This window comes from Talpa europaea (assembly GCF_964194135.1).
Source record: "Talpa europaea genome assembly, chromosome: 9".
NCBI classification, from domain to species: domain Eukaryota; kingdom Metazoa; phylum Chordata; class Mammalia; order Eulipotyphla; family Talpidae; genus Talpa; species Talpa europaea.
Genome location: NC_140076.1, coordinates 56948832 through 57020920, shown reverse-complemented (window position 1 = coordinate 57020920; position 72089 = coordinate 56948832). Strand labels below are relative to the sequence as shown.

Genomic DNA, 72089 nt, shown 5'->3' with positions numbered 1-72089 from the left:
GAATCATAGTATTTTGTTGGGAGAGGTACAAAAAACAAATATAATAAGTAATATCACAAATCATTATAACACATCATTATCAGGCAAATACCCCTCTTTTCATGATGCAGAAAGAGGACATGCCAACACCTAGAACCTTTTGCTTGTTCCTTCCTGACCACAAGCTAAGTTTTATATTTAAAATTTTTTTTAAAGATTTATTTATTTTATTTTATACAAGCACTGGGTACAGTCAGAAGCGCGGGAGGGTGAGAGAATTCACCAGAGCCAGAGCGGGGAGCAGAGCAGGCAGAAGGACCGAAGTACACTGCTGAGGGGAGCAGCGGGCGGCAGGAGAGGTCTGTGCGCCATGTGGGACCCTCCTCCGGTGGCCGGGGAGCAGCCGGGGATCGAACCGGCGCCGCAGAGGCCGCGGGCAGCTTCGCAACCCAGCGCTCAACCCCTGCACCACCGGGGAGGCCCCCTCTTCCACTTTTAAAGCAAAAAATTTCTAAAGGAAAATCCAGAGTACGTGGTGCTCTTTTCTCTTTTGCTGTTATCTCCTCTCCTCTCAGGGGTTTTAGCCTTAGAGACTCATAAGGTTTAGTCTTTCAGAACTTTGTTCTTTACACTACTTGATGATTTCATGTAATCTTTATATTTGTATACTGATTATTCCAAAATTATGGCTCAAGCTTTGACCTTTTCCCCTGAATTTCTGACTGCCTACTCAGCATTTCCGATTGAATGTCTAATAGCCATTTTTAACTTGCTGCAAATGGAATCTTCCTCTGGCCCAAACCTACTCTATCTGAAATCTTTTCATCCTTCAAGTTGCTCGAACCAAACCTGAGTCCTTGATTTCTCCATACCCTCCTATTTGTTGGGCTATCTTCTTTTTTCTACCTTCAAAATAAATCCAAAATATCATTACTTCTCTTTATTTCTGTGGTCTGCTATCATTTTCTATATGGATTATTGCAAAACCTTCCTAACTGGTCTCCTTGATTTTATCCTTTGCTTCCACTGTTCTCAAAAGTGCAATCAGAACTCCCCTTTTTACTACGTAAGGCAGATCATGTCAGGTTTCTGCTCCACAATCTCTAGTGCCATTCCAGCTCATACAGAGTAAAATTTGAAGTCCTTGGAATCATCTACAAGTCTCCACCTGGTCTTTTTCCCCCTCCCCTTTACTTATCTGATCTCCTTTTCCACATCTCACACCCCAGTTCTAGTCACTCTGGTCTCCTTGCAATTTTTTGAGTATATCAGAGACTTCCTTGTACATTAGCTTCTTCTGCATCAAATACTTTCCCCCACATACCTACGTGCCTTACTCCGTTAACTGTTGCTTCTTTAAGTCTTTGTCCAAATGTTTTCTCTCAATAAGGTCCACCCTTTTACATTTAAAGTTGCACATCTTCTTACCTTACAGTACATTCTTTCTCCTTTCCTTTTACTTTGCTTTTCCCCATATTATGGATCACCTTTGAAAATGCTGCATGACTTATCTTTTCTTTCCCTGTCTTATTTTATATCTATTAGAATGTAAACTCCACAAGAGCAGGCTTTATATCTGTTTTGCTCACTATTATATTCCTAGTATCTGAAATAGGGCTAACATGGAAGAGATGCTCAGTCATTTTTCGGTCAATTTAATAACAGTGGCTACTGTTCATTTTCACTGCAGGATATATTTCATTGTATGAATTTAAAACCTTTATTGTTTACTCATTCTGATTATATTCTGGTAATTTCTCTCCCTCCTTCTTGCATTCCCTCCTGCTCTCCCTCCTTCTTCCTTCCCCCTTTTTTTTTTCTTTTTCTACCATAGTAAACCATTCATGATTCTTCATTTACAAATGTCTTGGTGCACAGATGCAGGAGTTTCTCTAGAATGTGAAACTACTAGTCAAATTACTAGGTCACAGGACTTGCTGATATCAGCTTTATTTGATCACACCTCCCTTTATCAATGTGGTTCTACCAATTTGCATTCCTGCTTTCATTACTCTATATTTTTGCCAAAATTTAGTATTATCAGAACACTTAATTGTCCCACCCCCCACCATCTGGTGGGCATGCGTTGTTATTTCATTATTGCTCGCATTGATTATTAGGCATATTGTGTCTGGTATCTGTAAAGATAGATTAGGTTAGGCTATGGTAACAATAATCCCCAAATCACATTGACTTCATGCAATAAAGATTTATTTCTCATTCATACTAAGTTTCCTATGGAAACTGAAGGCAACTCTCAGGGAAACTGGTCTTAGTAACTTTGAGATCTAAATGCAGAGAATCTCATGACTGTGGGTAGCTTCATAGGCTGTCTTTTTTTTTAATTTTATATATTTTTACATCATTTTTCATTTTTGCACAATGTATACATTTTTATCTTGGTTATAGCCCCCATAGAATTCCCACCCACCTTGATTTGATCCTAACTCCCTCTTTCCCCTCTCCCCCCTGTAGTATGTCTGTGGTTTATAGTTATTTGTTGATTTTGATTTTAACTTTATTTTAATTAGTCTTTTTTCCTAGCCACTTATTTAGGTTTTCTAAATTCCTGCTATGAGTAAGACCATCTGGTGTGTTTCTTTTTCTTTCTGGCTTATTTTGCTGAGTATGATCCCTTCCAGCTCTGTCCATTTTGCTGGAAAGCTGTGTGGAGGTTCCTCAACCTGCTAAAGATGGAGCTTCCATATGATCCAGCAATTCCATTCCTAGGTATTTACCCAAAGGGCACAGAAACATTAATTCAAAAGAGCTCCTACACGCCTATGTTTATAGCAGCACTATTTATAATAGCTAAGCTATGGAAACAACCCAAATGCCCAAAAATAGATGACTGGATCAAGAAGATGTGGTACATATACACAATGGAATAATATTCAGCAATCAGAAAAGATAGGTTGTGTCTTAACCCCTTGCGCATGTTCGATCCCCGGCCAGGGAGCTATCCATATGGTGCAACAGATCTCTCCTGACTTACCCGCTGCTCCCCTCAGCAGTGTATTTCAGTCAATCCTCCTGTTCTGTTGCCCACTCTGTCTCTGTTGAATTCTCTCACCCCCTGCACCTCTGCCCTGTACCCCAGTTCTTGTATGCGTAAATAAATCTTAAAAAAAATGTAGAGAATCTCCATCATTCCATAGCTGTGAAATCTGGAACATAGGGCATTCTCATAAAGTTCATCCTTTTGCAGTATGTAATTCACTGTTTTTTAGTATTTTAACATATTTGTGCAACTATCACTACTTACTTTAGGACAGTTTTTATCACTTGTAAGAGAAACCCCATCATCATTAGCAATCACTCCCTTCCCGGGAAACCACTTATCTACTCTGTATGTTTATAGATTTGCCTATTCTGGACATTTCATATACATGAAATCATGGGTCATTTACTAATGAGATTCTTTGACTTACCATAGTGTTTTCAAGGTTCATTCATGCTTTACCGTGGATCAACACTTAATTCCCTTCCGTGACCAAGTAAGAGTCTATTATATGGATACACTGCTTTTTGTTTGTATTTTCTTCAGTTGTTGGACCTTTGGGTATTTTCTGCTTTTTGGCTACTATGAATAATGCTGCTACTAATATTTGTGTACAGTTTTTTGTGTGAATGTGTGTTTTCATCTCTAGTGGAGCTATACCTAGAACTGGGAATTGCCGAATCTTATGGTGGCACTATGATTAATACTTTTTAGTCTTTCTTTTTGAAACATTATCTATTAATTTTCGTCCATTCTTTTTTGAAGTATTATCTATTCATGAATTTGAATTTCTTCTAAGTACTTCTTTATGTGTGTGAAATATCTTGATATGCTTTTTCCATTTCATCAGTTTAAAATATATTTTGATTTTCATTATATCATTTTGCTTCATAGTTTACTCAAAAATATATATTTTTAATATTCTAACATAAGGTATTTGTGTAGTTATAGTTTAATATATGCTATCTATTTCTGCCTTTAAAACATAATGATCAGAGAATGTAGTCTATATGATTTTAGTACTTTGGATTTGTTTTTAACTTCTATGTGTTTGCTGTGGCCGGTATTTGTAAATACCCCATTGGAACTTGAAAATAATGTATAATTTATAGTTCTGGGGAGCTGTAGTCAATGTATCCCATAGGTTTTTCCAATGTCATTTGTTAGTGTTGTTCCATCTTACATATTCTTATGTGTTTTGTGTGTGTTTGTTTTATTCATTCTTTAGATAGAGTATGTTAAAATCTTCTACCATCTTTGTGACTTTTAGTCATTTTCCATGTAATGCTCTGAATGTTCACTTTTTATATTTCAAAGGTAATGTGTATGCTATTTTGAGGTTTAATATATATATATGCCTACATCTTAAATTATTATGTATTCCTGCTGAATTGAAGCTTTTATAAACTCAGAGTGACTTAAATTATATTTTGCCTCTGTAGGGTTTTATTGGGAGGTATTATTTTAAAATACATATTTGTACGTTTGACAACCTTTTTCAATAGTTCTGATTTATGGTTATCTGTCTACTGCTCCTTGATTTTAATATGAAAACTGAAATTTTCCACTCTTGTAGCCCTTGAGTCAACATTGCTTTCATGCCAAGCTTAAACATCATTGTACTATTTTCAAGAAACGCCAATATAGAAATGCTGGCTGTGTAGTAATAATCACTGTCAAGTTTAATTTCTGTGAATTTGGAAATTCAAAATATGTTTTGGAATTGTAAATACTCTATATGTTTTAAAGTAGACTGTGAAATTTGTGTGGATATTCTCACTGAATGAAAACTAATAAGTCACTTATTCTTCCATAAAAGATTCTTCCCCTTGTGCACAGTTTTATAATACCAAATAAAGCTGCCCCATCCCCCTCCTCCCAAATGAACACAGTTCACTTTCAGTTAGTTGGAAGAATATTTGCCTGGCCTCTGAAATCTTTAGGTGATCCACTCAGCCAGGTTAAAAGCTATGCCTATGTGGGCATACATGAGACTGGTTGAGGGGGAGTATAAAGGAGCTGGTGAACTGTAGATGGGCTTGAAGGAAAGACATGCAGTTGAGAACTATTAAAAAATAGTTTTGTGGTATCCTATGGATCTCATTGAATCACACCAGAGTACTAAGACATGCAAACAAAAATGTCCTATCTGAGACACTCTTAAGGAGCAGTGTGGTATTAATTTTGAAGTCTTTGCAAGTTGGTGCAGGGAGAATCCAGAAACAATAGAAACATATAAATGTTTATACATATGTGTATATTAGTGAATGAGAAAAACAGGGAGAGAGAGGAAGGGCAAGGGAGGAAGAGGAACTGTACTCCTGGCCAGTGATTTCTCCCAAAGTTTATTGGAATGTATAAGAATTTTATCTGTTTGTGCTAGATAATAATTAAAGAGTTGAGCCAAATAGATTCTCAGGAGCTTCTATAATGGCATTATAATAGGCTTTAAAAATGTGAACTCATGTTTAAGAACAGCTGTTAGCAAATATCTGTTTTGCAAAGGCATAGAACAACTTTGTTTTTCTCAGAATTATATTTTCTCATTTTACTTTAACTAGCAGCTGTTATTTGGATGTGTAAACCTTTGAAAATTAAGAAACCATAAACATGAGATAAGCTAACAATTAGATTTCTGTATGCACAACCAAAAGTTCTGAATCAGACGGGTTAGTGTTTTGGAGTGAAAAATTAAATTATACTCACACATGCAATAAACACACATACACACATAGCTGGTGTGTGTGTGTTTGTGTGTAAACATACTTGCATATGCATAATAACTATTGCTATTGTATTACTGAAATGTTATCTCTTAGAATTATGATATGCTTATCATATTAGACCTATCCAGAGATAGGTGGTAGTTCCCTAGTAATGTGGGTGTCTTACTACAACACTGCTACTTACAGATTGGATTTGGGAAAGAAAAGCTTTTGCACAGAACAAACAGGATATGAAAACGTTCTTTCTATAAAAATCATTCATCTGGCAAGGCTAAGACCTTGGTCTTTTGACTCTGAACTTACAAATCAGTTCTCACGCAGGCATTTCTGTTCTCTTTGGCTGATCTTTGTTTTTACTTACCATAGGTCCTGTGGGGATCTGCTCTATAATATTTGTAATATGCTTCATATTTCTCCCCATTCTTCAAGAGGCAGTTAAATCTTCATTCCTCTGTGGAATCTCTTATGATTTCCCTAAACTTGAAGAAAGTGCTTAAATATTTTCTAATTACCACTCTTTCTAGGTAGTTGCAGTTCTTTATGTAAAGATATCATGGTTATTAAACTCACCACCATTTCTGTACTGCTAAGAAAGCAAAACTCTGCCTTTTTAACTACTTTACCATGCTTTCTTATTTAGAATGTTTGATTTAAACCTTCTGATAGAGCTATTTTTTATTATTTCATTAAAGAATCTGTTGAAATCATGCTCAAGGAGAATGTAAGTAAAAGAAGTTGGTTTCAGTATTTCATGTTCATTGTCTGATTTTTAATATATATTTAAATTTCTTAATTGTTCATTTTATTAAATAATTTATAAAATCAATCCAGTGCATTGGTCTGACCGTACCTTTACACTGTTCCATTGTGTTTCCAGTAAGTGAGGGGCGCTAGGATTATGCCAGCTGTCAAAATATTCCCTTTTCCATATTTTCCTAACATGAAGTGGCAGGACAGATCCTCACATGTCACGGGAGTTGTGTTAATGTTTCAATACAGGATAAGGGGTTCCTCACCACCAGTTCCTGTGTCAAACACAAATTCCTTTTCAAGTAAGTCCAAAGAGGTAGATGTGGAGATACCAAGCCCCTTTCCCAACTGTCACCTTTGGGGTTATTTATAGTTTTGATAAGGGCAGATGAACTGGGCTTTCCTGGCAAGTACACCATAGGTTTTCTGGCCCCATCAACAGCAAGAGCCCTTCAGCTTCATCACTGAGTACTCTCCAGTGTGTCATAGTTGTCCTTAAAGCTCTTCAATTCAGGAATGTTTATTGTTCTGAATGGAGGGGAGTATGTCACCTGAATGGTTGTTGGGGAGACTTTAGGAGACAGGGTTGGATTTTTGGCTGCTGACTGATGTTGACTCTGAGAGCACCCACTTTTGCTTTGACTGCTGTGGCCACCTCAGTCAGGGCCTCCTGATAGCACAGGTGCTGCCTCTGGCCAAAGAGACCTGTACCATAGTGGCTGTCTCCTAGCCTTCCAGCAGGGCCTTAATCAGGACCTTTTGGCAAACCATTGAAAGGAGTGTTTGGAAGACCTAGCATGTAGGAGTGGAAAGTCTTGCCCATAAGGGAATGGGGATGCCAGTCTTCAATATGAAATGGGATTTCAGAAACAGGATGGTATCCAGAGCTTTAATCCTATATTGATGTATATAGCAATTCTGATTTCCCTGGGTCTCCAGCTGTGGCAGTCTTACTTCATCCTTTGCAAGAAACTGAAGTTCATATTTGATATCTTAAACCCTGCAGAGTCAGGTATCAGTCTGCTCTTTCAAGCCTTGGGGGGCATTGTGTCCTACAGAGACATGAGGATCCTTTGGAGACTCCATCGCAAAGTCCATGATTTGCCTCTTCACAAAAATAAATAGCAGTACAGATGCCTCCTGTAAGCCATCATCAGTACAACATTCACTGTAACAGTCAGTTACCGTCAGACATCAGAGCCTCCCCACTCCATGCAGACTCCTCCAGTTTGCCTCCTGCCCTGTCCTATCAGCCCAGATTTCCTGGAGGCAAGGGTGCCTGGATTCTCTGAATTTTCCCAGCCACTTCATTATGGGGAAAGACCAATGTTGACCAGGCCTGAAAGGCATACATCGGGGGAAGGCTGCCGAGTGCTTGACTCAGGACCATTACGGCACCCTGAAACCTCCAGTGCCCAGTATCTGAGTTTGTAGTGTTACTTCAGTTCATTGCTGCTTCATGTCAGTACTTTCCCAAACAATAGCGTATTCTGGATTGTCAAGAATATTGATCACATAGCACCTCATAAAACAGTAGTTAGTCCATTTTACATTTTATTGACTTTTTATTGATCTTACCATAAGAAGTCACCATAAGTCTTTCAGGTAACTCAGGGCTCCTATTTTCCATCGAATGGTCTTTAAATAGTTTGTTGGATGAACTACTGAATGATTAAAATTGCCCAGTCTGTCACTAGGAAAGGACCACAGTTTATATGCATGCAATCAATGACAACTAGATCACAGCTGCTACTAGACCACTGGTAATTGTAAGATGACATTGATTTTAACAAAGGTCCTGATGTCAGAGGGATTAAAATATTGTGGATGTTCAAGTAGAAGAAATACAACACGATTCTCTTCCTTTGTATTTCTTGAAGTTCAACTAAAATTTCACTTCTGTGAATATTTCGTTGCCTCTTAGGACTTTGTTAGTAACCATTTTCTCTGAAAACCCATAGTTTTTTTTAATAAAAAAAGACTAAATAATAATTTTGCTTGAAAATAATCTATACCCATGATTACAAATACCTACTGTAGTAAAAAACAATGCTTTTCTCCCGCATGACCTTCACTATGCTAATTCTGACCTTGGGAACAACAACCTAAAGTATTTCTGCTTTCATGTCTTTCCTTGGCCACCCCTGTAAGGCTAAAAATATGCTGCTACTAACTTTTATTTTCCTTTCATTTATCAACTTTAAGTGGATACCATGATAGAAGAGAATTTAGCCTACTCATTTTGTCTTCTTTCTTGTTCCATTCACTATGGACAGTTTTCGACTAACTATTGCTTCGTGAGGTTGCGATATCTCACTCTTTGTCTTCACACTGAGGCCCCAACGCTTGCCACAAGTCTATGGCACTTTCTGGTGAGGAACCATAGGAAAGGGGCAGAAGGAGCAAGGCAAGTCTGGAAGGAAAAGAACAAAATCAAAATACAAGTCAAGATAGAGGCTGCCATTGCCAGCTTCCCCATGGGTCTCTCACCCACATTTCTGTCTATTTCGAGCATCTCCTTCCATGTGCCCAAGTCCCTAGTATAAGTAGAAGGCAGAGAAGCAAGCACGGCTTCTACTTCTCTTGTTTATCTGCTCCATGTGCCCCCTCCAGGTCTTCTTCCCCATCTCTCTCTGCTGCTTCCTCCATTTCTAGTTTTACCTCCCCGCCCAGCTCTACCCTTCATAAGGTGGAACAGGGAAACTGGAACCTCCCTTTTCTTTGGCTATCACACTGTATAGTACATTTAACAAAATATTCAATTAATAATTAAATGTGTTGACTTTTGTATAGATTTTAGGTTACTTTGTAGGTAAGATGCCTATTGACTAGATTGACTTAGTGGTACCCAGCTCTGTGAATCATAGCTTATCCCTCTGCATTTTCAAAAATTTTTAACAAAGTCACATAACTACAATCATATCAGGAGTTAAATATGTGAAATTATGTTTTCAGAGTGACACATGCTTATGCCAGTATGATAGGCGATATCTTTTAATTTTAAAGGTAATTTAGGTTTTGACAGTTACTTAATGGGAATAAAATGACCAATTTCTAGCCTAAGAGAAGAAATAAAGGTAGACATAAAAATGACAAGGTTAGGGCCTCCCTGGTGGCGCAAGGGGTTAAGCACCTCACTATGAAGCAATCTGCAGCCTCTGCAGCATGAGTTCAATCCCCAGCTAGCCAGGGAGCAACCAACAAGGCGAGTCAGACCTCTCCTGTCTCCCCCGCTGCTCCCCTCAGCAGTGTCTTTCGGTCGGCTTGCCTTTTCTGTTACCCGCTCTGTCTCTGGTGAATCCTCTCACCCCTGCATCTCTGGCCTGTACCCTAGCTCATGTATGCATAAATGAATAAATCTTTAAAAAAATGACAAGGTTACTAGAGATAGACTTGAAAAAATAATGTTTTTCATTTGCAATTAGATAAAATGTTTAAAAAGTGAAATATAGATGGATGCTTCTCCATCAAAAAGTAAAAGCAAAAACTAGTGGCAGATGGAGCTCATTGAGTTTGTTCATCAAAGCAACAGAATTGTCAGAATTGCTTCTCTTACTCATCGGCTTTCCTATAAATCTGGAGACTTTTTAAGATCATTGGAGCTAGTTGTAAATAATTTCTTGTCTGCTCAGTCACTCACTCAAACACTAATTGAGACCATTCTGTGTATATTTAAGTAGAATTTGATACATAAAAATTACACAAAGAATTCTCTGTGATAGAAGTAGCCTGATTGGATAATTCACCAGAATACAGATTCTGTTTAAAGTTTACAGTAATAATTGAAGAGTTAGTATATGTTTAATATACTAATTATGTTTGTTATATTATGCAAATTGAATTATTGTCCGCACATCTATATGTCATAACTGTATCATTTAGATAAGAGGATCCTCAACTATTTATACAAAGATACATTCTTCCTGTTAGCTATAAAAATAGAATGGTTACTTTCCAGGGGATTGTTAGGTAATCTTGTCTCAAACTCCTGATGTTTAGTGTCTATCAATGATTATTTCATGGGGTACAATTATAAGAGATCATCTATGAAATGTACTCTCCATTTATTTATCTGTATAGATTTGAATAACATTTAGAGCTTGTTAACCCTTTGAAATTATAGCCCTACTGTTAGGTGTATGTGCCTTCTTCTGGTAGAATATTGCTCTTAACAAGTTCCATGATCCAAAAATGCTTAAGGGTCACAATTCTAAAACTCTGGTATTAACATTGTCAGAATCATATCTGGATGATATTAGAATGCTTCTTTTAAATATTGCCCCCCCCCCATTTTATCTTGGTGTGATGCCATCAGTCTATTTTGAAGGGTATTTTAAAAGAGTCCTATCTCACCATTCATTGATTGAGTCAATTTATTTTAATAATATATGTGGAGCACTTAGTAGTGAGTGGCAGGCTTCTATATGTGAATGATACAGTCATGAAAGGGAAACATATAAAAAAAAATCCCTTTCTACTGGAGGTTATATACTAGTGATAATAAATAAGAAAAAAAAAGCAAATCATATTCATATTAAATAATGTTAAATGATAAGGAAAAAAATAAGCCAAACAGAGATACGATATGTTGGTGTGGAGAACAGTGTTTTAATTTTCAATAGACTGGTCAGGGAAGGCACCTTTGAAAAGGTGACTTGATCAAAAGGGAGAGCAGTGGCTGATGAGACCAGAGAGAAAGTGAAATCCAGGACCTTGTCGTTTTGCACAGAACTTTCACACTGAATAACAAGAAAGTACTGCAGCAGTGTTTGGGGAAAGAGACGTGATCTGTCCTGTGTGTTAACAAGACCACACTGGTTAATGCATTAAGAAGAGGTTGAATTAGGACATAAGGGTGCTCTCGCTGCCACATCTATCACCCTATTGATCACCAGGATTGATTGGGCTGATCTGGCTTTCTAGACAGGCATCCCCTCCCTCCTTCACTGCTCCACATGCGTCCCCCCCAAAACTCCGCTCAGTCAAAGAGGATGGCCTAGCTCAAGTAGAGACAGCTGTTCTTCAGTCAAGGGTATGCTGGGAGCTGTGCTCCTCCACTAGAACCTCCAGACAAGCTCTGTGGTACAAGGGCAGAGCAGGGGTTCTGGCAATTTAGGGAGACAATGGTGACTTTTCCTGAGAGAAGGTCTGAGCTGTTATTGAATGTTGAAATTCCTGTGAGACTCTGGTATGGTCAGGATGTTCATAAGGATATTACCTGTAATGTTATGAAGTTAGGCAAATTTTCTTCCTGTTCTTTCAATTCCCTAGGTTGTTGGTTTCATTTTATTTTAAGTATTCCATGAATTTGTAATTGAACAATATGACTATAGAAGAGCTTAAAGCATAACTGCTTATCCTTAGGAAATGAATTCAAATCAATGGTGTTTTGTATATTACATGTTTTTAGTCACCTTATCATTGGTTTTCCCTTTGCTTAGTTTTTTTCACATTTTAAAATTTTCTCTCATTTTTGGGCATTATTTGTGTTTTTGTAAACTTCTTCATGTTCCTTTCTGGTATAATTTAGGGTGTATATAAATATTTCTATCCTTGAATTTCTGTAAGGTACTTACTGCCTTTCACAGTCTTTTCAATGTTGCATCTATGTCCTTTTCGCATATGTGATTGTTTCTCTCTTGTATAAGTACAAACCCTGACTGCAAGAATTAAGTCAGAATAGTTTGTAAAACAACTGATCTAGTCACTTAATTCAGCACATCAATTGCATTAAAAGTCAGTCAAATCTGTTGTTGGACGGAGTTACCAGTCATTAGTCAGTTCAATCAAAACAGTCTAGGGATTTGTCGAGTCTCTGGCACATCCTAATTATGAAAGTTGCCCTGAGTTTATTTCATAAGAAAAAAAAATTTATTAGAAGCAGGCAGCATAAAAATGGGAGGAATTTGCACACCTTTAATATAAATTTTTAATGAGTATTCTAAACTCTGAATCACTTTCTATAAATCTAAAGAAACATTGTGATGTTAGTGTATAAAAAACCAAAATTCTGAATAAAACCTGATAGCCTGAAAAGCAAATTTACCAGACTACAAAATGTTTACATTTATCTGTTTTCTTTCTAAGAGTAGGGCAAGTTGAGAATAAACACATTTTTCTATTTTCTCATCATGTGGTACCAGTTGTTAGATATGACTTTTCTCACTTAATATTTTTTAATGTTCTTTGTGGAAAAGCTGTGATTTCTATTTTAAAATAAAGTTTCTCAGAATCATAAGGAGCTCTCAAGGGGATTGTAGAAATGATCTCTCAATTGGATTTGTAGATGAGGAAACTGAGGTCTAGGGTTTCGAAGTCCCTATCAGTCCTACAGCTGGTTACTGAAACAACCTAGACTGACATCAAAGAACCCTGACCTATTTCTTATTTCTTTAAGGTTTATTTATTTATGCATACAAGAGCTGGGGTACAGGCCAGAGATGTGGGGGTGGGGTGAGAGGATTCACCAGAGACAGAGCAGGGAACAGAACAGGCAGACTGACGGAAATACACTGCTGAGGGTAGCAGCGGGCGAGACAGGAGAGGTCTGCTGCGCCATGTGGGTAGCTCCCTGGCTGGCTGGGGATTGAACTCGTGCTGCAGAGGCTGCGGATTGCTTCATAGTGCTGTGCTTAACCCCTTGTGCCACCAGGAAGGCCCCCCTGATACCTATTTGAAGAATTTTTTACCTTGGTTACCTTGGGGAACTTTCATGTAGTAAACGGAATTCCCAATTTAAGATAATAAAAAATTACTGGAACATCAAAAACCTTTACTGTTTCATTACAAATCTAAGTCCAATATATTTAAAATTATACTACCATTCTACTTCATGGCATAATAATATAAATTATCTTATAAATGATATATTTCAAGTTCAGTGTAATTCATGGTAAATCTTGTCTCTAAAGTCATCCCCGCCATATCATTTGTATATATTAAGCCATTAACTTTCTCTTGAATCATTCTATATCTCTCCAATATGGACGTTGCCTCACTTGCAATGAACAGTGGGTTTCCAAAAGCATATTGGAAAATGTCCACCTTATTATTGGAAGTAAATGTACAGTTATTACCTGTACTTTGACTATTTGGCTTTGTAGTATCATAGTAAAGACAGGTACTTAAGAAAATAAGAGAAATTTAAAAGATGAGCATGAAAAGCAACAAAGATATTGATATTAATACTATTAGATTGACTGCATTTGTAAAGATTAAATTTAGTTTGTGATGTCTCTTCTGTTTTGTCATGACATAAAGGAACATTGAACATTTTTTGATTGTCATATTTTAACTGCATAAGATAGCATGTGTACAGGAATTACTCTAAAGCTTGCAGTTATATTTTAAAGTGAGGCACATCTCGATATTGACCAAGACTATTATAGAGGATTAAATTTTATGGACATGCTTATAATCCTTTTTCTTTTATACTTTCCTTGCATATCTGTGAGTTTTGTATGTGTATTGTGTATATATTTGTTTGTGATTTACTGTTTTTCAGGTATATTTCTCTGAAGCAAGATGATTTGTCAAAAATTCTATGTGGCTCTGTTATTCTGGGGTAAGTGAGTTATTTGTTTTGTAGATGTCTTTATGTAAGGTAGAGATTTTACCCTCAGAGATGCTGTTTCTTTAATTGGCTAACAGAATTTACCACTTTCCAGTTAAGAATTTTTATGCTCATGATTGAAAATGCAAACTGAACAGTAGTTAGTGTACATGTGAAAACAAAAACCCTTTTAATCACTTGCAAATGATCCGATGCGTACCCTTTCAGGACCATAACACACATCCCACACACAATTCAATCTATAGTTGCAAAAAATATGGTCTATATATGTTGTTCTGCATCTTCTTTTTCTACTCAATAACTTTTCAATTTATCATGACAAACTTTCTTGTGTGAATCCTGATTCCTTTGCATTTTTGCCAGAGATGCATATTAGCATTCTTTTACTGTTTTTGCCCTGTTAAATAAGCAAAAATATGGTATATTATTTCAATTTCATTTATTTGCCAGATTGAGCACTCTTTATTTGCCACTTGTATTTCTTATGTGATTTTCTTTCTTTTTTTTTTTTTAAAGATTCATTTATTTATGCATATCAGAGCTGGGTGCAGGCAAGAGGTGCAGGGTGGGAGAGGACTCACCAGAGACAGAGTGGGGGAACAGAACAGGCAGATCCATTGAAACACTGCTGAGGGGAGCAGCAGGCGAGAGAGGAGAGGTCCACAGCACCATGTGGGTTTCCTCCCTGCCTGAGGATCAAACTCATGCCGTGGCTGCAGATAGCTTCGTAGTGATGTCACTTAACCCCTTGTGCCACCAGCGAGGCCCTTTATGTGATTTTTTTTTTTTTTTTGTGGGTCCCTCGCCTGCAGCCAGAGAACGAACCGGCACTGCAGAGGCTGCAGGCGGCCTTGCAGCCCAGCGCTCAACCGCTGCGCCACCAGGGGAGACCCCTCTTTATGTGATTTTCTAATTCATATACTTTGACCATTTTGTTATTTGATTTTATTGATCCTACATGATTTTCAGAAATTTATAAAATGTAATATTTAGCCCTACTAGAGTTCTCCTGAGAAACAGTACAAAAGGAATTTATATGCACATATATGTAGAAAGATTTAGTACAAGGAATTGACATACATGATTGTGGAGGCTGAGTGGTCCTGAGATCTGTATTTGGCAACTTGAAGACTCAAGAGAGTTGATGGTCTACATTCTAGGCTGAAAGCTGGCAGACTTGAGACCCAAGAAGACCCATGTTTCAATTTGAGTTTGAAGGAGGAAAAGGCTGCTAACGATCTTCCTTACTCAGGCTTTTTCTACTATTCAAGGTTTCCAAGGTTTGGATGAGACTCACCCACATTAGAGAGGACGATCTGCCTTATTAGGTCCTCTGATTCAAATGTTAAATCCTTCCAGAAACGTCCTCATAGACACATCCAGAATGATGTTTGAACAAAAATCTCAGCACACCATGCACAGTCAAGTTGGCAATTAAAATTGATAATCACAAGCCCTAACAATTTATTCTGCTTTGTGATTTTTTTCCTCCCTGATCATTTGCTTTTTAACTTTGTTTTCTTTTATAGTACAGAAAATTTAAATATACACTCTTATAGGTACTTTTATTTAATAATGCAGCAATATTAAATTATAAATGTGCATAATATGATATATCAAAACTTTAATTCTCTGTGTCAAGGAGCAGTGTGCTTGGTGACAGTATTTAAAATACGTGACATTGGCACAGACTATGGGTTTATTCTCAAACGAAAGATGCATTTTTATTTGCCATTCTCAATTCTAATTCTGGCAAAAATGACATGTAATGTTATAAGGGGATGTTGTCAAGGAATGGGGTATACCTTGCAAGTTTTCACTTAGAATACCACCAGCAGAAGAATAGTTTCAGAAATTAAATTATACTAGTTCTTCCTTTCACATATTACAGGATATTATCACATCATTTGGATAGTTTTACATGTATTACTTTTGTAATTTAAAACGATGCATTCGTGAATTGCTTTCTAAAATTTTTATTTTTTATGTTTTTATGTTTATCCTAATCCTTGAAAAAATTGCCATTCTGTACAAAACCTTGCAAAATTCTCAGAATTGTCCTGCTGCATTACTTTGTAAATGAAGCAACATAGCTATTGGATCAATTGATTTGGGTAACTTGTAAAAGAAAGAATTATGGATAATTATTTTATTTCCAAACAAAATTTTTAAAAAACAAGTACCACTTTGGAAGATTTTTTTTGTTCAGGATTAAATACTTGTTTAATTGTTATGTGTCTAAAAAGTGGTAATTGTTTTTAATCAGTGGTGAAAGTTTCCTATAGGAAGTCTGTCACTGGGCATCAATTTTTGGAGAGTGCATTAGGGGCCTGTTAATTGATATCATAAAGCTAGGATCACAGGTACAGGAAGAGCATCCAGCTATGTTGATGTTAAAGACACACCCTTTCTCAAAGCACTCAGGGAAGATAGTGTTAACATTTCAGTATCATTTCCGTTAAGATGTATTAAAACAGCAGTTTTTTTTTTAAAGATTTATTTATTTATACAAGAGCAGGGGTATAGACCAGAGGAACGGGAGGGTGAGAGAGTTCACCAGAGCAGGCAGATTGACGAAATACACTGCTGAGGGGAGCAGCGGATGCGACTAGAGAGGTCCGCCACACCATGTGGGAATCTCCCTGGCTGGCTTTGAATCGAACCTGCGCTGAAGAGGCTGTAGACAGAGTCACAGCACTGTGCTCAATCTGCTGGCCCCAGTTTAATTTTTTTAAATGAAGGACACTTTGTTATTTTACTATATAGTAGTTAATACACCAGATTGTGTTTTCTAAATGGAAAATGAGACACATTTTTCTTTGACTCTTGAGAACTTTGTTATCTCTTTTGGAGGGTCTAGTTCCTTCTATGATACTGTCCACAAGGATACTGATGGTGCTTAGGTGTAAAGAACATTTGCTAAGCTGTTCACCTTTTCTTCTAGGTCCTAATTTTTTTTAATGTATTATACATTCACATTATATCCCATGTATGATGGAAATTCAATATAATTTTTTTTTAGGAAAGGAAATTGAAATTGGTATTATTTTCTTTCCTTAAAATATAAATAAAATATATTAGATTAATAGGGAAAAGAAATAAATTTCCATAAAGGTGTGCTAGAAGATGAAATTATCTCTCTAAATGAATGCACCTCCAAATATAACATGTTGTACAGTGGAAGTACACACACTGCATTAGGCAGTGATTAAGCACTTAGAAAATAAAGTGATTACTATTGAGTTCCACAAAGTTTAGTTTTAGAAACCTACTATTTTTATTTTCATCAAAATGATTGTTCTGTGTCTTTTTAATGTCCTAACAGAATTTGTTTATGTGATAACTGCATTTAATGTGGCCTATCCAATTACTCCTTGGACATTTAAGTTGTCTTGCATGCCACCAAATACAACCTATGACTTCTTGCCTGCTGGAATCTCAAAGAACATTTCGAATCTGAATGGACATTATGAGGCGGTTATTGAAGCTAAATTTAATTCAACTACCACCTACTTTTCTAATGTAATGTCCCAAGCAACTTTTCCTTGTTGTTTTTGGAGTGAAGAAGATCAAAGCTGCTCTGTGCATGCAGACATTGATGGGAAGGCATTTGTTTCAACAGCAAATTCTTTAGCTTTTCAACCAACAAGTAAGTATTACTTAGTATTGAACAAAATGTTTTCTTTTTAAATATTGAAATATTTATCTTATGAATATGATTTTGAATATATGTCATCATTTCATATTAGTCACACAATTAGATTTATCATGTGACCAAACTTTTAAGCTCCAATTATTTTATATCCCATGTAAATACATTAAAATAAAAATGTAATGAGGAAACTCTTTTTTTCTTTAAATGTGTGTCTTTTAGACTTCTAAATAGGCTTTAAAATAGAAAATCTCCTTATTTTTCTTAAACAAAATATCAAATATCTAATAATGGTGTTGAAATAGATAAATTTTAGTTTTTAATTTTTTTTAAAGATTTATTTATTTATGCATACAAGAACTGGAGTTCACACCAGAGGTGCAGGGGGGCGGTGAGAGGATTCACCAGAGACAGAGAGAGGGGAATAGAACAGGCAGACTGACTGAAATACACTGCTGAGGGGAGCAGTGGTGAGACAGGAGAGGTCTGCTGTGCAATGTGTGTAGCTCTCTGGCTGGCCGGCCGGGATTGAACTCCCGCTACAGAGGCTGGGAATAGCTTCACAGTGCTGTGCTTAACCCCTTGCGCCACCAGGGAGGCCCCATCAAATGTCTAATAATCATGTTGAAGTAGATAAATTTTAAATCATTTATGGATAATATGTTTTGCTCAAGCATGGAATCTCTTGTAACCAGCATTGTATTTTAAGTCAAGGATTTTTTTTTTTAAATTGTTGTTCAATACATACTGAAAGTAGCTGGTGTAGTGAATAAGCTGCATATGGAAATCTAAGAAAAAAATTATTGCCAAGCCTTTTTGAAAAAGTAAATGGAGTCAGTTGACTTGGCCATATAAAGAGAACAGCATTGTGAAAATAAATCATATGTAAGTATAACATTCCCATAGGTTAATTAGAATTTCTCAACCTCAGCATTTTTGACATTTTGGGCCAAATCATTCCTGGCTGGGGTTGTGGGGGTGACTGTTCTGTGCACTGTGGGATATTTAGCACCATTCCAGACTTTTACTTACTTGATGCCAGTAGTGGCACAGATTGTCACTTCTGACAAAGAGTATCTCCAAACTTTGCCAGATGTCTCCTGGAGGGCAATCAGCATCACTGATGGATAGAAGTAGCACTCCAGTATATTGAAATCATTTTAAAAATAGGAATAAACTTAAATATGCAATAAAATGTTGTAAAACAAGTTAGTAAGTATTGTCTACTGTCTATAACCATTTAATTTAGTTTTAAATGAAGCACTTCTTTTAAATTTTGAGGGAACTTAACTTAGCCATTCTAGCGAGTATTATACATACCAAGAATGAACTCAAGAAGTCAGGTTCCTTGTGATTAGCCTTGAAATTGTAAAAAAAAAAGTTACTGCTTTAGTTATTAAGAGGAATGATTATGATGACATATGGGTTTTAGTCTTGCATATAAATTAACGCTATTAAGTAGTTACATATAAATGAGTTTAAATTTTTGTAATTAAAATTAATTTATCAATTTGTGGCCACTGAATATTTCAATTTATTACTCTGTGAGTTAGGCTGTTTACTTCATAGGTCTCATATGAACAGAAACCCATCAGGTTTGGGGAAATATGTCAGTATTGCCTTAAGCTAGTTTACTGTTAAAAGTTAGTCATGATTTTCTATGATCATTCTTGCTTTTTAAGTTATAGGTCACCAATACTTTGTTATTCTCAGGCGGGTTTTTCAATGTGCTGTGAAATATACTTGCATTAATTGTACTTGGGACCTTTAGTATGACAATAACAAGGATTTAAGACATGTGTCATAGTTCAAAATGTGAAACACTGTGCCTTTATTGCTAAAGCAGACACATAAATAGCGCTTCAGATTTGCTTATACCTTGATAGCTAATGTTCTCTTTTCTCTTGGTAAGTGGGAATAAACTGAAATAGGTGAGTTTTGAGGTCTTTGTCTTACTTAAGTGGCTTAGGATTAAAAAAAAGTTTTGAGAAATAATAATTGAAATTAATTCCTTAACTTACAAAAAAAGATACTGAAGGCCAGAGGAACTAAGAGACTTGGGCATACACATACCACTAGTTAGAGCCTGTGCTTTTTAGCTCAGAATGGGCAATGGAAGTTGTATTAGAACGCTGGTAAATTTAATTTAGCTCCTCTCTCTCACTGAGTTGTTTAGAATGTTTTTCAGATTTAATCTAGTCTATTTTTAATTCAGGTGCAAACTGGAACATACAGTGCTGGATGAAAGAGGACTTGAAATTATTCATCTGTTATATGGAGTCATCATTTAAGAATCCTTTCAAGAATTATGACCCTGAGGTCCATCTTTTATATGTTCTGTAAGTATTAAACTAAATAAATGCATTTGGGTATTTCTGTGACACGATTTTTTTTTTTTTAAAGCAAGAGCTTCTGTATACAGAAGTGGGTTAGGAAATCTCTCCTATTCCTACATTTCTGTTTATATTTATGCATCTCCTGAAGGCACTGTGTGTGTGTGTGTGGTGTGTTTGATAGTGTTCTCTATTAGATCTCTTTTTTTATGTGGATGGGCATATATTCTGAAAGAACAGTGGACTCTGTGGAGGCATACGATATGGTTAATTCTGAGAATGTAGGGGGGATGAAACCCTGCTTACTGGAACCCTGGAACCAACTGCAGCTACCCAGCAGAATTTCTACAGGGCTGATACTTCTGAAAATGGGGAGTAAATCAAGAAGGGATTAGTTCCTTCTTCCTTCATCAGCCTTCTATTCTCCCTCCTTTTTGCCACTTAGCATTAACACCTGTGTAACTCTCTACACTTGCTTGAACTGTAACTCTATGCCTTCCCCTATTAAGATGCAACACTTTAAGGGCCTCCCCGTGGCACAGTGGTTGAGCGCTGGGTTGAGAAGCTGCCTCGGCTTCTGCGGCGAAGCTGCCCGCGGCTTCTGCGGCGAAGCTGCCCGCGGCTTCTGCGGCGAAGCTGCCCGCGGCTTCTGCGGCGAAGCTGCCCGCGGCTTCTGCGGCGAAGCTGCCCGCGGCTTCTGCGGCGAAGCTGCCCGCGGCTTCTGCGGCGAAGCTGCCCGCGGCTTCTGCGGCGAAGCTGCCCGCGGCTTCTGCGGCGAAGCTGCCCGCGGCTTCTGCGGCGCCGGTTCGATGCCCGGCTGCTCCCCGGCCACCAGAGGAGGGTCCCACATGGCGCGCAGACCTCTCCTGCCGCCCGCTGCTCCCCTCAGCAGTGTACTGGTCCTTCTGCCTGCTCTGCTCCCTGCTCTGGCTCTGGTGAATTCTCTCACCCTCCCGCGCTTCTGACTGTGCCCAGTGCATGTATAAACAAAACAAACAAACAAACAAATAAATAAATAAAAACATGCCTCTATTAAAAAAAAAAAAAGATGCAACACTTTAAGCCAAAGGAGATAATCTTCAGCCCTTTAAATGAGGAGGTGCTGTGCCCCAATTCTTACTCTTCACATTTCTGGGCAATATTTACAAGATCAATCTCTGGGCAATATTAATTTCTCCTCCCATTTGGTCTCAGTCCCACCTGAACAAATATTCTGTATGCTAAATTCTAAACTGTGTAGTTATTTTATCACCAAGTATCCTTACATAAAGTAGTAAGTGGAAGGAGGAGATTGAGAAGAAATTAGCTAACATATGCAAACACACACAAGCGCACTGTAATGGAAATGCCTGTTTCTATGCAGGTGTTTCTTTTCGCCAACCTCTTCCCTTTGCAAAGCAGCAGAGGCAGCTCTCCTCCCAAGGCAGCCCTCCTGTGACTATGCAGGCGTCTCTCTTCATAAACCTGTCCCTTTCAGGGGCAGCTCACTGTGTCTGTGCAAGTATCTTTTACTTCCCTTTTCTTTTTAAAATAAACATGCCAATTGTCACTCACACTGAGTGAGAGAAAAGGTGAGTGCCACAAGGGCAGAGGGTGGGATTATAAAGGGGCAGGAAGAAATTTTGTAAGTATATATATATATATATCAGAAATTATGAAATTTATACTTTGAATATTTAGTTTATTGTAAATTAATTAAACTCAATAAAGCTATCCCCCCTAAAAAAAGGCAAAAAATTTAAGCAATACCTTACCTATCTCTGTAAGCCTACAAATGAATGGGTAAATCTTAAAAAATAATTATAATTAGCTGTATAGGTTTAGAGTAGGGTTACAGACTCAGTGCACAAGTAACAGCATGCAACCAAGACACAGAGAGCTGTTACTTCTGATTTATTAGTGTTGCTTTTTTTATACAAGAGCTGGGGTACAGGCCAGAGGCATGGGAGGGTGAGAGGATTCACCAGAGGCAGAGCAGGGAGCAGAACAGGCAGCCGACAGAAATACACTGCTGAGAGGAGCAGTGGGCGCAACAGGAGAGGTCTGCCACACCATGTGGGATTCTCGCCAGCCGGCGGAAATTGAATCAGCACTGCAGAGGCTGCGGACAGCTTCACAGCGCAGTGCTCAACCCGCTGTGCCACCCGGGAGGCCCTGTGTCTTCTTTATTTTTAATGATATTTTCATTGTAGGTTTTTAGGATGACACTTTTTCTCTCCTCTCAGTTTTTCACTGTTGCTTCACATTCTTCTTGTTAAATTGTTTATAACAGCTAATTTGATTTAACTTTTGGTTTTTCTCACGTGATGAATCTGTTTTTCCAGATACCCTTTAAGCTGAATTTCCAGAAGAGTGTACCTCAAATTGAATTTAGCGGACTATATTTTAATTATATCTAGTGTGCATTTCATTATAATTATCACATCTATGTTAATATTTAGCTCTTCTTTTTTCATATAGTCTAGAAGTGGTAGAAGAACCATCTCGGGTTCCCCAGAAAGGCAGTTTTCAGATCCTTCAGTGCGACTGCAGTGCCCACAAGTGCTGTCAATGCCACGTGCCTGTGCCAACAGCCAAACTCAACTATACTCTCCTTATGTACTTGAAAATCACATCTGGTGAAGTAACTTTTCAGTCACCTTTAATGTCAGTTCAGCCCATAAATGTTGGTAAGTTGTGCACAAAAAAAAAAAGTATTATATTTAAACCTCAGTCATACAGACAGGTGAAAAATTGCTTATAAAGTTGTTTACTAGCTTACCTGCTTTGACCAAAGTTGCTTTGGTGATATTTGGAAGTATTAAAAGTATTAAAAGCAGTTTCTGTGATGATTTGACAGTAGAAGAAATAGTTCTATAATTGTAACTTCAATTCTCTCTTGAAAACAGTTTGATATAAATCCTAAATCTGTAATGGATATGTATTGTTTGGTTATCACTTTTTCCCATCTCAGATAACTAAGCAAATAATTGGAAGCTTTTTAAACTTGAATTTTATTTCTTTAATAAATATTTCTTGCTCATGTTTTAAGAACTGCAGTAACAATGGCAAGTGAAACAAAGTTCCTGAATCATAAAGTGGATAGAGATAAAATAGTGGATAGAGATAAACAATTAACAAGTAAACAAGAAAGCAGTTTGCTATACAAATATGATTTTAAGAAGAACTCAAATGATAGGTAATGCCTCATGTTTTCAGTGCCACAGCTCCCCAAATTTCTTTTGATCAACTTGAATATATAATTACAAATGTGAATAATGTAAGTAGATGTTGACTTAAAGTAATTTATTAATTCTTTGGTGTATGTATGTTAAATTATATATTATATATAACATATAACTTAACAATTTTACTATTTTCCACTCATATTTCCTGAAACAGTTATAAGCATTCTTAACATGTATCTTTGCATCATTATTTTTTACATCACTGGAGCCGCTTTTGCAGGTATCTGACAGAATTTTCCACATACAAACTTCATCTTTAATTCTTTCTAAATTACTGGGGAGATAAAATTTTTTGAATCTGCATATGCCATATTTTAACATTAGGATTTTAAAATAACTTGTCCTATAGTGATAGATTTGTGATCCCCACAACATAATTACAGTGAATCCAAGCAATTCAGTCATGAAGTTATAGTAAAGGGCAAAAAAAATACAAAACCTAATATTAATATCATCATTTTTAAAAAACAGTTCTATCAAGTGATATTTTAGAAACATTTAGAGCCAGCATTGGTTTGAATTGTTTTTAAAAATAAAATAGTTAAGAGAAAATGCCATGATGGGTTTTATAAAAGTTTTAGAAGGAATTTTTTCCTTTTTTCATTGATAATTTTTTGGGGAAAATTTTCCTTTATATTTGGTCCTATATAATAACTTCCAATAATTGTTGAGTAAGACAGATGGTGCAACGGAGAGAGTCAGTGTGAGGGCTGTTCTTTCAGGTATGGAGGTCAAAGAAGACCTCTTTTAGGAGTTAGTATTTGAGCTGAATGGAGACTAGAGTGTCATGGAGAAGTTCATGCAGTTTTCCATATGACTGTACCAATTTATATTCCAAGCAACAATGTATAATGTTCCTTTCTCTGCACATCCTCTCCAACGCTTTCTTGTTGCTTGTATATAGACATTCTCATAGATATAAGGTGAAATCTCGTTGTTTTGTTTTGCATTTCCCTGATAGTAAGATATATGTGGGGCATCTTCTCATGTCCCTGTTAGCCACCTGTATGTTTTCTTTAGAGAAGTGTCTCTGGAGATCATCTGCATATTTTTTAATGGTGTTTTTTTTCATTGTTAAGTTTTATGTGTTTAATAAATTTTCAAATCTATCAACGTTAAATATTCAGTTCTGTTTTGCAAGATGTTTACAGTGTTTCTACAAATTATGTAAAAGTATTATATTTTTAAAACTACGTACACGTATGCACATACATCTCCACATACTTATATATGCACATGCATATACATACATAAATACAACATATACATATGAACTCAGAAATTATTTACCAAGTTAAACACTATCAGACTAAGAAACTCCATTCTCATTTTTGGTGACAAGACACAGGGTCTGCTAATGCTGTGTTTGTTACATGTAAAAATGCATGATGTGGGTTGTTTGAGTAGTTTTATCTACATTGTTGTATTTCAAATTATTTGCTGAAAATTGCATGCATATTTATGCATGAATTTTTGCAGACCCTATATGTATGCATTTTTCAAGTATGCTCTGCAAAATGCTTTTTTTCCCATGGTACTCACTCAAATAGTGTGTGTGCATTGGGCGTAGCTTTCAAATAAGTTTGGGAAATGCCAAGTTAAATAAAGTTAATTAGGTATTTTTATAGTATGAATTCACATTTGTCATCATAACTTCAATTGTAGTTTTCTCCACTTGAAAAGGAAATGAAGATATGTGATTGCATTGGTAAGGTACAAAGAGTAGACCCAGTATCTTGGTTCTGTACTTAGATTTTAATAGCGTCACCTCTGAGTAATTGAAAGACTAGGATATGCTCAAAATTCATTTTGACTTCACCTTATAATTATCATGAAAACTGCTTGACTTAAAAGTGGTCTCTTTTTTCTTAAGTGAAACCTGATCCACCATTTGGTTTGCATATGGAAATTACAGACACTGGCAGTTTAAAGATTTCTTGGTCCAGCTTAACATTCACACCATTTCAACTTCAATATCAAGTCAAATATTCAGAGAATTCTACAAGTATGAGAAAAGTGAGTATATTTTAGTGAATAAAATGAAAAGTTCAGAAGCAACAAAAGATGAGATCCCCTTCCTAGTCCCATAGAAAATACCCTTTGCATGCCAAATGTGCCTGCTCCTTCCAGAGCTGAAGAGTTATGATGGATATTATACTACTGACTTTCATTTAAGATCAACCTAGAAAATAAATATATGAACAGCCTTTCTACATTTCTTGTAAAATGCATTAAAATTTTTTGTTCGATGTACTCAATTATCTCCTATATATGGATACATGTTATCTGTGAGGACCATGATTAATTCCTCTGAGAAGGAAGTGCCAGAAATAGTTCCCCTTACAAAAAAGTTTATGTTTATTAAATCAGTCTTACCCTCTCCCTCTTATTGTCCCCCCTGCCTTCCTCTCATTTATAAACACACACACACACCCCACCCCTAAATGGCTATAGGAAGTCCAGTCACAGAAATTCGTGATCTTTTTTACAATGTCTCTCTTTTAAATTAATTTGTTTTCTTACATCATCATTCTCCCTTCATGTGTAGTCCCTGTAATCCATCACCATAGTCCTCTGTGCTTTTCCCTCCCCTCTTTTGACCATCATTTTAGTTTTTTTTTTTTTTTTCAGATTTTCTCTGGTTTATGATTTTATATTTAAATCTTATTTTTTTATTGCTTGATAGGTTTACATGCATTTGTACTGTAAAGCATGTTAAATCCTTTTTCCACCTTTCTGTAAGTATTTATCAAGTATCTACCAGATGCTAAGGGTTGTTTTACTTGCATCAGGTCACATTGGGATAGCAGAACTGGATGAGAGGAGTTTGGGAGTGCTGGTGAGAGATGGTGGGTTGTAAAAATAAGTGGAGGTGGGGGAAGATCTCACTGAGAAGGTGGCATTTGAGCAAGGAGTAGAAGGAGATGGTGACGTAGCTATATGGGAACTGGGCTCTAAATAGAGAAAACAACAATGAATAGACCCTAAGCTAGATGAGAAGCTGGTGGCCAGGGCAGTGGGTAGGGCAGGAGTAGTAGTGGGTGAATCAGAGAGTGGTGGGGAGGAAAAGGAGGAGGTCATGAACAACCTTGTGAGTCATGTAAAGACTTGGGCCATAACTTTGTGAAGCTAATTGCTCTATAATTTAAAGATAAATACTTTTTAGATCTGGGGTAAAAAAAAAAAAGTCTTGTAAACATTTTATGTTCACAAAGAGCAGGATGGGAATCCTTAGTGTTATGTATGGAAAAAACAGAGTTAAGCCTTTGCTACTAAGCAATTTTTGGTTGTTTTATATAGTTAGGACTCTTAGATATTTTCCTTCTAGTTTGTAAACTACAGTGAACTCTTGGTAAACTAGAATGAATTCTTGGTTCCCTCTAGCTTGTCTTCTGGTACTAAATATTATTCATGCCCTCCTGTGATGCTTTCCTCTAGTGTGTGTATAGTTCTCTATCCACCCTTGCATTTGTTTCCTACCACTTTTGTGTTCTAGATGTCAGCAGTGGCTTCAGCTTTTCCACTGACTTTAGCTATAGCTTTCAGATTTTGAATAGTCAATTTCACACTCATTCAGTTAAAAGTATTTCCTGATTGTCATTGTGGTTTTTTTCCCTTGGACTCATGGTTTATTTAAAATTTTGACTAATTTGCAAACCTCTGATATTTGGTTTTTGATTTTTTTTAATTGCACTGTAGCCAGCTAATTATGCTGTAAAATTTTAATTCTTTGAAATTTGTTGAGGTCTTTCTGTGATCAGTTTTATTCAAGGTTCTACATCAACTTGATGCTCTGATGTTTTCAAATAATATTTGACAGGCTAATGAAATCATCTCAGCTACATCTCTGCTAATAGAAAGCGTGCTTCCTGGGTCTTCCTATGAGGTTCAGGTGAGGAGCAAGAGACTGGATGGCCCAGGAATCTGGAGTGACTGGAGCACGCCACTTATCTTTACCACACCAGGTAGGTTTTTGTGTGGTTTTTTTTTAAGGATTTATTTATTTATACAAGAACCAGGGTACAGGCCAGATATGTGGGAGGGTGAGAGAATTCACCAGAGACAGAATGGGGAACAGAACAGGCAGACTGACGAAATACACTGCTGAGGGGAGCAGCGGGTGAGACAGGAGAAGTCTGCCGCGTAATGTGGGTTTCTCCCTGGCCGGCCAGTATCGAACCCGCGCTGCAGAGGATGCGGACACTTCACAGCACTGCGCTCAACCACCCCACACCAGGTAAGGTTTTAGAATAGTAGCTTCTATTGAGAAGGAACTAAGTTAACTGAATTTGTCTTTGGCGTATTATAAGCATTTTAAATGTCATGACACTAAACCCAAAGAGGGATGCAGTATCAATTTTCTATTTCATTTTGAAATAGTTCATTTGTTAATGAAAACTTCTAGAAGAACTCCTGTTTGTGTGTGTCTATACCAGCATCTTGTTCAGTTGCTTTCTTTTTCAAAAGATAGGTTTAATAAAAAATCCCAAAATGACAAATTTAGAACAATACTTGTATTGATGTTTCCTTAATTAACATTCAAAAGTCAGATATATTTGACATAAATTTCAAATATTAACACTTTATTTAAATATTACATGTTAAAAAATAAATTCTCTTTATTCTTTCATACCTAATATAAATTTATAATATATACTAAAAGTGCATACACACATATATTTGCCCTTCCATAAATATTTAGTGTTTTGTGTACATGAAGATAATGAAGATATACTTTGTGGAAAAGAAACTTTACCAATTTATTTGCTCTTAACATCTCCAACAGTATTACCTTTAACAACTAGTCTTTACTTATTCATCACAGGGGTCTCTAAAAACTTTAGCCATTCCAAAGAGCAAAATATGAAAATAAATGAATAAATCCAGGCAGTGAGTAAATAGCTTCCCCAGAGAATAGTATTGTTGAATTAGCAATGAATATAAAGTGAAGTAACTAATTTAACAAACTTAGTTAGAAAGTAGACTAGGGGCACCAAGAGAAGGCATAAAGCTTACACACTTCGATAACAATTATGAGTAATTCTCTATTACAGTGTCATCTACTTTATTTATTTATTTAAAGGTCTCACTTTTTTTTTTTAGATTTATTTATTTATTTATACAAACACTGGGTACAATCAGAAGTGCAGGAGGGTGAGAGAATTCATCAGAGCCAGAGCAGGGAACAGAACAGGCAGACTGACGAAATGCACTGCTGAGGGGAGCAGTGGGCATGGCAGGAGAGGTCTGTCATGCCATGTGGGACCCTCGCCAGGGATTGAACCGGCGCTGCAGAGGTTGCGGGCAGCTTCGCAGCCCAGCACTCAACCGCTGCGCCACCAGGGGAGGCCCAGTGTCGTATATTTTAATGATGTACTGAATCACAAATAAGAGATAGTTCATAATTCTCTACTGAATAATAGTGACAGTGATAGGTGCTTCCTGTGTTTTAGACAGTGTTCTAAGTGCTTTACATCTATCCTTCCAACAACTTTGTGAGAATGGGCACTGCTTTCCTCTTTTATAAACAAAGAAATTTGAGAGAGGTCAGTAATTTGTAAAAGTTGATGCAATCAGAAAATAGTAGAGCTGTCCGTTTAATTTCAAATTTCATGTTTGTAACTATTAATAAGGTGATTGAGTGCGTAATATATAATTATGCAAGATATCCATTGGCACTGAAGGTTGATAAAGCAGTATGTAGAACATAACTATGTAGAACATTTTAATGGAATGCTTCATTTCCTTCATGATTCCTGGGAAATGAGGTTTCAGTGTTCAGGTTTTTTTTTTTTTTTAAAGATTTATTTGTTCATGCATACAAGAACCAGGGTACAGGCCAGATATGTGGGAGGGTGAGAGGATTCACCAGAGACAGAGCGGGGAACAGAACAGGCAGACTGACTGAAATACACTGCTGAGGGGAGCAGCGGGTGACACAGGAGAGGTCTGCTGCACCATGTGGGAATCTCCCTGGCTGGCCAGGATAGAACCGGTGCTGCAGAGGCTGTGGACAGCTTCACAGTGCAGCACTCAACCACCTGCACCACCAGGGGAGGTCTTCAGTGTTCAGGTTTTTTAGGTTAGTTTTGCTGAATTACCACTGCAGCAATTCCCACTTTCACTATACTCAAATGGTGTGGAACAGCAAAGTTCGTTTCTCTGAACTTGGGAACTTTCTATTTGTTTAAAGAGATTTGAATTCTCCCTTAAATCCTGGTATTTAATAGATTCTCCTCCATTGTTCATTGCTAGGTGCAATAATGGCATCCAGAGAAGAAAATTATTTTGTAACAGTAAGACAGTAATTTATTTAGTATGAATTAGTATATTTACCTGCTTTATCATTTGCAAACACTTTGGATTTTATTAATTTTTTTTCGATCAGAGGTTATCTGGTGTACTGCTGCCATAACAAACAAAATGCAGTCATCTGTACTTTATAACTATTACTTTTATTCATTGATATATTAAAGTTGTACCTTCCAAGGTGCACAATTAATGAAGCATTGACTGTTCCTAATCAAGAAATTCTTATGCATTCTTTTGAAAGAAATTGTCTAGGTTCTTTCTCTGTAGCTACTGGGAAGTCTTGGATATTTAGAGGAAAAGAAGTTTGCTCAAACTTATGAAGACTAAGGCTTTTGTAGTTAAGTCATTCAACATACTAATAATGACTTTAGGAGAGCTGAATTCTTGTAATGCCTTTATTAATGGCATTCTTGTTATTGCCAAAGAAGAAAAGAAACAGATATAAGGCCTTTTCATATTTGGCAGGTTTTATAATGGGTTGGAGAAAATATTTGCCACTTAAAAACTTAGGCAGTCTGCTCCACAAATTGAAAAATCTATTTCCTGGAGCGCTAATAAAGAAACATTTTAAAATAACTTGATATACAAAGAGCTCACACGGCTCAACAAAAACAAAATAAACAATCCAGTCAAGAAATGGGCAGAAAAACTCAAAAGACATTTCTCCAAAGAGGAAATGGAAATAGCCAGCAGGCGTATGAAAAAATGTTCAACATCCCTTATAATAAGGGAAATGCAAAGCAAAACCACACTGAGATACCACCTTACACCGGTAAGAATGGCACATATAAAAAAAACAAGCAACAACAAATGTTGGCGAGGATGCAGTGAAAAAGGAACTCTCCTACATTGCTGGTGGGAGTGCAAATTAGTCTAACCATTGTGGAAAGCTGTCTGGAGGTTCCTCAGTCTACTAAAAATGGAGCTACCATACAATCTGGCAATTCCAGTCCTAGGGATCTACTGAAAGGACACAAAAACAGTGATTCAAAAGAGCACCTGTACACCTATGTTTATTGTAGACTACTTACAATAGGTAAAACCTGGAAACAACCCAAATGCCCAAAAATAGATGACTGGATCAAGATGTGGTATATATGCACAATGGAATATTATTCAGTAATCAAAAAAGATAAACTCATGCCATTCGCAGCAACGTGGATGGAGCTAGAAGGAATTATGCTCAGTGAAATAAGCCAGAAGGAAAAAGAAAAATATCGAATGGTTTCACTTATAACAGGAATATAGAGGAACCAAATAAGACATCAGTGTAAAAAAAAATAACAGTATAAAACACAGCAAAGCAAAAACAGACAATTATAAACCAGAGATATACTGCAGGGGGGGGAAGAGGTAGAGGGGTGAGAGGGAGGGAGGGAGGGAGAGCAAAGGGGACTGTGGTAATGGTGCATGGGTGCGTTGGGGAAGGAAATTCTATGGGGACTCAATCTGAGGGGGTGGACGAAGCAAATATTGTCTAAAAAAGGTAAAAAATGACAAATGTTAAAATAAAAAAATAAAATATTTTGATTCATGATTTATGTTCTTTGGACTAATTCACTAATATTTATCAATAGAATTTCTTCTTTTCATAAAGTTTATTAATGTAGACCTTGCAAAGGTATTGTTGTTGATACTTGGTCATGAAAAGAAAATCATTATTGTTTTCTTTTTTTAATATTTTATATAATTCTTACATCATTTTTCATCTTTGTACAATGTATGCATTTTAATTTTGGTTATATTCCCCATATAATTGCACCCCCCCCTTATTTTGACTCTAGTTCTTCCTCTCCCCTCCCCACCCTAACCCCCCCCCACTTAGTGTGTCTCTGGTTTATAGTTGCTTGTTGATTTTGATTATTACTTTGCATTGATTAGTCTTTTTTCCTGGTCTCTTATTTAGGTTTTCTAAATTCCTGCTATGAGTGAGACCATCCGGTATTTTTCTTTTTCTTTCTTATTTTGCTGACCATGATCCCTTCTAGCTCCATCCATGTTGCTGCAAACTGCATGTGTTTACCTTTTTTGATTGCTGAGTAATATTCCACTGTGTATATGTACCACATCTTCTTGATCCATTCATCTATTTTTGGGAATTTGGGTTGTTTCCATATCTTAGCTATTGTAAATAGTGCTGCTATAAACATAGGCATGCAGGTGCCCTTTGGAATTACTGTTTCTGTGTCCTTTGGGTAAATACCTAGGAGTGGAATTGCTGGATCCTGTGGAAGCTCTATGTTTAGTAGGTCAAGAAATCTCCACACAGCTCTCCATAGTGGTTGGACCAGTTTGCACTCCCACCAGCAGTGCAGGAGAATTCCTTTTTCCCCCACAACCTCGCCAACATTTGTTGTTGCTAGTCTTTCTTAATATGTGCCATTCTCACTGGTGTAAGATGTTATCTCATTGTAGTTTTGATTTGCATTTCCCTGATTACAAGTGATGCTGAACATTTTTTCATATGCCTGTTGGCCATTTGCATTTCCTCTTTGGAGAAGTTTCTTTTTAGCTCTTTTGCCCATTTTTTGACTGGATTATTTTCTTTGTTGTTGTTGAGTCTCATCAGCTCTTTGTAGATTTTTGTGATCAGTCCTTTATCATTAGTGTTGTGTGCAAAAATGTTCTCCTAGTCGGTGGGGTTTCTCTTTGTTTTGGTTATTGTCTCTTTTGCTGTGCAGAAGTTCTTTAATTTGATATAGTCCCAGCTGTTTATCTTTGCCTTCACTATCACTGCTTTGGGTGATGTGTCTGTAAAGATGTCTTTGATGTGCATGTCATGTAGTGTTTCGCCTGTATTTCCTTCTATGTATTTTATGGTTTCAGGTCTTATATCTAGTTCTTTAATCCATTTTGAGTTGGTTTTTGTGCATGGTATAAGATGGTTGTCAACTTCATTCTTTTGCATGTAGCGACCCAGTTTTCCCAGCACCATTTATTGAACAAACTTTCTTTGCTCCATGCATATTCTTTGCTCCTTGTCAAAGATTAGTTGACCATAAATCTGTGGGTTTATTTCTGGATTTTCTATTTGATTCCATCGGTCTGTGTGTCTGTTCTTGTTCTAATACCATGCAGTTTTGGTGATTATGGCTTTGTAGTATAGTTTGAAGTCTGGCGTGTGATGCCTCCATTCCCTTCTCTTTTTTTTTTCAGGAGAGCTTTGGCTATTCAGGGTTTTTGGTGATTCCATATGAATTTCATCAATAATTGTTCTAGTTCTTTGAAGAATGTCATTGAAATTTTTATTGGAATAGCATTGAATCGGTATATTGCTTTTGGTAGGATGGCCATTTTAAAAATGTTTATTCTTCCAATCCATGAGCAGGGGATGTCTTTCCATTTCTTTGTGTCTTCATCTATTTCTTTTAACAGTGTTTTATTGTTTTATTTGTGTAGGTCCTTTACCTCTTTTGTTAGATTTATTCTCAAGTATTTGATTTTTTTTTGTTTCTATAATAAATGGAATGTTTTTTTTTTAATTCTTCTTCAGATTCATTGTTTGTGTATAGGAAGGCTACTGATTTTTGCATGTTGATTTTGTATCCTGCCACTTTACTAAACTGATTGATGAGTTGAATTAGCTTTTCTGTGGAGTTTTTGGGGTTCTCTATGTATATTACCATATCATCTGCAAATAGTGATAGTTTGACTTCTTCCTTGCCTATTTGGATTCCTTGTATGTCTTTCTCTTTTCTTATTGCTCTGGCTAGGACTTCCAGTATTATATTGAAAAGCAGTGGTGAGAGTGGACATCCTTGTCTTGTTCCAGATCTTAATGGAAATGCTTTCAGCTTTTCACCATTGAGAATGATACTGGCTGTTGGCTTGTCATATATGGCCTTTATGATGTTGAGGTATGTTCCTTGTATGCCAAGAATTTCAAGGGCTTTTATCATGAATGGGTGTTATACTTTGTGGAAAGCTTTCTCAGCATCTATTGATATTATAATATGGTTTTTATATTTCTTTTTGTTGATGTGCTGGATGACGTTGATTGATTTTTCAGATGTTGAACCATCCTTGTGTCCCTGGAATGAATCCTACTTGGTCGTGGTGAATTATCTTATGGATGCATTGTTGGATTCTGATAGCTAAAATTTTATTGAGGATTTTTGCATCAGTGTTCATTAGAGAGATTGGCCTGTAGTTTTCTTTTTGTGTGTTGTCCTTGTTCGTTTTTGGTATTAGTGTAATGTTGGCTTCATAAAACGTGTTTGGTATTATCCCTTCCTTCTCAATTTTTTGGAAGAGTTTGTGAAGGATAGGCACTAATTTGTTTCTGAATGTTTGGTAGAATTCATTTGTAAATCCATCAGGTCCTGGGCTTTTGTTTTTGGGGAGGTTTTTTTTTTTTTTTTTTTTTTTTTTAAAGGAAAAGCTATTTTTTTTTTTAAAGATTTATTTATTTATTTATACAAGCACTAGGTACAGTCAGAAGTGCAGGAGGGTGAGAGAATTCACTGAGCCAGAGCGGGGAGCAGAGCAGGCAGAAGGACCGAAGTACACTGCTGAGGAGTGCAGCTGGTGACAGGAGAGGTCTGTGCACCATGGGGGACCCTCCTCCGGTGGCAGGGGAGCAGCTGGGGATTGAACCAGTGCTGCAGAGGCTGCTGGCAGCGCTTCGCAACCCAGAGCTCAACTGCTTGGACACCAGGGAGGCCCCCTGGGGAGGTTTTTAATTACCATTTCAATTTCACTGTTTGTAATTGGTCTGTTTAGGTATTCTATTTCTTCTTTATCTAGCTTTGGGTGATTGTAGATTTGTAGGAATTTGTCCATCTCCTCTAGATTATTGAACCTGTTTCCATATAACTGTTCATAGTACTTTCTGATTATTCTTTTAATTTCTTCTGTGTCCATTGTTATTTCTCCTCTTTCATTTGTGATCCTGTTTATTTGTGCTTTCTCCCGTTTTTCCTTTGTGAGCCTGGCTAGGGGTTTGTCTATTTTATTTATTTTTTCAAAGAACTAGTTTTTGTTTTCATTAATCTTTTGGATTGTTTTTTTTTTAGTTTCAATTTCATTTATTTCTGCATTAGTTTTTATTATTTCTTTTCTTCCACTGGTTTTGGATTTTTTGGTTGTTCTTTTTCTAATACTTTTAAGCTTTCAGATTAGGTTGTTTCTTTGAGTTCTTTCTTTCTTGTTTCTTAATGTGAGCCTCTATTGCTATATATTTTCCTCTTGTTACTGCTTTTGCTGCATCCCATACATTTAGGAAATTGGTGTCCTCCTTGTCATTCAATTCAAAGAATTTTTTAATTTCTTCTTTGATCTCCTCATTAGTCCAATGGTCTTCCAGTAGTGTGGGTTTCAATCTCCATGAGGTAGGAGAGTACCTTGCCTTCTTTTTATGGTTTATTTCTAGTTTGATGCCTTCATGGTCAGAAAAGATGGTTGGTATGATTTCGATCTTGGTGTATCTGTTGATGTTTGTCTTGTGTCTTAGTATGTGATCGATCCTGGAGAATGATCCATGTGCGCTTGAGAAAAATGTGTACTCAGATTTTTTGGGGTTTAGTGTTCTATAGACGTCTATTAAGCCCAAGCACTCTAGATCCTTATTTAGAGCTTTAGTATCTTTACTCATTTTTTGTCTCATTGATCTATCCATTGTTGATAGTGGTGTGTTGAAATCTCCTACAACGTATGTGTTTTCTCTAATGTCTGTTTTCAAAGATGATAATAGTTGTCTGATATATTTTGGTGCTTCTTCATTTGGTGAGTATATGAGTGTTATTTCTTCTTGAAGTATTGTCCCCATGATCATAATGTAGTGACCATTGGGGTCTCTTTATCTTTTTGAGTTTGAAATCTGTTTTATCTGATATAAGTATAGCTGTTCCTGCTTTCTTTTTTTGGTCCATTTGCTTGTAGGATTGTTTCCATCCTTTGACTTTGAGTCTATTTTTATCTTTTGTAGTTAAATGTGTTTCCTGGAGACAGCAAAAGGTTGGGTTTTGTTTCTTAATCCAGCCTGCGACTCTGTGTCTTTTTATTGAAGAGTTTAGTCCGTTTACATTTAGAGTTAATATTGATATGTTAGCATCTGTATTTGCCATTGTGTTTGTCCTTCCCCTCATTTTATTTATTTATTCTTTTAATGACTTCTTTTTTTGGCCTTCTTCCGTTGTTATTCTTCCCTCTTAGGTTCTGGCTTTAGGACTCCTTGTAGTATTTTTGGAGTGGGTGTTTAGTCGTAATGGAATTCCAGAGTTTATGTTTGTCTGGGAAGGTCCTTATTCTTTCTTCATAGAGGAAGGAAAGCTTTGCAGGACAGAGTATTCTTGGTTAGCATTTTTTGTCATGGAGTCTGTTGACTATGTCCCTGCACTCTCTCCTTGTCCGTAGTGTTTCTTCGAAGAAGTCTGATGTCAGTCTTATCGGTTTTCCTTTGTATGTTATCTGTTTCTTCCCTCTTGTCAGCCTCATTATTTTTCCCTTGTCTTGGATTCTTGGGAGCTTTACTATTATGTGTCTTGCTGTATTTTTCCTTTCTTCATGGAAGTTTTGTGTTCTTTCTTCTTGTATGTCTGTTTTCAGCTCCTTCTTCATGTTTGGGAAATTCTCTTAAATTATTTCCTTGAATAATTTCTCTGTTCCTAGGTCTCTCTCCTCTCCTTCTGGGATTCCTATAACTCGTATATTTCCATTCCTCTTGGAGTCAGATCATTCCGAAGTCTTTCGTCAGTTTTTTTTTCGTTCGTACTTCTCTTTCCTTTTCTGTTTTTTTTTTTTTTATATCTGTGTCTTCGAGAGTGCTTATTCGTTCTCCATTTCCTCTATTCTGTTTTCACTGCTTTTCCCAGCATTCTTTAGCTCTTCTGTTAATCCTTTGATCTCATGTATTTCCTTCATTTCCCTCCATAGGACTCAATTTCATTTTTCTGAGCATTGTTTTCCTTAATGACTTCCGTCAGTTTTTTCATCACAGTATTTTTAAATTCTTTCTCTGGAAGGCTCTGAAGTTCTTCCAAGTCACTGTTGTTGCAAGCTGGTGGGTGGTTTTCTTTTTGTTGTATGTCTTTTTCCTGAGTACTTGCTTGGTTGCATGTAGTTTTTCTTCTCCCTGCTGCTTGTTTTCTAATTTGTCCTATGCATTGGGACACTGTGCCGCTAGTACTGGCCGACATCTTTTTGTTGTGCTCTTTCGGGGGTTTCGGAAGCTGGCAATCCAAATGAGTCAAATACTGTTATACCAGAAGTCTATTGAGGCAGGCAGTGGTACTTTGAGTATGTTGATGGTCATTGTCACAGAATATCTCCTTCTTTTGTGTTTAATTACAAAGATGTGTCTTGAAGTCCCGCAGACTTCCCTGGAGGTGGGGTAGCTGGATCGCACTCTGGGTTCCAAATTTCTGGATCCCCCTCTGGGCTCTGACTTCCTGCCAGGTGGGACCAGGCTTGTGGGCCTTCAGCTCACCTTTGACTGCGCAGGGAACCTTCTCCCTCTGGCTCCACAGGGAGCCTCCTGCCAGTTTCAAGCAGTTTTTATTGAAGAAAGGTCCCTGTTCTAAAATGGCAAGACAGAGAGGCACTCTCCTGTGTGCCCGGTCTGCCCCGGCCCTGGGTGCCCGCTCCCCCTCTGGGCTTGGACTGCTGGCCAGAAGGGGCCTGGCGTGGGCGAACTTCCCAGCTTACCTCTGGCTCTTGGGAGCCTTCTGCCAGTTTTAAGCAGTCTTCATTGAAGAAAGGTCCCTGTTCTAAAATAGCAATGTGGAGAGGCACTATTCTGTGTGCCTGGTCTGCCCATTATTGTTTTCTTATTTTACAAATTAAATATTGAAGTTCAGTTAACAATTTCTCTGGTTAGTGCTCAGCACATGGGTACAGTAAGTAATATATCATGAGGCTTGAGTGCCACTCTGGGCTTGATTATAAATCTAATTGACTGACTTTTGTCCTATACTTTCATGCTGCTAAGTATTTTCTCATTTATGTTTGTTTGTAGATACACAGATACAAATGTCTAGTATGCATTATAAATAAAAAAAGACATTGGGGGCTAACATGCTATTACAGAAAAGAGAAAACTTAAATAATAAAACCAGTTATGTTGTTTTGTTTTTGTTTTGGGGTCTAATCCAGGAGGTATATGTGAAAATAGATTTCATATTCTATCAGCAGAAAGTGGCCCACCTTCAACAGTGTAGTCAAAATATATTGATTTTATAAAGTACTGTGGCAGAAAGTTTCTTCCTATGTAAACAACTACTAACTTATATTCTTATGTTTCTAGTTAAACATCTAGTCAAGTTATGTTTCTAACAATAGTGAACTTCAAAAGGATTATGGACTAGTTTATAGGTATTAAAACAATATTTTAGAAAAATACTGATCTCTTCATCTTCAACAACAGGATATTGGCATTAAGCAACTAAACAGGCTTAATGTTTAGAGTTTACAGTTTTTCCTGCTTCATTGTTACACCATTCAGTTTCTATTTCCTTACTTGATTTCTTATTTAAGCTTCCATTTTTCATTTGCCTGTTTATTTGAAATTATCATATACCAAATGAGACAATAAGCAACTCCCACTTTTCTTTTGGGGTTTTGTGATTTTGATTTAAGAACTCACCCTCAGGGTTATTCATTCTGAAAGCAGAGTCTGAATGAAACATACCCATCATGGTGGAATTAGGCTGAATTTAATTTTCATTATTTTCCTATTAGCACTCACTAAGTTTGTGATGAATAAATCTCTGTGTTTAGGAAATACAGAAGGCACTTACGGAAGCTCATATCATTTGAGAACAGGAGTTCTTGGAATACTCAATAACTGTACACAAATAGACAATTACAGTTTTGCTGCAGTCTCTAAGAACACTCATTTTATTTTTGGCAGTGTAATTCAGACTGTGATGTGAATCTTTTTAACATGGTGTGAATTGCTTCACGATGGTTTCTGTCTTCATCAGATAGCCTACCTTTCTTTTCTCATTACAGATGTTATTTACTTTCCACCTAAAATTCTGACAAGTGTTGGGTCCAATGTTTCTTTTCACTGCATCTATAAAAAGGAAAACGAGATTGTTTCTTCAAAGGAGATTGTCTGGTGGATGAATCTAGCTGAGAAAATTCCTCAAAGCCAGTATAATGCTGTGGGTGACTATGTTAGCAAAGTTACTTTTCCCAATTTGAATGCAACCAAACCTCGAGGGAAGTTCACCTACGATGCTGTGTACTGTTGCCACGAGCATGAATGTCACCATCGCTATGCTGAGCTGTATGTGATTGGTAAGAATACAAGATTTTCTTCATTTTTATTATGGACCCATATATTAGAGTCCCATTGAAGATGTAAGGGAAGTTTTTTTCATTAACAATTTCTGGTGTTTTTGCTTTACATTAATATTTTAATGTTTTAAATAGATGTCAATATCAATATATCGTGTGAAACTGATGGGTACTTAACTAAAATGACATGCAGATGGTCAACCAATGCAATCGAATCACTTGTGGGAAGTACTTTGCAGTTGAGGTATCATAGGTATGTATTTTTTTTTTTTTTTGCTGCTTTATTTTCTGTGGCTAGGGTGAGATAAAAATTTCCTATAGAAATATCATACAATGTTTATCTTGTAGATTTCCTTCCTGAACTAGGAGGTAGAATATACTTAATTAGGAAAATTTTGAGGGATTATAGTATATGGATGTTTCTTGAAAAAATTCACACTTAAGGTAAAAATTTTTTTAATTTGAATTTACTGTAATTTTTTTCTTGACAATCAGTTCTTCATAATTGCATTTTAACTATTGGATGAAATTCCAAAGTAGTTAGTTTCTATGCATTTAAATTTGATTTAGAGAATTCACTAGAGAAATTTGAAGATTATAGAAGACTGTTGTTGTTTGCTGAAGATTAATGCTTTAGAAAAATGTTAGTGGTAGAGGCATGAAGATTGTAAGAGACAATATGAATGACTTTAGAAGTAGGTAAGGTTATTTAAAAGAGAAACTTAGTAAGAAAGTTTTCTAATAAAGAGTAATTTGTGCTCCTTTATTTTTACCCTTCCTTGTTTAAAAATGTAGAAGGTATTTTTCTATAGTATTCTCTCTACAAAGAATTTCACCTAAAATCTCCCATGGTTAGGAGATGATAGATGCATTTTAATTTTTATAATATCCCATACTAGTTCTCAAGAAGGTGTGCAGCTTTCAAACTTGGTCACAATTCATATATGTATTGGGACTTTCAATTTGTCTAACTTGTATTCATTTATTTTTAAAATCTAAATGGTCTATTTGTAAAACCATTCACCTTCTTCAAGTTCTGTGATCTAAATTCTATTCCTAATATTACCAATCTATTATTATGTAGTATTGAGAAAATGAGGGCAATTTCTGTGTTTCTCAAATGAGCTTCATATTATCTGATAAAAGGATTTTTAAATCCGTAGAATGTGCATGGTATGCAGTTTTACTTTTATAATCTGTATTTACTTTTGTTCCATGACATTTTCACATTAGAAAATGTGTTTGTGAGTGATTATTAAATAAACTCTGTCTCATTTATCTTATATTTGTATAAGAATCATGAAAGGGAGAGTTGGTTTTTTTTTTAAAATCTAAGTCTCAATTTCCTTGTCTGAAAATGGCAAGAATAATAGTATTCATGGGGTTCCTCTGAGAACTAATGACATATCTCATTTAATTCTAAATCATTGATATAATTTCTCCTGATAAACATTCAGTCAAGGGTTATTTTTGTCATAATTATACTGATACTAACCTTTGGGTTCCAGGTGGACTATTACTGTGCTTCCATATGAGGTCTGTTCTTATTTTTTTAACCCACTCATCACCACTCATGCACACACAAACACACATACACACAAACACCACATACACACACACACCATGATCATAATTTTGAGGAAATAGGAAAAAAAGTGGCACAAAAAAATGGAAATAGAAAAGAAGAATGCAGAATTTATTCTTTTGACCTTCTTACTTCCATTCTTATGGAAGCTAACTGCTACTTTTGCGTATTTAAATGCCATTTTCAGAAGCAAATGGTGACAGAAGGACTATTTCAAAGAAGTAGAGAAAAGCTTAGTGTGTTCTGAGTGAATTGTTGATTAGAGTTCACTTAAATATTTTTTCTTAATTTTCTTCTCAGAGAAAATTAGTCATACACTTGATTATATGATTCATATAGTAATAAATAACTGACATTTTTAAAAATTATCTTGTTTTGAACTAGAAAATATTAGGACTGTAATTAAGCATTATTTACTATCAATTATGCTTTCCATTTGTTGTGGCATTTAATCTCTACTTAAAGTGCAAGGAATTTGCCTTCCAATCTAAGGAATGCTGTGTTACTACTTTTGATCTATACTTTAAGAATTTTTCACTTTGGCATAATACTAGTTTAGCTTTCAAAGTGCTGTAGATTCTACCTCTAACTGAATTGTTATCTCCTTGTTAGACCAATGTCATTTATTTTATGTGCATCCCACTGAGTGTGTAATGAAATATTTAGTAAGGATTACTGTCTGTTTTCATGGAAAGGTATAAGATTGTGATATAGCTGGGATTGAAAAATGCGTTTCTAGTAAGAACATTTTTTCCTACATTGATTGTCTTAAAGAACAGAGTTCTCAGTTATCTTACAGCTTTTACCAATGTTATCAATTGGTTAATTGACTGTTTTTGTATCTTTTAAGGAGAGGCCTTTACTGTTCTGATATTCCATCCATTCGTCCTATATCTGAACCCAAAGATTGCCATTTGCAGAGAGATGGTTTTTATGAATGCGTATTTCAGCCAATCTTTCTATTATCTGGCTACACAATGTGGATTAGGATCAATCACTCTTTAGGTTTGCTTGATTCTCCACCAACATGTTTTGTTCCTGATTCTGTGGGTATGTCAAACTGTTTGTATCTTCATTTTGCTAAGCAGATTTGGACTCAGAATGATTCCAGGAAACTCTTATGTTTTGTCATTTCCTGATCACACTAGATTTTTTGTTTTCTTGTTCAGCAAGGGATTTGAGGAGATAATCAGTCTTAGAAAGTTTTACAATTAAAAACATTTTCTTTATTGGAAGTAACATTGCATTATAGCATGTAAGTTTCAGGAATTCATCTTTGGGAACCAACATATGAATATACCTCTTTAAGTTCACCAAGGAAAGTCCAAATCACTCCTTTACATCCCTTTGTTCCAGTTTACTCACCCGCTTTGCCTTCCCTTCTGGCAATCACTAATTGGTCTTATAGTCCAAAAGTTTAATTTTTATCCTATTTAATTTATCTGTGTTTTTTTCTATATATCATATGAATGAATAATTTTATTTCAAGTTATTTATGACAAATTTTTAGCAATAGGGATATTTTCAGCATACTATTCCATGAATTATATTGATTACTGAGAATGAAATTTATTTTATTATTATTATTTAAAATAATGCACTATGAAGAAGAGAAAACAGACAAGGATGATGACATTCATCAGCATATTTAAAAAGATATTTGGCTTCAAAGGATTAAGAGAGTCCTTGGAAAATTTTTTTTTTTTTTTATAGAGGCATGTTATTTATTTATTTATTTATTTGTTCGTTTTGTTTTGTTTATACATGCACTGGGTACAGTCAGAAGCACTGGAGGGTGAGAGAATTCACCAGAGCCAGAGCGGGGAGCAGAGCAGGGAGAAGGACCGAAGTACACTGCTGAGGGGAGCAGCGGGCGGCAGGAGAGGTCTGGGCGCCATGTGGGACCCTCCTCCAGTGGCCGGGGAGCAGCCGGGGATTGAACCGGCGCGGCAGAGGCCGCGGGCAGCTTCGCAACCCTGCGCTCAACCGCTGCGCCACCGGGGAGGCCCAGTCCTTGGAAATTTTAACAAATCCTTCCAGGATTGCTGTGAAATCTTTGAGAAATGACCTACTTATGATTGTGCAGCAGACTTGAAAGTATATCTTTTGCTGCCCTATATTATTTTCTTGGGAAACCATGCAGAAGTGGTGTGGTGACATTGCATCTTAAGGTTGTGTGAACATGTTCCCCTACAACATATGCAGTGTGAACTAACAACATCTCAATAGATAGATGGATGGATAGATAGGTAAAGACATAATTAGAGCAAGGAAGTTATCACATGTTTAGTTTGATATATTTTTACATGCTGAACCAGTGACTCAATTTCTCATCATGTCTTACTGTTAATTTGTACAGTGACATGGACAATTATTGATTTTTTTCAAAATACTTCTGTATTTGCAAAATAGAGATAATCCCTTTCTATGTATGATATAAAGTTCATAGGGGATCAGCTGAGATTATGAATGAGAAAGTTTTGAAAAGGAGATAATTGCTTTATAAAGATAAGATTTGAAAGATTAATACCATAATGTTTTATAAGCATCAATGCTAGTTAAATTACTGTTATACAATACTGTTTTCTAAAATTTTCTAGTGAAACCACTGCCTCCATCCAGAGTGAGAGCAGAAATTACTGTAAATACTGGACTACTGAAAATATCTTGGGAAAAGCCAATCTTTCCGGAGAATGATCTTCAGTTCCAGATTCGCTATGGCTTAAGTGGAAAAGAAGTACAATGGAAGGTAACTTTACCTAGAAATCTCTCTAGCTTGCCTCACTAAATGTTATTTCCCATGTTTAAGAATTTATTGCATAAGATTTATTTTGTTGGCATAAAAGTCCATCCTCCTGAGAAAACCTAAATAAGGGACCAGGAAAAAGAATAACTATAATAAAGAAAAAATCAAAATCAACAAGCAACTATAAAACAGAGACACACTACGGGGTGTGGGCCGGGAGAGGAGGGATTGGGGTCAAAATAAGGGGGGGTGCAATTGTGTGAGGAATATAACCAAGATGAAAATGTGTACATTGTGCAAAAATGAAAAATGATGTAAGAAAAAAAATATATATATAAAAGTACATCCTCCTGTACTCTGTACCTATTTTTATCAAATAAATTGATCTAAGTCTAACCCTTTTAAGGAATTAAATTTCCTGCTCTCCATCATTTTGCAAAGTATGTTTTACAGAGCGTTGGTCTACAAAATGTTCCTTAGGGAAAGATCACTTGGCTAAATAAATTTAGGAAACTCTGTATCGCTCTTTGTCCCTAGAACATAGTCATGGTTTTGGAGAGGTCCTCCATTAAAGAAACATCTGTGGCTGTATTTCAGCCTATGTTTCTCAAACTCATTTTACTAAGAAACCGTTTTTCCCTTAACATCTAATAATCACATACTTTAGTGTTTGTATATTCAATGAAACGTTTTGCAAGAAGCCACTTTCATCAAACAATCAGACTAAAACCCATTGTGGCAAGTGTGCATATGATGGCTTACCATGTCAGTTTTCTGGTGGCAGCCTGCAAAGACCTGAAAATACCGGGAGCCCTAATATCATCATTTGATTACAGTGAGGGTTTGAGCTGAAATGAATGTAACTGTTTACCTGTTTACTGAAGACACTGAATATCAGAAATTCTCTACAGCAGGCCCTATTTAACCAGTAGGTTAAAGTTCTCAAAAGTCTTTGTGGACAGAAGATTATTTGTGAGTGGAGCAGAGATTATTAGTAGGGTAAGAGTAATTGGAAAGTGAGGTTACAGTGATCAGTTCAAAATCTTGTCATAAGCAAGGAAATATTAGGTGACTAAAATAATCTTTAACTTGACGGAGCTCACAATCTAAAGCTTAATCTGAGTATTTTTTTTTTAAAGATTTATTTATTTATTTATTTTTAGATTTATTTATTCATTTATACAAGCACTGGGTACAGTCAGAAGCGTGGGAGGGTGAGAGAATTCACCAGAGCCAGAGCAGGGAGCAGAACAGGCAGAAGGACCGAAGTACACTGCTTAGGGGAGCAGCGGGCGGCAGGAGAGGTCTGCGCGCCATGTGGGACCCTCCTCTGGTGGCCGGGGAGCAGCCAGGGATCGAACTGGCGCTGCAGAGGCTGCGGGCAGCTTCGCAACCCAGCGCTCAACCGCTGCGCCACCGGGGAGGCCCTTAATCTGAGTATTTTAAAAACAAATACACAAAGTCAGTGCTCTTTTAACTTTGGGATGGGATAATAGGTACTCCAGGGTTCTTATTTACTCACTTGTTATGATCAGTCTAATGCTTTGGCTTATTTTACAGATGCATGAGGTGTATGATGAAAACTCAAAATCCGCCAGTGTCCCGGTGCCAGACCTTTGCGCCATCTATGTTGTTCAGATGCGCTGTAAGAGGCTAGATGACCTGGGGTATTGGAGCAACTGGAGTGCTCCAGTCCACACCATTGTCACGGATATAAAAGGTCTGCAGAGCTTTTGTACATGTGTCTTAGAAATGCATGAGTGTGTCTTTTGAGGATGACTGAAAAACAATCCTCCCAAGACCACAAGTACAATTTGGGCTCCTTGTTGTTATACAGTTCCTACCAGAGGACCTCAGTTTTGGAGAATCATTAATGAAGATACCACTGAAAAAGAGAGAAATGTCACTTTACTTTGGAAGGTATTCCTGCTTTTTTGTTCTTCGTAATTTTTAGTTTTATACTTTTAAAAGATTTACTTTATTGTTCATAATCCTGCCATGTGTAGGCTCTATAACTTCATATTTCATTCAGTTTTGAGATGTTATTGCAGGTAACTAAGATACATAGTGGAGGGAACATTGGCATGGAATCAGGAGACTTTAATTCTGTTCTTAATTTAACATATAATAGTTATTTCTACACTATTTTGGCAAAGTCACTGAGATTCTTTTTTTTTTAATTATCGGTTTATAACATATACATATATTAAATTTAGACATATAGGATTACACCCTTCAGGTATATTACTTAGACTCTTTAACCTCATTTTCCTCATCTGAATAAATGTAGGACTGGACTAGATGATACCTAGTGTTCCTTCGTGTCCAAAAATTATATTTATATTAATTATTTTAAAAAAGATTTATTTATTTATGCATTCAAGAACTGGGGTACAGGCCAGCACTGTGGGAGGTGAGAGGATTCACCAGAGACAGAGCGGGGAACAGTACAGGCAGATAGACTAAAGTATACTACTGAGGGGAGCAGCGGGTGAATCAGGAGAGGTCTGCTGCACCATGTGGGTAGCTGCCTGGCTGGGGATTGAACTTGTGCTGCAGAGGCTGAGGACATCTTCACAGCACTGTGCTCAAACCCTTGTGCCACCAGGGAGGCCCTCTATTTATATTTATTCCTAAAAATAGTAAATGTGTCCATCCTCACATGTATCAGGTTACCAAGCCATAGAGATTATTTTGTGTATGTGATGGCATATAAGTAAGAGATGTTTTCATAATCAGAGGATATCCATCCTAGCAATCATCAGAGCATTCCCTCTACCATCGAACTGATTTCTATCCCAAGTGAATTAATAACTTGATCATATTTTGGCAAACATTATTTCATTAGGAATCATAAATTAAAACAAGATTTTAGAATGGTTAAAATTTAAAAAACTGACAAAAGTTGCTTATGATGGAACAAAGCAACAGGAACTTCTGTTCTTTGCTGATGGGAATGCAAAATGGTACAGTCACCTTTTAAGACCATTTAATCATTTCTTATAAAGCTAAACATATTCTTACCATATGACCCAGCACTGCCCTATTTATTTACCCAACTTGTGTCCACATAAAAATTTGCACATGTATAAAATAAGTCAGGCAGAGGAAGACATATATGTGGAATCTAAAAAACTCCAAAAACTGAACTAATAAATAACAAAGAATAGATTGGTGGTTGCCAGAGGCAGGGGGATGGGGTGAGCAAAAGTAACAAATTTCCAGTTATAAGATAAATAATTCCTGAGATGTAATGTACATTATGGTGGTAATAATTAACAATATGTATTGTGTTTTTTGAAAGTTTCTAGGATAGTAAATCTTAAAAGTTCTTACAAGAGAAAAAAATTTGTAAGTATGTGTGGTGATGTGTATTAACTTATTGTGGTGATCACTTCACAATATATACATATATCAAATATGTATATATTTGATGTTAAATATATACAACTAATACAATGTTATATGTCAATTATATCTCAAGAAAAAATTGCATATGAATATTCACAGCAGTTTTATTCATAATCATCAAAAACTGGAAGCAATCAAGATATCCTTCTATAGGTGAGTGGATAAACTATTGCAATTCCATTCAATGGATATTATACAGTAATAAAGTCACAAAATGACATAGATGAATCTTAAATGGTTGCTGCCAAGTGTTAGAAATCTGTCTGAAAAAGCCACATTATGATTCCACTTATATGATATTAGAGAGAAGGCATAATTTTAGATATTTTAAAACCATCAGTATTTTGGCTGATGGGGAAAGTTTTGAAAAGGTGAAAGAAACACAAGGGGTTTTTTATAGTGGTAAAACGAATCTCCAGTATTATTCTGGTGAGTTCATAGCACTATGTACGTGCCAAAACTCATAAAACTTTAGAGCACAAAGAACACAGTTATAATAAATATCTAAGAGGTTGGAGGATCCCAGGATGGAATCCAGACTTCAACAAGAGAATCTAATTACACTTCAAGTGTTTGAAACAATCTCACAAAGAAGGGGGAGAAAAAGATGCAGGCCTAAGTAACTTCATAAATGAGTAGATTCTTTCAACTAAGGGCAAAAGAAATTGTGCTTAAGTACTATGTTCTGGTTGATAAAGTTATTTCTCATGGGGTATTCATTAATTATTCTTATTCCATTATTATTTACAAGCTGAACTTCAACAATTATGTAAACAAATGTTGGAGGATAAGACTTACTGTTGGACCAGTTACAGACAAGCAAGGAGACCAGATTAACCCATTGGTGATGGGTTAGAGTTGGAGACATCAGTGTGAACTCTCGTGTAGCTTAATATGTATACTGATGGATTCATTTAGAAATATTTCTAGATGTGTGTGTGTGTGCATGTGTGTGTATTTAGATAGATAGATAGATAGATAGATAGATAGATAGATAAATAGATAGATATGAGTTGAAAAATAGGTGAAGAAATAGTGAGGAACATACCAATTTGTTCCTAATACCATTCTCCAATAGAAGGAACTAAGGCTCCTTGTGAAAATGACCAGTATAGGGCCAGGGCAAGAAATATCCAAGATGGCCTAGAGCAACTTGCAGTACCAGAAAGGAAGTTTATTATTTTTATTTGATGGTTACAAAAGTAACTATTTGTGTAAGATAACTGACATAGATTTTCAAAAACAAAATGCAGAATTTGCATGACTCCCCAGACATTTCTTTCTTGCAGTTTCTGCCAAAATCTTACTCCTGATCTACCCAGATTGTTTCCAGCCCTGCAGGGATACATGTCTACATGTTTGTGTTTATTTTTCTCTCTTATTTTTAGCTTAGAGGAATCTCAATGACAAAAACATGGAAAAGCACTGTTCTAAACTACTGTATAAATTCAAACTTTCTGTGGGTTGACAGTACTTAATCTTAATTGCAATAGGTGAAGGTGATAGGGGAATTAGGATATAATGTTATACACCATAGAATGGAAGAATAGAATGAACTCTATATGTATTTTATATTGTAATTGTCAATAATCTTGGTTTTTTTTAGCTTTAGAGCAGAAATTTTGGGCTGCCATATACTCGGTCCTGATAGCTCTGTTACTTGAAGGATTGAAGGATGAGCTATCAGGGGAAGAGGATATGAATAATAGATCTTACTGGGATTAATATAAGTGATGATTAATATCTTTTCAGCCCTTTTTGGTTGCTTTTTAAAACTAAAGGGTTAGTCCTTGTTGCTTTCCAGAGGAGAAAACTACTCCTTGCCTCAATTCTTTAGAGTGAAACTTTTTGTTAGAAAAGTATCCTAATTGTATCCATACATTATTACCTTCTAATGATTTATTCTCTGAGTCTTAAAAAAAACAAAGTGGGAAAGTAAATTTCCTGTACTCCATACCTAACAGATACCTTCATTGGGCCTGTTGTCAGAGGCACATCCTATCCTATTCCACCTCCCCAAATTGCATCCTTGAAATAGGCAGTGCTTGCCCTGATCTGACCCCAGGCTTCCTGTGAGAAGTGTATATTAAGAGTTCCTTAAGCTGGGATTGTATAAAAAGCATGCTGATACACTAATCAACTGTTATGTGTCCCGCAGCCTCTGATGAAAAATGATTCATTGTGCAGTGTGAGAAGCTACGTGGTCAAACATCATACTTCCCACAATAGAACTTGGTCGGAAGATGTGGGTAATCACACTACATTTACTTTCCTGTGGACAGAGCAAGCACATACTGTTACAGTTCTGGCCATCAATTCAATTGGCACTTCTCTTGCAAACTCTAATTTAACATTCTCATGGCTTGTGGGCAAAGGTAAGAAAAGGTATTGGGTAGTAAATCACTGTTAATATTTGATCTTTGCAAACTCCTCCCATTTGTAAATGAACTTTCAAGAAGCCTGTATGTCTCTGAATCTCAAATCTCTTTTATCTTTTCTTTATCTGAAAAATAACAAAACAGATTATGCCCTGGTTATGTAATATGGCCCTTGAGTTTTCATGTAATAGAATATTATTGAAATAGTATAATAGTATATGGTAATATTCTAGTAATGTAACACACATATGTAATTGTATGACACATATGAATGCAAGTAATTGATCAGACTTCAAAATTACCTTACACTTCATTTAATATGAGAGTGATGTACCCTCTTTCATTAATTTTGATATTTTTGATTAATCAGCAAATTAAGAAATATTTTCAATAGGCATTTGTTATCTGGATAATATATTTAAAATATAAATTTTAAATGGAAAATTCAAATTTCATATACCTCTACTAATCTATGAAGGCCTTTCCATGAAATCTTTGCTTATTACATCAATTATATATGCCCTGGCCTTCCTTTAAATCAGAGTGGTTTCTGCCTTTTAAAAAGTAATTTATATCAGGCCTCCCTGGTGGCTCAGCGGTTGAGCGCTGGGTTGCAAAGCTGCCCACAGCCTCTGCAGCTATGGTTTTGATCCCCGGCTGCCGGGCGAGGGTCCCACATGGCACGCAGACCTCTCCTGCTGCCTGCTGCTCCCCTCAGCAGTGTGCTTCATCAGTCTGCCTGTTCTGTTCTCCGCTTTGGCTCTGGTGAATTCTCTCACCCTCCCATGCTTCTGACTGTACCCAGTGCTTGTATAAATAAATAAATCTTTAAAAAAAAAAGGTAATTTATATCTTGCCTTATATTAATAATACTTTTGAACTTACAGTGTAAGCTTCTTGCAAGTCCCTTCTTGCAGAATCTAGCACAATGTTTTACACTTTAAAAATTTTCAACAAATGTGCTCTAGAAATATTTATTGAATATTGCACTGTGAGAAATGGTGAGAATTCCAATGTGAGATAAACTATAATGGTCTCAGTATTCAGAGCCAAAAGGTGAGACTGATGTTACTAAAGTAACCATACAATTGAATGACTGTTACAAACTGAGATACATGTTCCCAGGAAAGGCATATAATTTCCTAAAAGAAAAGGAAAGAGGAACCTGATCTGGAATGGAGGGCAGAGAGGCTATCTTAGGTAGCAGTAGAGGAATTAAACTTCCCCAGAAGTGGAGTGAAGAGCACTGGCTCCCAAGACAACAGTCTGACCAAGAGTCATTATGGCACAGGAAAAGAGATGAAGGAGTCCATCCTCCAGCAGCCGGAGAGAAGAGTTTGGAGGGAATTAGGTGGATAATTGAGTTGTACAATATTCCAGTGGAGGATATCATTGATCATCCAAATACCTGTGGTGGAATTTTAGGTAGAATCTTGTTTCTCAACACACTGTATTCCGACATGTTTCTCCTTGTTTGACGAACTACAAAAGTAACTGTCGTTATATTTATTTGTGTAAATGTCTTCCTTCTCTTCCTGCTCCCTTTTTCAGTAAGTTAGATATTCCTCAAGGATATTAGGAGATTTTTGTGAATTTTATATTTAAATATATTTTTCCTTCTTTTCCCCTCAGTAAATACTGTGCAGTCACTCAGTGCATATCCTTTAAACAGCAGTTGTGTGATTCTTTCCTGGATGCTATCACCCAGTGATTACAATCTGATGTATTTTATTATTGAGTGGAAAGTTCTTAATGAAGACACTGAAATTAAATGGCTTAGAATCCCTTCATCTGCTAAGAAGTGTTATATTCATGGTATGTTTATTGTACTTTAATAAATTTCTTTTATGTATTAATATAGGACAGATTATTAATTCAAATAATATAATGAGTTAATGAGAACTTCAAAAATATAGATTCTGCCAACTTAATCCATGTAATTCTATCACCTGATCATAGACATTTATTTCATTTGACCCTTTGACATCTAAATAATTTGTACTGTTGTAATCATTATTTTTTCTTTTTTTTAAATTAAGGTAAAGTTTGTTTACATCACTGTGGTTTTTTAGGAGTTATAAGTTCAAACCTCAACAAATCAATATTTTCACACCATACCCACCACCAAAGTAACCATAATAATCCTCCACCATGCTCCATTGGGCTTCCTCTCTCCCCTGCTCCTACCCTATCAGCATTTTATTCCAAAATCTACTTAATTTATTCATTTATTTGGGAATGTTTATGTTGTTTCCAACTATTATAACTTTTATGGTGGCTTTTGCTATCTACTGCCAAATTGTTTTCCTAAATTGTGTACCAACATATAAACCACTAGCCAGGAGAGGACGTGCCAGCCTGAAGGTTTGAGGATGTAGGACCTGGTAACATAGGTCAACATAGACTCCCCCATATAGACCAGTTGCCCCAGGAGGTGATTACAGTGCAAAGTAAAAGAGTACAAAAGCATTCCCAAGTCAGAGTAAAGTTCAAGTAGGGAAATGAGGGATCACCCTGACCTTACTATACAATATCGTCCCAAAGACTCATCATTTTATTTCTTCCAAAAACCTAGACTTTAGCAATCAGAGTAAATAGAAGCAAACTATTGATAGAGAACAAAATTTGGTTCATCACCAGGTGGTTAATCCCTGTTTTTCTTTAAATCATGTGGATATAGAATTTAGGCTCCAGGGCCTCCCTGGTGGCGCAAAGAGTTAAGTCAGCACTATGAAGCTATTGGAGCCACTGCAGCACGAGTTCAATCCCCAGCCAGGGAGGTGACCCACATGGTGCAGCAGACCTCTCCTGTCTTGCCCGCTGCTCCCCTCAGCAGTGTATTTCAGTAGATCTGCCTTTTTCTGCTCCCTCCTCTGTCTCTGGTGAATCCTCTCATGTCTCTGCGCCTCTGGCCTGCAACACAGCTCTTGTACGCATAAATAAATAAATCTTAAAAAAAAAAAAAAAGGAATTTAGGCTCCAGAGAGATTTATCTCCTTTGGAATAATACTTATGTATTAAAAGCACTTGTGAACCTCCCTGGTGGCCTAAGTCTCAGCACTATCATGCTATCACCTCTACACCTGATTTTAATCCCCCGCCAGGGAGCTGACCCACATGGTGCAGCAGACCTCTCCTGTCTCGCTCGCTGCTCTCCTCAGCAGTGTATTTCAGTAGATCTGCCTGTTCTGCTCCCCACTATATCTCTGGTGAATCCTCTTACTACCCCCACACCTCTGGCCTACACCCCAGTTCTTCTATGCAAAAATAAATAAAATCTTAAAAAATATATTAATAGCACTTCTCTAAATGATAGATCACTGATGGGTTCATTTTGAGCTTTGTCATGGAGGTGGTTGCCTCCTTTGATCTGGATCCCTGGATATTGCAAGATTTCTGCTCCCGCCTCCCTGCCCCCAATCTTCATTATATAGGATTTTACAAGACTTTATGTACTCTGTCAGCTGCCTTGGTTGAGGGAATAAAGTATACATAAGTTAAATCCTATGTAAAGGGAGTATTGCTGACTTGGGATATGGATGGGGAGGTCAAGCATGCTGTCCTGGACAGGGAAGTAAAACAACTCATCCACCCTCAACTTGAAGAAGTTGGCTGTCACTAGAACATGCCTTCAGAAAAGTTCCACTTTCTATCTGTAGTTAAAATCTGCAAGTTATTTGGAAATTATTGTCAATTCTAGTAGAACTAGGAGTGGTTATGTTGTTTTAGAAATTCCCTTAATCATCAATTTCAATCCATAAGTAGCAACTAATTTCTGTTTGGAAATATGAGAGTCACTTAAAAATTTTTACAAAGAATTCACTTGTTAATATTAATTCAGTGGGAATGACCTTTAATTTATTTTTCTTTTTAGATCATTTTATTCCAATTGAAAGTTATCAGTTCAGTCTTTACCCAGTATTTATGGAAGGAGTGGGGAAACCGAAGATAATTAGTAGTTTTACCCAAGGTAAAATTTTTACTTTTAGTTTTGTCTTGTGCAGATATATGGTTTCCTTCTTAGCAGTAATGTTGGCAACTGGTCATTCTCTTTCTGATGGAATCATGAAAGAGTTCAGAGTCTTATGTGGCTATGTCATGGGGATCTCCAGGAAGGGGTTGTGATTCCAAGCTGATAGCAAGAAGAATCATCAGGCATGGTGTTGAATTTTCATATTGTTAAGTAAAATTTTCACATTCAAGTTGCTATGTAATAACATACATCATTATAAAGATTAATTGGAAAATTGTAATTTTCTGTGAAATTCTTGTAAATGCATCTATCCCTAAACAATACATTTGGTAGCACATATTTATGAATCATTAAATTGTAATTTAACTTTTCTGATTTTTTTCTCTAAAAATAAAAAATGAGGAGATAGATACAAATTGACATAAGCTTACTAGAATTCTTAATTTCTGATTCATACGCAGTGTATCAACATTCTGATTTTGCTATGATACTTCAAAATGGCTTGAAATCCATACACTCCAGTAATATAATTTTGAGACAGAAACATTTTACCTGGTTCTTTAATTAAAATTATTATTTAAAAAAATCATTCATACCTTATTTACAAAATTTTAGTTTAATGCTGTTCTAAACTCAAGATTTTGAGTAGGGAATGTAAGCCTCTGCTCTTGCGAAGCTTAACCTCTAGTGTTCTAATGGGAGTGACAGACGATAAACAAGTATGTATAGTATGATGTCAGGTAGAAAGGGCCATGAAGCAAAATAAAAGTAAGATGAGGGGACAAAGTTAAAATTAATCAGAAATAGGTATTTAGTTAGAATGACCAGAAAAAGGTATTTTTTTCTCTGGAAATATTTGAGTAAGACCTTGCAAGTAAATGGTGGAAGAACAAGTCTGCAAAAGACAGCAAGTGCAGAGACCCTGAAAAGTGAGATCTCTGGTGGTTTAAGACACAGAAAGGAGGTTAGAGCTACTAGGTGAACCTGATCAAGATGGGCATGTGTTGCAATTTGGCTTGTCTGGAAGCAGATGCTGAAACAGTCGTAACAATATTAATCGTTTGACTTACATAACCTAAAAATGCATAGATGAAGAGAACTGGCAAACAAGTAATTTTGAAAACATGTTTTACTAAATTATAAGCATAATTTTGAACAAAACAATTGTTTTTATTAATGTGATCATAACTATAATTTTACTTCCCTTTTAAATTTTTATATTTTAAAGTTATTATGATTTATGATGAAATCAGAAAAAGTCTATTATAATTTTTGTTATAGAAAGTTATTATCTTAAGCTTCTGAGTTGTAAAAATGGCTTTTCTTTTTCAGATGGTATTGAAAAACATCAGAATCATGTGGGTTTATATGTAATTTTGCCAATAATTATTTCCTCTTCAGTCTTACTGTTTGGAACGTTGTTAATATCACATCGAAGGTATTGTACTTGATGTTAAGAATCTTCAGCATATTTAAACTTTGATTTAAAATACAGGCCAGAAACATTAAAGTATTCTGAATATTTTTATTTATAGTCCGTATACCAATAAGGAGACATAAAAAGAAAAGCTTCCTTTGAAGGATGCCACGTTTTGTTTTGCTAATACAACATAAACCTCATAGAAGATATTGGTTTTTTAAATGTATTATATATAAGGAAATAAACTTATTAGGAAATGCTTGGCAGTATGTTCTTGGAGGTGAAACAATGACTTTCAGAGCTGTGTATTTTGGATTGAGGACTTTAAGTGGTGAAGGGCAGTCTGTGCATTAAAGATCAGTAAGCCCTTTACTTTTTAAAAATTGGCAATTTGTGGTTACAGTCTTTCTTGCAATGACCATGAATATCTTGGATGACAAATGGGGGCCACATGACCCTCTCCAGAGGGGTCCAGACCAGTGACTTTATTTCACACATGCCAAATCGCTACAGAGACTTTTGTCTTCTAGCACATATAAAAGGGAGAGGAGATTTTAGAATCAGATTTTTATCTTTCACTCAAGTAAGCAAGTGAGGCCTTAATAAGTAGAATTGCTTCTGAAACTCAGTTATTGGCCATTTTTAATATTTTGTTTTCTCAGAAAAATCTATGCACTGTGCCTGGCAAATTTTTTTTCAATAAATATTGGATATTTTTATTACTGTAGTGATTGTTACTTTGGTCTAGACAGAACATTGGTGGAAATCTTCATGGGATAGCATGTGAAAATGAATCTGACCCTATTGAAGCATAGCTAGTCTGCTGGATTAATTTCTACTTTATACATCGGTAACTGTTAGCATTTTCAATATGGATGTTTTCTCTAATTCTAATGTGTTGTTTATCCTTTGTAGGATGAAAAAACTGTTTTGGGAAGATGTTCCAAACCCCAAGAATTGTTCCTGGGCACAAGGAATTAATTTTCAGAAGGTCCATTTTTCATTTTTTTTCCCCACCAAGCATATTACTGATTTTGGATACTATGTGTCTTCTAGAGTTTTAAACATTTTTAAGGTTTAAAAGTTCTTATTTAATCTATTTATTTTAATGTGATTCTATTTAGTCTATAATATATTTTCAAGAAGAGCAGGATGCAGGGATCTAAAATGAGGAGGAAACAAAATTCAGTAGATAGTTCATCATATGAGAGTTAACAATGGACATATTGCTTCTGTGTTAGATATTGATATATAATGAGATAAATGTCAGAATAATGAGTCAAATCTGAGGAGAATCAATATTTGGATACATTTTTTTTTTGGTACAAATTGATTGTCCTTAGACAAAAACCTAGAATCATTTTTAATTATTAACTTTAATTATTAATCCCAATAATTATTTCCACAATCATTTAAATAAATGAAAAAACTATACAAATAATCCTATCCTCAAACATTACAATCTGAAAAATATAGTTATCATACCAAAACTTTATTTTATGCAGATAGTCCATTCTTTATGAAATAAGCTAAAGTACTTCATGAAACAATTAGTCATTAATCGTAAAATAATTTGTACTTACATCTGCAATAGGCTTTCTCAAAAAGCTCTGCAGTTTAATGAATGTTTTACTAATTCTTATAATTTCCCTCAAATAAGGCTGAGTTTCCCCTCCTAAAATTGGGGAAAAAAACTTAGTTTTCGTGTCAAACTATCTACAAAATATTTTTAATAATAATCATACAGAAGTTTTAATGCAATCTAATAATTACATTTTAATCATTGGTCACTGAGGATAGTCTTGGTTTCCTTTAGCTACAAAATAAAGTCCCTTTCAGCTAGTACTCAATGACTTCTCTCTATACTCTATTATCAGCCTACATATCCAATTTTTTCTGTCCATGGGTCTTGATCATCTTTTTCTATTCCCTTCCACCTCTCCAGGCCCTTCTGTCAATGAAGACCTTCTGTCTAAGGCTCTTCTTTTCTAAGACTTCTTTCAGCAAATGTGGTTCAAAAGCATTACTCTCCCTCTTAGTTCCCAGAGCATTTAATTTATTGCGAAGCATACCCCAAGTTCAAGGGCTGTGTTTTGTTCATGTGGATATTTGTTGAACACCCCCTGTTCATATGGCATACAAAGTATTGAAGTAGGATTCATGGAAGCATTGCTGGTAATCGTAAAAACAATGTCCATTTATTTATGTTCAAATCACTGAGATATAATCTCATACATGCATTAATATTTACTTTATTTTCAATGACTTTTTCTGTAAAATGAGGTTGATAGAACGTCATAGGGTTATTTTGGGAGATCAAAGAAAATAGTACTTGCAATTGAGTAAGGTCTCATTAAATATCAGTTATCACTACTTTACATATTTCACATTATTCTTATGCTTTCACCTACCCTCTAAATACTTGTCTCCATTTTATAGAAGAGAAAATTGAAGCTTGTAGTGGTTAGGAAACTTGTGTTAGAGCCAAGTTTAGCTTGCCAATTTGTTTAACTTCGAAGACTGTTTTATTAATAACTGTTCTCTATGACAGTGACGTTCAGTTACTTTTTAACTATGACTCATATTAAGCAATATATTTTATGTTGCAACCTAGTATATGCATAGATGTAGTTATGCAAAATGAAAGAAACAATGCTGAAAACCCTTTTATTCTTGCAATTACCTTTGTTTTCAAAATTCTATTTCATTTTTTAAAAATAAAGATTGCAGCCCACTAAATTAATCCTACATACTAATTGGCCTATGATTTGCAGTCAGAAAAACACTGCTTTATGGCTTATTTATGAATGAACACATATGTAGTATTGTGGACATAAAAATTGCAGTCTTTCAGCAGAAGAGATTATCCTCAAACTAGGCAGCAGTGTAGTTTTACATATGATCATAGTCTTTGTAGAAATTTCTTTGAGTTTAGCCCCAATGCCTCCTCATTTCTCAGTTATACCTTTGCTCACTATAAGCCATGGAGTCCCTTAACAGCAGATGATTTTTTTTCAGTAGTAAAATATTTATTTCTCTTTTCTCCTTTCCATTCCCCTCCATTCTGAATTCATATGGTGACATTGCAGTTACAGTGCCATTTCAGCAATATAGTATTGTCATTCATTCAGTGAATGTACTAATATGTAAATCTAGGTCGCTGCTAGACTTTGGGAAAACAATTTTTTTTTAAAGATTTATTTATGCACACAAGAACTGGGGTACAGGCCAGAGGTGTGGGGGGTGAGAGGATTCACTAGAGATAGAGTAGGGAACAAAACAGGCAGATGTACTGAAATACACTGCTGAGGGGAGCAGCAGGTGAGTCAGGAGAGATCTGCTGCTCCATGTGGGTAGCTAGCTGGCCGGGGATCGAACTCATGCCTCAGTGGCTGCCAGTAGCTTCATAGGTTGCGCCTTAACCCCTTGTGCCACCAGGGAGCCCCGGGAAAACAAAATTTTGAGAAATATTGCTTACGATATAGGAAATGAGGTGGTGAGGTCATAGTGACTGGGTTTAATACATATAGAAAGAAGTTGTCTTCTTTCCATCTCCAAAATATTTATTTAAGGCCTCCCCTGGTGGTGCAGCGGTTGCATGCTGGGCTGCGAAGCTGCCTGCAGCCTCTACAGCGCCGGTTCAATCTCCGGCTGAATCTCTGGCTGCTGGCGAGGGTCCCACATGGCACGCAGACCTCTCCTGCCATGCCCGCTCCTCCCCTCAGCAGTGTATTTCTTCGTCAGTCTGCCTGTTCTGTTCCCTGCTCTGGCTCTGGTGAATCCTCTCACCCTCCCACGCTTCTGACTGTACCCAGTGCTTGTATAAATAAATAAGTAAATCTTTAAAAAATATACATTTTAATAATATTCATTATTTAAATAATATACATTAAATAAATAAATATACTTTAAATAATATACATTATTTGACATACACTATATATTACATATTATGGTAGTATAAATATTTAATTTATCTTAGCAATGTTGCAGATAATAATTGTAAGCTGCATGTTGTGAATGAGGGGAATTCAATGCTAAGAGTTCAGTGTGGATGGGAAGGGTGAGCAGGTAAAGATGTGAAAGCAACATTTGAGGTAAAGTCTGGAAGATGAATAGTCACTAACTAGATTTTGTGGTGGAGGGCTAAAGACCAGGCCAGGCCACTTACAGATGCAAAGCCATGTGATGAAAGGACCTTAGCACATTCACAGACTGGAAATAGGGACTGTAGACAGTAAAGAGTAAGGAGATATTTTTCTTAAATTTGAGGACTTTTTTTTTAATATAAGAGGCTTTTTTTGGTAAAGAATATAAATATACATCCAAATAAAATTTTAAGGGCTTCATTGTGATGTATATACTAATGCAGGGAAAACCCATCTTACTGCCTCTTTAATTGAAGTTAAAGTGTTCTCTCTTCATTAGGTTAAGCTCTGATATCTCCCCCCATGTACCACTATGACAATGACTTTTAATTACCTGGACAGTGAATCAGTCAGGCCTGCTTCAACAAAAAGCAGTCTGAATCTGCACCAAATAATTTTTCCCTTTTCTAGAAAATGCCTGGTACACAGGAACAAGGCAGTGGATGTAGGTTGAATCAATGAGTGTTTGTAGACTACCCCACTGCCTCATATATGCTCTGTGAAGATGAGCATAATGCCACAGCAGATCATCTGGCAAGTAGGGTGAACTATCACATTTCCTGAGGTTCTGGTAAATTAAAGAAGAGTACAGAATTTTTAATATACCTACAGTAGGCCTGAATATCTTTAATTGTAAGGCTGATTTTTTTTTAATTGAGGTAACATTGTTTTCCTATACTGTGTATGACTCAGAGGTATCTATATTTTATCTCTGCATATATTTGACTTTATAATCTCATAAGATGTTCTTTATGTATAACTGGCTCTCATAATGCTTAGCTTATTAATGGGGCTTGATAGGTCAACAAGTAACACATTTAGGAATAAATCATTTTGGGAATAACATGAATATATGAAGAGTGAAGAAGAATATATGTCATAGATTTTACTAAGATAACTTTCTAAAAGTTTAATTACATCCTGATTTCTGCTTTAATCTTCAGAGTAAGGAACATTTACTTTTTTAGAGAAAAATAATACAGTATAATTCATGTTTTATTATTTAAGAACACAAGGCAAATTTGTTATTTCCTCTATGTTTTCATATTTGTTATTTAATTAATTCATAGACCTAATAATAACCTTATATTTTTTGCTGACATAAGAGGCACAAAGTGGTTCAATAGTTTGTTTCATAAATCATAAAACTTGGTTCAAGTTTTTCATATATGGACAGGATTTTATGACTCAACTGATACCCTCCCTTCAATTCTATATTAACAATGTATTCTTCACATTCTTATTGCCCCTGAATTGTACACTGAAAAATAGTTGAAATGGTAAGTTTAATGTAGTAGAAAAGCTGACTGAGAGACTGGAGCATGTAAGCAAGGTTGATGCCCTGAGTGACAGGCAGGGTTCCCACCAGATGAGGAAAGATGTGCTCAGTGAGATCTATGCCCAAGCTGCTCGGTTTCTCCCAGTTCTTTAGTTGCTGTTGAGACAAACCCTCAATCTGGATGTGGAGAGTAATTGTTACAGGAAGGCTCTTCCTTGTGCAGCAAAGTAGAAGAGCCTTGTTCCATATGCAGTTTTCAATTTCTGCCTCAGGTCTCATATTAACTGGCTTTGTCTTCAGTTGGCCCAATTTCTGGTGAATTTCTGTTCTGTTGCTCCCTTTTTTGCTCATCTTCTTTGGCCTGTACTCAGTCATTTCTCATCTTTTAGAAATGATTTCAAATTATTCATTCTCCATTAGCCTTCTTGGATTATCTTTTCGTTGTGGGTCTGTGTTTGATTTATTCATGTACTTTTATTTCACCAGTATCTACAGAAACAAGAGTCAGATATAAATGCTGAGTCTGTATCTTGAACCAGAATTTTCCTTTTCTCTCTAGCATTTCTTTTCTTTTTAAAGATTTATTTTATTTATACAATAGCTGGGGTATAGGCCAGAGGTGCGGGAGGGTAAGAGGATTCACCAGAGACAGAGCGGGGAGCAGAACAGGCAGAGGGGCCGAAAGCACTGCTGAGGGGAGCAGCTGGCAAGACAGGAGAGGTCTGCCGCACCATGTGGGCATCTCCCTGGCTAGCTGGGAATCGAACCTGTGCTACAGAGGCTGCGGACAGCTTCACAGCTCTGTGCTCAACCCGCTGCGCCTCCGGGGAGGCCCTCTCTAGCATTTCTCTGGATATTTTTAAGAACTAGAATTAAACAAAAGTTTAATCATGCTTTATTATAGTGAGATAATAGTTGCTTTTTATCCTTAATAACATTTCACAGTGTTTCTCAGTTTATTTTTTGCCATTTTCTTTGGTGTTTTTGTCTTATCTATCATTTTTTCCCTCTGAATCCAAATAACTTGTGTGTTTTTTTTTTTGTTTGTTTGTTTTTTTGGCTGAAACTTGTTCCTTTGTCAAAATTTATGTCAATTTTTACAAGAATACTTTTTTAGGAATATGGAAACAAACCAAATGGATTTTTCCTTGGGATTTAAACACCATCCTAAATAACTCAGCGGCCTTAGACCCCCAAAGAAGAAACTCAAGTACCCAAGGACTCTCAGAACACTGTCCTAACAGATCTGAGGCACAAGACTCTTAAATTGATAGAATGATTTTGCAGAGGTGTGGAAGAGCTGGTGCAGTTTCAAGTTAGAAGTATTTAGAAGTAACCCTCTTCCCTGTGCTTATTTACTGGGTCTAGATGTGTATATTTCACTTGTTTAAAAGATGATTTTGGTTTTCTTTATTTTCTTGTTTTTCTTAATGTTTGTAGAGAGGTTTGCAAAATCTCCTCTAGGTTTTCAGGAACTTAAGGAGAGGATGAATTAATCAAACTCAACTTTACCACAGGAAGTAGAAAAGCGAAGCAAAAAAACAAGTTCTATCTCTTGCGTTTGGGCTATCTTTTCATCTTCTATGGTGTTATAGAAAGATTGTTGGACTGGTGAAAAGAACTAAGTCAGTGTCCTCATTTTTCTCCTTCATTTCACTGTGTAAATTGACTCATATCTTATTCCAATGGGTGTCAGTTGTTTTTTGTTGGTTTTTTTTTTTTTTTTTTTTTTTTTTTTTTTTGTGGGACCCTCGCAGGCGGCAGGGGAAGGAACCAGCACTGCAGAAGGAACCAGAGGCTGCAGGCAACCTCGCAGCCCAGCGCTCAACCGCTGCGCCACCAGGGGAGGCCCGGGTGTCAGTTTTGTCTACAAAAAGGAAGAGACAGAGACAGGAGAGACAGATTTCTTAGATCATTTTTCTCCATTGAAAAATCATAATTATGATTTTGTGATTCTGATCTTCATTATTTCAGCTCTTTTAATTTTTACATTTTGTTTTCACTGCTCTATTATTTCACTCTTTACAAACTGTTGCTGTTGTTCTCCCAATCCCTTTTTTATTTTTCCACCTCTTTGTTCTTCTCTTCTTCGTTTTCCTTATTTTGCTTCTCTATAGTTTCTCCTTTTCTGCGATAATGCAGAGTATCCCTAGATACAATATTGAGAAAGCTGGAAGAGGATGCTTTAATTAAAAAAATTTGCCTTTTAAAAAAGAAGTATTACTCTAATGTAGGACAAAGATTTATAGTCCAGAATCCTTGTCTGACAAAAAATATTTTTAAGATCTTATCTTTTGCTTTCTGAGTGATTTGTTTTTATTTTGCTTTCTTATTTTGTTTTATTTTATCTGAACAGAGAACGGACATTCTTTGAAGTCTAATCATGATCACTGCAGATGAACCCAATATACCAACTTCCCAACATTCTATAGAGTATTAGAAGATTTTTACATTTTGAAGAAGGGGAGAAAAATCTAAAAAATTTTGGTTGAACTATTGAGAACTAAAGTATGGTGGGTTATGTTGATTTAAAACTTCAAATTGATGGGTAAATTTGGGGTCCAGATAGAGGTCTGAGTCCAGTTCATTTTGGATTATGATTACTTTTCAGTTCATCTAAATTTAAAAATTTAAATTTAGATATCTGGTTTTCTATTTATCATTTGTCTGGACATAAAACATTAAAAACTCATGATTTCTCCCGCTACCACGTATCTACGCAATATCATCAAATAGATCATGAACAGTGCTGTCACTAGGTGAAAACTGCAACTACTGACACAGTTTTGCAAGTTCAATCACTAATCACTGAATGCAGTAAAAGTATTGTTTATATTTTAATTTCCAAAGTTTTCCATTTTATATTCTTTTGGAGATAACGCGCCACATAAACTGACCCACTTATGTGTTCTTTTTAATGTCCTGTAGCTTTTATGTGTGTCTAAATTTGGTCAGTCTGGGAATTTCAATTCTCAGTAGCCTTAAAAATGGCTTAAGTGCTAACTTCCATTTCCGTTCAAAGAAAGCCAGAAGTTGCGGTTTGTGCTGGTCATAAGCCCGTGGCAGTTACATTTCATATCAGGATGACCCAACATATTCAGGTCAGATTGACTAGATCAGAAAGACACATCAATCTCCAATCCTGCTTTCTTGTGAAATTCTTGCCTAAATCTAATTTTATTTATACTGAACCACCCAAAGCTTCTGGCAGAAAGGGAAGTTGGACAGTGACGCAAAAAAGGGAGACTTTGCAGTTTTATAAACAGTTCCTGGGGAGGCCTACAATTTTTCTTCCTGAAAACAGACAACTTGCTCTTTTTATGAATTTAGCACATTAAGCATGCTATTCTCACTTTCAAACTAAACCAAAGCCTTTGTTTGATGCTCTCAAATCATGTTCAGAATTAGGCTATATATGGATCACTTATATTTATATTTCATTCATAATTTTATTAGAATCTTAAAAAATAACACAAAATCAGAAAGAACATTCCAGTAACATTAACAGATGTTACTGGAATGTGAAATCCAAGTGTAAAATATTGAAAGGATTTTCTTTAATTCATAACAGCTGAATGCCTAGTTAATAAGAGCCAACATTTTGCTAAAACCTTGAAAAATTAGGTGCTTATAATGATTGAAAATAATTTTTTAAAAACATACTTTTAATAAAGATTTATGACCCCTTGAAAAAGTATATTTCAATAGTATGTGGGTGTTTATTTTTATTAGTGAAATCTGCCACCTGAATGTATTTGAGAACATGTAAAATTGTAGGTATCAGTAATTATTCACCAATTATGAAGTGTTTGAGGGCATGCATTGTGTCAAACACATCATTTAAAGAAAATATTTGAGGCTGACTGCATGCTATGAGCTGTTTGTGTGTATTTTTTGTTTTCATAGTTATTCCTTAATTTGATGATCTTAATACCTAGGTTCATTTAAATTTTAAGAAATGTGAAACACAGTGGCCTTTAGAGTAAATAAAATGAGCAAGCAAATATTTGAAAGATCATAAATCTAATTCATAGATTTCTTTCAGAAAGAAAATAGGCACAGGAACCAGTTTTCTCTTCATATATTATATTCATAGATAAAAGGTTGTGTTAACATGGTAATTTGTCATCATGCAGTATTTTAATATCTACTATTACATTAGTATTACATTAATATCTACTATTACATTACTATTACATTTTAATATCTCTATTACATTAGTATTATAGTGTTTGTTATATTCTTTTATGATTATAATCACCAATATATTTCACATAAGAGTTAAAAATGATGCCAAGTTAATTGTGTTTTTATTTGGAATATACTTACCATTTTGAATATTAGTTGATTATATCATTTCAGCAATAAATTTGAATTCACTAATTAGTTTAAAAGTTGAAAAATTCAAAAGGTCAATTATTTGTATGATAAAAATTGAACATATTACTCTATCACTTCATTTAGTTGTGATTTTTCAATGTGATGTATGCACAGTATTCTTTATTTTACATTTATTTTCTCAGTATTTTCACATTGTATGAGTTGAGCTTTTTGCACACAAATTATTGATTTGTGGCTGTTTGCAGGATTTTTTTGTTGTGATGTAACCACCATTCTTATAAAGAAATATGATATGCATTTGTTTGTGTCTTTGTCTTCATTCCACATCTCATACTATGTATTTTATTTGAAGTTATTTATAAGGAATAGTAATTTTAAAGTCTGTCTTACTTTCACCTTCATTGTTTTCAACAAATAAGTAGTGCTTAGTTCTCATTTTCACATAGTCTTAAACATTCTTAATATGATATAAAGCAATTATGTTCTTAACAGTCATAACAAATATTTTACCTTCATATCATATCTTATATCATGGAATAGTTTTTTTTTTAAATATTTATTTATTTATACAAGCACTGGGTATAGTCAGAAGCGCAGGAGGGTGAGAGAATTCACCAGAGCCAGAGCAGGGAGCAGAACAGGCAGACTGACGAAATACACTGCTGAGGGGAGCAGCGGGTACAGCAGGAGAGGTCTGCGTGCCATGTGGGAACCTTGCCTGGTGGCCAGGGATGGAACTGGTGCTGAAGAGGCTGCGGGCAGCTTCACAACCCAGCGTTCAACCGCTGCACCACTGGGGAGGCCCAGAATAGTTATTTTTAACTATCTTTGGACAATATTTTGTTCATTTGATTTTACTTCAATTAACTTTTTTTATTTGGGGTTTAAAATTTTTGTTTGTGCAACTCTAATTTATATAAAATATTATATAGGAATATGCATTAGATAGGAATATGTCAAAAGGTAACACTTTCCAATAACTATAATAAAGTCTCTATTGAGAGCTAAGTACTTTCAGATGCTATCAAATTTATTTCTTACCACAGTGCCATGAAGTAAATATTAAACACTTTATAAGAAATTGAAAGGCAACAAAGTGAATATACTTGTCCATAGTCACAAAAATGGGACTCAAACCTAAGTCTGTCACATCCACTTTTAAACACTTATCTTAGACTCCCATATGAGTTTTGGTATATTTCTGTCCAAAACCAATTAATTTGTGGTCAAAATATGTCCTTTATTAACCTTTCACACTTCCATTTCAGCAAGCATGTCATAGGAAAGCAAAAGAAAAAAAATAATACAATCTAGCATTAATATGTCTTTTCTTTTAGCCAGAAACATTTGAGCATCTTTTTATCAAGCATACAGAATCAGTGACATTTGGTCCTCTTCTTTTGGAGCCTGAAGCCATTTCAGAAGATATCAGTGTTGATACGTCATGGAAATGTCAAGATGAGATGGTGCCAGCACCTAAGGTCTCTCTACTTTTGACAACCCCGAATCTTGAAAAGGGTTCTAGTGAACAGCATACCAGTGCTAACTTTTCTGAGGCTGAGAGCACTGAAATAACCTGCGAGGGTGAAAGCAGGAGACAATTTGTTAAATATGCCGCCCTGGTCAGCAACTCTAAATCGAGTAAAACTAATGAAAAGCAAGGGCTTATAAATAGTTCAGTCAGCAGGTGCTTCTCTAGCAAAAATTCTCTGTCAAAGGATTCTTTCTCTAATAGTTCACGGGAAATAGAAGCCCAGGCACTTTTTATACCATCAGATCAGCATCCCAATATAATTTCCCCACCCCTTACATTCTCAGAAGGACTGGATGAATTCTTGAAATTTGAGGGAGATTTCTCTGAAGAAAATAATGATGAAAAGTCTGTCTCTTATTTAGGCGTCACTTCAATAAAAAAAAGAGAGCGTGGTATGTTTTTGACCAATGAGTCAAGAGTGTTAGGCCCATTCCCAGACCATTGCTTATTCAATGACGTCAGGGTCCTCCCGGACAGTTGCTCACACGTTGTAGAAAGTAACGTCAACTTAGGAACTTCTGGTCAGAAGACACAGAAGACTTTCGTGTCTTATGTGCCTCAATTTCAGACTTGTTCCACTGAGACTCAGAAGATAACGGAGAACAATATATGTGACCTAACTGTTTAAATTCATTCAGGAAATAGCTCAGATTTATGTTATGATGAATCAGATGAAGTGTATTGTTTTCCACTATAGGTATGGCTAGGAAAGAGAAAAGAACATGGTCAAATTCAATAATTATTGTCTGAACACTAATAATATCTTTTGTCCTTGCTGAGCAATATAAACAAAGAAAAATGTGAGGAAGATTTTACCAGCCTAGCCGCGTAGACTGACTCTTCTTATGATTCAACTAACATGTTACATGAGAAAATCTCCGATGGTTCAGCTAGAAATAAGTCCAATAAATATCATCTTTTGTGAACATTAGGCATGTATAGAAAAAGTTCATCTTCTGAATTAGAACTACATCCAAAAGAAGACTTCAGACTAATGCTTGTGTAATGTAATTGTTGTTGCAAGGGTATGGTGGTTTTGCCTTGAGTTGTCTTTGTTCTACACTAATTTAAACACACACACATGCACTCACACTTATACCTAACATGCATCTTTGTGCATTTTAAAAGTATGTAATGTATTTGTACTTTGTGCTACTACACTACGTGATTTGAAGATTTTTTTCAACTTAAACTTGCCTTGACCACTTACTCTGCAGTAGGCACTCCACTAAATGTTGCAGATAAATAGAATTTAACCCTGGTCTAGGGAATATACTTGTGAAGCGTTTCAAGCAAGCCAGTTTTTATTTATCAAGGCTAAGATATGTTCAAGGGAATGAAGCCACCTTATTGGAATGGCAATACCCAGAACAAGTATTTTGATGACAACAAATATTTTCAAAAATAAAATGTCTGTCTTGATTCTTCTCTGTAAATTATGTGGAAATGGTCACTTTCTGATACAGTTACATTGCCAGATGCTACTGTATGTCACTGGAGTCAAAGTGTTCCTCCATCCCCACTGTTTGTACACTGTTTTTTTCCTCACTGAGCATCCTTTCTATAAGCCAACCACTGTGCTGATACTTTCCATAAATTAACTCAATTATTAAAATGTATAAATCATATACTACTATTATACACCTTGTAAAAATTAAGAGATTAAGTAATTTACCCAAGGTCACAGAGTTAATGGATGGATGGTGGGATTGTAATTTTTATTTAAACCCAGATTTTTTTATTGCTAGTGATTTAGCCTACATTGCAATCCATAAAAAACTGACATGATGTCAAGTAAAATTAAGTAGAAATGTAATGCTGGATAAAATAAATGAGAATTAGTTAGATGTCATTTTTACCTTTAAGACTTGAGCATTCATTGTTTAGTTCAGCTTGTGGCATGGCAAGGAAGCTTAAAGACAGCATACTTGGCACACACTTGCAGGAATAGATGTTCAATGCCCATAAGGCGGAATTTCAAGATTATTAGTATCATTAAATACGTTAGTATTTATACTTATGGGTAGCGAAATATACTTATGGGTAGCTAAACATCACCAGCCTGACAGATTCTGTTGATTTTACTGTTACCCTAAATTCAAGTCCTATGCTCCATCTCCCTGCCAACTGTGGTCATATGAAGTGACCAGTTTATTTTTTTAATAAATTATTTTATATAATTCTTACATCATTTTTATTTTTGCACAATGTATGCATTTTCATTTTGGTTATATTCCCCATACAATTCCCACCCCCCTTATTCTGATCCTAATCCCACTTCTCCACCCACACCCCCCACCATAGTGTGTCTCTGGTCTATAGTTGCTTGTTGATTTTGATTTTTACTTTATTGCAATTAGTCTTTTTCCAGGTCCCTTATTTAGGTTTTCTAAATTCCTGCTATGAGTGAGACCATCCTACATTTTTCTTTTTCTTCCTAGCTTATTTCGCTGAGCATGATCCCTTCCAATTCCATACATGTTGCTGCAAATTGCATGAGTTTTATCTTTTTTGATTGCTGAGTAATATTCCATTGTGTATATATACCACATCTTCTTGATCCAGCCATCTATTTTTGGGAATTTGGGTTGTTTCCACAGTTTAGCTATTGTAAATAGTGCTGCTATAAACATTGGGGAGCAGGAGCCCTTTTGAATTAATGTTTCTGTGTCCTTTGGATAAATACCTAGGAGTGGAATTGCTGGATCATATGGAAGCTCTATCTTTAGCAGGTTAAGAAATATCCACACAGATTTCCATAGTGGTTGGACCAGTTTGCACTCCCACCAGTAGTGCAGGAGAGTTCCTTTTTCTCCACATCCTCAGGAACATTTGTTGTTGCTAGTCTTTTTTAATATGTGCCATTCTCACTGGTGTAAGATGGCATCTCATTGTAGTTTTGATTTGCATTGCCCTGATTACAAGTGATGTTGAACATTTTTTCATAGGCCTGTTGGCCATTTGCATTTCCTCTGTGGAGAACTTTCTTTTTAGCTCTTCTGCCCATTTTTTTGACTGGATTTTCTTTGTTTTTGTTGTGTCTCATCAGCTCTTTGTAGATTTTTGTGATCAGTCCTTTATCATTAGTGTTGTGTGCAAAATTTTTCTCCCCATCGGTGGGGTTTCTCTTTGTTTTTGTTATTGTCTCCTTTGCTGTGCAGAAGCTCTTTAATTTGATGTAGTCCTAGCTGTTTATCATTGCCTTCACTATCACTGTTTTGGGTGATGTGTCTGTAAAGATGTCTTTGAGGCACATGTCATGTAGTGTTTCGCCTATATTTCCTTCTATGTATTTTATGGTTTCAGGTCTTATGTCTAGTTCTTTAATCCATTTTGAGTTGGTTTTTGTGCATGGTGTGAGGTAGTAGTCAAGCTTCATTCTTTTGCATGTATCAACCCAATTTTCCCAGCACCATTTATTGAACAAACTTTCTTCGCTTCAGTGCATATTCTTTGCTCCTTTGTCAAAGATTAGTTGACCATAAATGTGTGGGTTTATTTCTGGATTTTCTATTCCGTTCCATTGGTCTGTCTGTTCTTGTTCCAATAACATGCAGTTTTGATGATTATGGCTTTGTAGTATAGTTTGAAATTTGGGAGTGTGATGCCTCCCTTCTCTTTTCAGGAGAGCTTTGGCTAATTGGGGTTTTTGGTGATTCCATATGAATTTCATCAGTAATTGTTCTATTTCTTTGAAGAATGTCATTGAAATTTTTATTGGAATAGCATTGAATCTGTAAATTGCTTTTGGTAAGATGGCCATTTTGATAGTTAATTCTTCCAATCCATGAGCAGGGGATGTCTTTCCATTTCTTTGTGTCTTCTATTTCTTTTAACAGTGTCTTATAGTTTTCTTTGTATAGGACCTTTACCTTTTTTGTTGGGTTTATTCCCAAGTATTTGATTTTTTTTTTGTTTCAATCATAGAAGGGATTTTTTTTTGATTTTTTCTTCTTCAGTTATATTGTGTATAGGAAGGCTACTGATTTTTGCATGTTGATTTTGTATCCTGCCACTTTACTGAACTGATTAGTTTTTCTGTTGAGTTTTTGGGTTCTCTATGTATATTATCATATCATCTGTGAATAGTGATAGTTTAACTTCTTCCTTACCTATTTAGATTACTTGTATGTCTTTCTTTTGTCTTATTGCTCTGCCTAGGACTTCCAGTATTATATGGAAAAGCAGTGGTGAGAGTGGACATCCTTGTCTTGTTCCAGATCTTAATGGAAATGCTTTCAGCTTCTCACCATTGAAAATGATACTGGCTATGGTCTTGTGATATATGGCCTTTATGATGTTGAAGTATGTTCTGCGTCTTCAAGAGTGCTTATTCCGTCTTCCATTTCATCCAGTCTGTTATCACCGCTTTTCTCAGAGTTCTTTAGCTCTTCCATTAATCCTTTGATCTCCTGCATTTCCTTCACTTCCCTCTTTAGGGACTCAATTTCATTCTTCCAAACACTGTTTTCCTTAATGACTTCTCTCAGTTTTTTAATCACAGCAGTTTTAAATTCTCTTTCTGGAAGGCTCAGAAGTTCTCCCAAGTCACTGTTGTCGCAATCTGGTGGGTGGTTTTCTTTTTGTGGTGTGTCTTTTTCCTGAGTACTTGTTTGGTTGCTTGTAGTTTTTCTTCTCCCTGCTGCTTGTTTTCTAATTTGTCCTATGCATTGGGACACTGTGCCGCTGGTACTGGCTGGCATCTTTCTGGTGTGCTTTTTCTGGGATGTCAGAAACTAGTGGTCTAATCAAGTCAAAAACTGTTATGTCTGAATTCTGAAAGGGCAGTAGTACTATGAATATGTTAGTGTTTGCTGTCACAGAGAATTTCCTCCTTCTGTATCTGTTTAATTCCACGAGGGCCTTATGGTCCCACAGTCTACCCTGTGGTGGCAGGATTGCCTGCTGGATCCAAATCGCTGGATCCCCCTCTGAGCTCAGACTGGTGGCCAGAAGGGGCTGAGCTTGTGGGGTTTTTTTTCAGCTCACTGGCTTGCAGGGGATTTTCTCCTCACCTCTGCTGAGAGGGCATCTCTCCCATAGCTCCAGGCAGTCTAAGTGTGTTGCAGACACACAAAATGTCCCTAATCTAAAATGGCTAATCGGGAGAGTCTTTCCGTGTACCCGCGGTCTGCCCCAGCAGTGACTGGATCCCCTTCTGGGCTTCGGTGGCCAGATGGGGACTGGCTTGTTGGTGCTTTTCGGCTCACCTCTGGCTGTGGCACAGCCCTTTCCCAACTCCACACAGTCTAGGTGTGTTGCAAACACGCCAAAGGTCCCCGATCTAGGATGGGGAGTCCGGAGGGCATTTCCGTCAGCCCGCGGTCCGCCCTGGCGCTGACTGGATCGCCTTCTGGGCTCCGGCGGCCAGACGGGGACTGGCTTGTGGAGTCTTTTCAGCTCACCCTGGCTGTGGGCACCTGGGACCCTTTCCCAGGTACATGCAGTGTAGGTGTGTTGCCGACACGCAAAAGGTCCCTGATCTAAAATGGCGATCGGGAGAGCCCTTCCGTGCACCCGCGGTCTGCCCCAGCAGTGACTGGATCCCCATCCAGGCTCCGGCGGCCAGATGGGGACTGGCTTGTGGAGTCTTTTCAGCTCACCCTGGCTGTGGGCACAGCCCTTTCCCAGGTCCATGCAGTCTAGGTGTGTTGCCGACACGCAAAAGGTCCCTGATCTAAAATGGCGATCGGGAGAGCCCTTCCGTGCACCCGCGGTCTGCCCCAGCAGTGACTGGATCCCCATCCAGGCTCCGGCGGCCACATGGGGACTGGCTTGTTGGTGCTTTTCGGCTTACCTCTGGCTGTGGCACAGCCCTTTCCCAACTCCACACAATCTAGGTGTGTTGCGAACACGCCAAAGGTCCCCGATCTAAGATGGGGAGTCCGGAGGGCATTTCCGTCAGCCCGCGGTCCGCCCTGGCGCTGACTGGATCGTCCTCTGGGCTCCGGCGGCCAGACGGGGACTGGCTTGTGGTCTTTTCAGCTCACCCTGGCTGTGGGCTCAGCCCTTTCCCAGGTCCATGTAGTCTAGGTGTGTTGCAGACACACGAAAGATCCCTGATCTGAAATGGCGAGCCAGGACAGCACTTCCGTGCGCTGTCGGTATGTTCCGGCGCTGACTGGATCCCCCTCTGGGCTCAGGCAGCCGGATGCGGATGCGGACTGGCTTGTGGCGGCTTTTCAGTTCCTCTCTGGCTGTGAGCACAGCCCTTCCTAGCTGCACGCAGTATAGGTTTGTTGCAGTGACACAAAAGGTGAAGTGACCAGTTTTAAGCAACAAAGTTCTCAGACTCCTTAAATATTGTTGTATGTCCCAAGATCTCATTCATCTGATGAGATTTTATAAAAGAAAAGTAGAAAGCCCATACCAACTCACTAAATAATTAGTGTGGCATGAAAAACCTGACTTCTATGCAAAGATAGAGGAAAAAAAAAATCACTGACTTTCAAGTGGTTTATTGATTCAAAACCAAATTATT

The 72089-nt window shown here is 36.5% G+C and overlaps 1 protein-coding gene and 1 pseudogene across 2 annotated transcripts; one reads left to right on the top strand and one right to left on the bottom strand.

Annotated features, from left to right (window-relative positions):
• Positions 1-6917: 6917 nt before the first annotated feature.
• LOC311176701 (protein C1orf43-like) lies at positions 6918-7619 on the bottom strand (annotated as a pseudogene). The gene has a single exon. The product of its transcript is annotated as a protein C1orf43-like (transcript).
• A 6361-nt stretch (positions 7620-13980) lies between these two features.
• LEPR (leptin receptor) lies at positions 13981-66271 on the top strand (the record flags this gene model as incomplete). The annotated part of the gene is made up of 18 exons (XM_084243758.1): positions 13981-14020; positions 17355-17678; positions 19897-20020; positions 22475-22683; positions 25115-25257; positions 27062-27206; positions 38503-38793; positions 38929-39046; positions 41229-41428; positions 42979-43127; positions 44685-44844; positions 44962-45044; positions 48694-48910; positions 50546-50728; positions 52788-52883; positions 54219-54324; positions 55222-55297; positions 65412-66271. The coding sequence occupies 18 exons, from the start codon at positions 13981-13983 to the stop codon at positions 66234-66236; spliced, it is 3489 nt and encodes a 1162-aa protein (XP_084099884.1). The 3' UTR covers positions 66237-66271.
• Positions 66272-72089: the final 5818 nt, after the last annotated feature.